General features: G+C 39.5%; 1 protein-coding gene across 1 annotated transcript; it reads left to right on the plus strand.

Moving 5' to 3' along the window:
- Nucleotides 1-9,048: 9,048 nt before the first annotated feature.
- On the plus strand, nt 9,049-56,343 carry LOC101870944 (mucin-5AC). Its single transcript, XM_034061310.1, has 49 exons — nt 9,049-9,121; nt 10,869-10,940; nt 12,562-12,633; nt 13,587-13,848; nt 14,864-14,978; nt 15,567-15,654; nt 16,045-16,157; nt 16,645-16,861; nt 17,224-17,349; nt 18,386-18,503; nt 19,540-19,678; nt 21,331-21,441; nt 21,854-21,923; nt 22,646-22,783; nt 22,868-23,032; nt 23,790-23,884; nt 24,833-24,959; nt 25,516-25,771; nt 26,384-26,433; nt 27,046-27,146; nt 27,274-27,425; nt 27,958-28,096; nt 28,198-28,311; nt 28,640-28,819; nt 29,301-29,540; nt 30,060-30,216; nt 30,808-30,936; nt 31,272-31,413; nt 32,630-32,673; nt 32,773-32,983; nt 34,204-43,391; nt 43,624-43,847; nt 44,702-44,876; nt 45,048-45,298; nt 47,039-47,222; nt 47,610-47,808; nt 48,776-48,954; nt 49,181-49,250; nt 49,553-49,653; nt 50,009-50,040; nt 51,438-51,615; nt 52,313-52,417; nt 52,608-52,642; nt 52,993-53,115; nt 53,227-53,322; nt 53,969-54,097; nt 54,869-54,926; nt 55,494-55,599; nt 56,118-56,343. The coding sequence occupies exons 1-49, from the start codon at nt 9,049-9,051 to the stop codon at nt 56,341-56,343; spliced, it is 15,675 nt and encodes a 5,224-aa protein (XP_033917201.1).
- Nucleotides 56,344-72,089: the final 15,746 nt, after the last annotated feature.

Here is a 72,089-nt window from a genome sequence, read left to right on the forward strand (position 1 = left end):
TGGGACAAAACTGGACTGACTTCTTGGGATCTGAAACCCTCCACGAAAAACAAGGCAGTCAAAACTCTTTTAGCCAGATTTTAACATCTATCTTTTGGTAAATTGACTTAGTGCTCAGCTGGGCAATGCTTCAGCTGCTGAAGTATGCATGCTTCCTCCACTTGACTCTTCTCTTAGAAAAATAAGACTGTCATTTAGCAATGTTGACTATATAACAATCAGAACACCTTATAGACAGATACTGACAATTCTCCGTCACCTGGAATTTCTGAGCCAAGAAGGGATGTTTGCCCAAATTATTTACCTTAAATCAAATGTAAATTGGTAAATCACATGAAAAACTTACAGGATAAAAAGTGTATGAGAGTGTAATCTGGGTTATGGAGGAGGTTTGGTTCAACAAAAATGATCACAGTGATCTCTGATGGCTTTAAATCTTTGAGTCTTGAATGTACTAAAAGTTGCTTAGACTATCATTGAAAGAGCATTGAACTTACATGAAAGTTCACTTCCACACAGCTCAACTGAGTTATGCTGAACTACTTGGAAAGTACACTGGCATAAGAGACTTGAGTTTCCCGGAGCCTTGAATTCAATCCAAAGCGCTCCCCACCTGTTTGCAAGAATGATTCAGAGAGAACAAATGAGCATACAAAGGAGTTCCAAAACTGCAGGATCCACACCACAAAAGCAAACTTACTTTTCCTGTTTCTCTTCTTATTGGACAGAAACAGAAAATGGAGATGGACAGCCTTCTGGGTTGTCATTGTTTCAGAAAACTTAAGAGTACACTGCCATGAAACACGTCAAATTTTTATATTTTTATCAAAGAATTGCAGTAGACTAATTAATAGTTCATTCTTATAAAGACAAGAAAAATGTCTTCTCGTTTAATGACAACATTTTCTCCATGAAAAATGCTATTGCATTGATAAGGCTAATAACAGAAGACAACCCTTTGTGTCAATATTAACCTGAGATAAACTTCAATAAGAAACCCTACTTCACTTTCAGTTTCATAAAAAGTCAGCCTTTTGCAGAAATGTGTTTTGCAGCCATTTCCATCATCATGTAATTAAGGACAAACTTTCTTCAGATCTTTTCAGCGTCCACTGCATAGGTTGTAAGATTGTCAATTCAGATCTGCATTTGATGCATTCATTACTGTATATCTTACTTGCTCTAATGCAGTGTTTTCTATCTGTAGTGTCCAAAACACTTTTCAGAAACAGTAACAATGTTCTTATTTTATTGAGGGGAATGGATAAGTGTTTGGCTTAGTTTGAGTATACAGTCAAAAGACATTCTAACACAAATTACTCATGTTCTATCAGATACCATATTGTCAAAAGGAGGAAAAAAGAAGACATAAAGAACTGATAGATGAGTGTTCCCCTAAAGTGAGTTGTGGGGCAATATAAGCAACAGATAAATGTGCTTTGTTGTACTGTACAGAAGGAATCATGGCTCTTCTACTCTGTACCTGTAAGAAGGCTTCAGCCCACAGGCATATATCAGAACTAACCCCATACAGGATAAGTAAGTAAGTCTTAAGATAACATAATGTAGGACAAAAGTATCAGGAAGATAAAATTTGACCAAAAAAATCCATGTATTCTACCTTACCACAATGATGTCTGTATCAAGAGACAGATGAGATACAAAAAAATTCAAGTGTTTGAAAAACTATACAAGCAAATGAAAATTCAAATCTAACTTCTAGAAATTAAATACCAATTTTATTTTGAAACCTAGGTGAATTTGCACTGTTCAGGGAATCTATAAATATAATTATTTTGATTTCTAGGGTGATCATAAACAGTTTATAATTTAGTTTTATTTTCTGAATCAGCAGCTCCCCAAAATCTGCTTCAGAACTGATGTCTATGTGGGATTTCCCCTCTTCACTTTATTATTAATAATGCAGACTCTGCCTTCATTCAGTCATAAATATTGTTAACATGGGAAGAAGCTGCAGAGTTATATGTACTCTATCAAAATTAGACAATGGTTACAGCAATCACTACCAGTTTAGAACATCATACTCTCTACTGGAGACTGACAGTTGAATGGCCATTGATACAATTTGCCTTATTATGACAATAAAAAGGAGCAGAATCATCTTCTACTCATCCATAACTCTGGCAATCATTTCAGATGAAGGGGAAAAATTTCAGCAATACAGTTCTTATGCATTAAACATGGACATGCAACACCAGTTTTCAGTTATTTGCAGCAACTGATGAAAGCAGATAAGGATTTTCATAGTTTTCAGATCAATAAAGTTGAAAACTGACTATAAAAGAGGTCAACAGACAATTCATCCACTGACATATTGAATGTTCAATACAGTACAAATCTAGCTGCTCAAGTCTGACAGCATTCTTGTTTTATATCACACTTTGGCATTCCAAAATGATAAGGAGGCTGACAGCTCAGCTTAGCAAACCATGCAGGCCAATTAGTAACCTCCAGGATGCATAGAGTATATATCTAAAGCCCACACTTTCTGATAACTTACAACAGAGCTCAGAGAAATGGGAATTTCTCATGAGAAGATCTCCTCTACCCATTCATACTCAACAAGTAAACATTATTTATGTAATGAGTATGAGCTAACTGAAATCGTAACCTGCCATCTTTGTGTGTATGCAGTATTGCACAATCTCTAAGTATATGATTGGGTGCTGCTGCTCTCCACTGGGTTTCTATTTCACTGGGTGCACATTAAGCACCTGCTGTAAGGAAGGTGAACCCGGATTTGAGGCTGAAATAGAGCATGTTGTGAGTGTAAGAATTTGGCTGTTGTGGATTGAATGTGGAACTTAGATACCACCATGTTGAAATGGATTCAGTTTCTCCTTCAATTTGAATAGTTCTTTTTTGATCGTGTGCATATCTTTTTAAACTACAATTTCCACAGTCCTTTATTTGTTTTCTTTTAGATGCTGTGCTGGATACTTCAGCATCTCAGTTGCTGTGGGACATTCACAGTTCTACCTGAAGTCTACTCTCTAAACGTGCACACTACAAAAATAAAACTCAGTACTTTGAAAAATCAATCCAAAGAGTGTCAAGTCTGTTCACCCCAAATTTTGGGATACCCATAACTTTTCTATGTCTCATCTAGCAACATGTAAAACAAAGATAATAAATCCTAAGTATTTCAGAACATATTTTCAAGAACAATACGTTGCTATGGATGAACTTCTCAGGTACTTCACTGATGGACACCACAAAAAAGTGATTGAGTCTATGTTCAGAGTAAGGTTTGAATAACACATGGTAACAAAGTGCTAGGACATGTAGTTAAAAATAGCTGAATGTGATATAACAGAAGCTTTAATTATTATAATGAATGGCAATATCTAAATTGGAATACTAAAGAGGTCTCTGCTATACCGCAGCTATAAATATAATTAATTTCTCAGAGTCTTGAATATACATGGACTAAAGAATTTTGTTTCCTTCTCTATGTTTGTCTAATTTACATGCATTTGATTATATCTTCCATGCACTTTTTGCATAAAGAAAGTTTGCTACAGATTTAAACTAAGAGTATATTTGCAAGCATCCAATGGAGGAAGAACAGTAGAGCTTCCACTAGTAATAGGACTTCTGATAAAACTCTCTAGTGGTAGTAATATGTCCACTTCTTACACAGTCTGTTGTTTATACTATTACAAATGTACATGAGTGTCATTCAACAGAGTTATGTTCACCAGAGCATTCTAACGTAGATATTTTTGAGGTTGTGCATCACTATTTAACTTCAAAGGTTTAGATGTACTGCCGCCTCAGCACTCAATTTCACCCATTTTTCTACTAGTTGTACCATTTATTTCTCTGAGCCTGCAAAAAATAATTTCTTCTAAAGACTAGCTTTTGATTTTGGGGCACTACAGAACTACAAAAGAGAGTCCAGCTTTCAGCTTGCTTTAGGCAATGTTGCTATGATCATATGGCACAGTAGAGCCCTGGGCAGGGATTGTCAGCTCTGATCCCAAACACAATGTTGCAGTTTCAGTGCTTCAGAGAAAGGCAAATTCTCTCAGGTGCAGTTTCATATCAATGCCATAACACTATTTCCTATTATAAATTTACCTTGGCTGTTGCTAGCAGAGGGATCTCTGCAACATACACCACTGCACAATGTAAATATGTCCTCAACTACCTGTGAGCACATCAGGTTTTTTAGTCTATAATACCATTTGCAAATACTAGTATGCACAGCTGTGGTGTCTGTGTTTACAAGCTACAAAGAAAGAGGCTTAAGTGTTTATCCCCTTTATAAACAAAGATATCCTGGACATATTTAGACAAAACAGAAACTTTTCTCTGGATCCCATGTTCATCCGCTTTATGGTAAAGGATGCAAATTATTTTTTCTGCAGAACTTACTCTGACTATTGCACAGCTCTTTCTGGTAAAATTGTCTTTAAGATTTCCTGGTTTATGTATTTGCTTGTTGCAGAACTTAAATTTGAAGTGACTAAAGGAGGAAGATGTTGAAAAGAGCAAAGACAGTATCATCAAGCTGCTTGGGTGCCAGAAAGTTCCTTTGTGATGCCAGTTAAAAAATTTATATCAAATTATAATCATGGTTTTTAACTGTGCATTCTTCATTTTCTGGACAATCAGCTTGAAACAGTGACTGAATCTGCAGAAGTGCTGAACAGTTACTGCCAAAACCAATGAGAATCACACTCTGAATATTGAATTTGAATACTGAATTTGGAACTACATGTAATGCCAAATACTCTGAAAAAAAAACCCCAAACCAACAGATCCCAAGCTGTCTTCAACTGGGTATGTCAGGAAGAAGAATGACACTGAAGGAAGGAGAGGAAGAGAAGAATGCAAAGCAACACTGACTGCAGGTAAATCTGAAACAAAGAAACAGTAATGATATAGACGGCAGAAGCAGCCAGTCATGAGAAGGGTTATTTCATATGCAAAAATCCTGGGGTTCCATATGCAAAAACATCCAGAAATTTGGCACTGAAGTGGAAGAAAAGGTATGAAGGAAGGTATGGGCTAAAACAACACTGTGCGATGTCTGAATGTTTTATTACAGGGAAAACCCCTCATAACAGTGCAGGGTTACTCTGAGAACTTGTGGTAATGTCACATTATTGTGATAATACTAATTCTATTGTCCACTTGACTCAGTCTACACCAGTCATGACATTTCAGATCTTTCCCAGGTAAAGGAACTTGGTTAATGTAAGGGCATGGGTATATTTGACATGCAATACTTATAAAATGAGGTCTCAGCACAGGACTCAAAATTGTTCTGTGACAACTTCTTCCCAAAGTAAAACAGTTGAAAAAAATCAGAGCTATTATGCTCAATATATTTTACTTTCTGATCATATTGGTATAAACTAGCCTCTCATGATTTAGCTGGACAACTTCTAATGCGTGATTTAACTAGTTATGCTTTGCTGGGTTCTTCTAAATGACACTGCAACCTTTGAAATTAACAGATAATGGAAATAAACCTATAAATTAATTCTAATCATATTATGTATTACCCGTTTTACAACAAATCACAGAGGTTGCAGTGGACGTCAAAGCTCAGTCCTCTACAATGTAAAAGACAGCAGGAGAACTACTCATGGCAATAAAAGAAGGTTTAAAATCTTGGGTATTAATGTGATTTGATTTTCAATTAGTTTTATCTAAGCATTTTGAAGTAAAGGAATGGAACAATAGTAGCATGTTTGACTAAGACCTAATAAAGGACATAAAGGAGTTTTATTCTTATTTTAGTCTTTAAACATAGCTTTGCTTTACATAGACTATATTGTAGCATATTATAAATACCTACTGCAACTCTTTGAAAAGCAGCTCATCTTCACATAATTAAGAGAACACCTATAATGTTAATGAACAACTTCTGAGTCAACAATGATCATTTGCCTCATTTTTCACTAGAATTCTCCTCACTAGAAACTTCCAGATAAGGACCATGGGTTTGAATGTGCACAGATCAAAAATTAAGGCCTATCAGAATGGTACAGCAGATAAATGCAAAGCCTAATGTCCCCGCACTAGTTCTGGAGGTTAAACTTGACTTCAGAATTGGGCAAATGACCAGCCAAAGAAAAACCCAGCAAACAGATCCCTGTTAACTTGCATTTTAGTGCTGGGAAAGAGTAAGTGACATAGTTTCTGTCAATTACAAAAGTTTTTGCCCTTCCCTTGAAATTAAGCTACTCCAGTACAGCACTAGGTGGACTGGGCACCTTCTGAGTGCCTCTATGAGTCCATCATTCTGTTTCTCAGCAATAAAAATGGAGACACTGATTTCAATAATTACTGCACCTGAAAGTTAACCAGATTTGCTATGGTATTTTATTTGCATTCTACATAGAGGATGTATGAAGATATGATGGTCTCATATTCTATTATAAAGATCCAGATTCAGAAATTGTGAGTAAGCTGCATAAATAATATAATCACCATGAAGAGACCAAGTAACATTAAAAAGAATGGATCTGAAATTGGTAACAACCTTTTACTAAAATGTTTCAATCAATTTAATATTGCAGACACAGATAGAAGGAATACCATCCCATAAAAAAAAAGAAACTATAGAAAGAAGGGTCAGGGTTTTCAAATCAAATGCAATGTCAGAATAATTTATATTTTCAGTTAATATAAATAAAATGGATACATCAATAAATTGTTCAAATACATTGACAATTCTGCTTATGCAGTTGACTGTACACTGGTTTAATCATAAAAAGTTATACAAATATGGACATGTTACTTCAGTCTTCAAAAAAATACTCTCCCAAGTCACTCATGTAGGTCTATTGAGCAAATCAGGGTGAAACACAGTTTGAAGAGGAATTACTTCTTTGAATAATTAGCAATACTACTAAATTGATTTATCATAAATATATGGAAAACAGTTTTGCAAGTCTCATATTTTGACACATTTGTAAAAATTTCTGAAAAGAATCAGCACACAATAATAGAAGTTAACATAGCAAGAGGATTAATCAATGAAGTAATCTCCTGAGTGTAAGGATAATGAGATCCACAACATATATGAGATTTGAGATTTTCAGCCAAAAATGCAGATACAGGGAATCACTCCTCATGGTGCCTTAAAGCTCAGTCAAAGGAGTTAATTCAGCTGTAAATAAGTTTCAGCCTAATTTGTGATGGCCATACAAAGGTAATCATCACTAGTGACCAAAATGGGATCTTTGAGAGGTCACAGTACTTCTCTGAACATGGAGGAAATGTTAACCTGCGTATATAAAACCACAGCATAGCAACTGTTGATATGAATTGATTTTTCAGTGGTAAGCAATGTAATGATTCATAAAGCATATTTTTCTTCTTACCACAGAATCACTTAATAAGCTTATGTGTGTTACCCAGCTGATTATTTTATAATTACTTTACACACCAGTTATATCTGTTATAATTTTTCTTTTTCAGATCTTCATTCTGGAACTTTAATAATAACTGTTAGAGCTGGTAACTTTCCCTTAAATTTTCACTGCATGTATTTCTATATATACAAGTATCTTGTAGTAATTTTTTCAACGTTAAATAATATAATAGTAAGTTAAATTCTACAGACTTATATGTCAATAAAGTTGCCAGAAGTATAACTCATGGCTGAAACTGATCAGTTCTCTTCCTCAACCCTTCCAATTTTATTTAGTTATATCAATTTAATTTAAATTTTAATAACCAATTCTACTTTAAAAATTTTCAGGAAATAGAGCATCTTTTCTTGTTAGCTGCTTAGGGGAAAAATATGCCTTTTATTTCTTTCAATGTTGAAGTTACTTCCTCAAATAGAACTACAACAATGGAGAAAATACATACTATTTTTCAGAAAAGGAATCCCAAATGACCATTTAGTCTGTCTGTCCCCCTGCCCCAGGGTACTATCAACAGCACTTACACAATTCTCAGGTAGTTTTTGTAACCCATTCTTAAGATGGACAATCTTCTTGGGCAACCTATATGAATACTTCACCATCCTTGCGAAAAGAAATTTTCTCCCAAATGGCTAACCTACACTTTATTCCCATTTTAAACCTAATTTTATCTCATCCTCCTGCCAGAGCATATGGAGGCCATCCTTACAGGAACTGTTTGATCCCATGGAGGATTATGGGATCTGTCCTCCCACTGAAAGACTGTGTTTCTCTGCAGCCCAGGGTAACATACTATAAAAGGTTAATTCACCAAGGTAATATAGCTGTAAATAAATGTATTACCATATTCATAAAACATGTGTTCACTGACTGTTCCTAAAATAAGGAACATTCCAAAGGACATTCCTGCAAATCAACCTTGTGTCTCAAGAGACAGCAATGACCAAGAAAATAATTTTTTTTCATTGTAGATAGAATAAATCTATTTTTTTTAATGGTGAAATAACACCAGGAAACAGCTGAAGTAGCACTAAAACTGCCCATGTGAGAAGACAAATACCACAAGGAAAGGTCCATATCAATGCTGAAGGATTTTCAATGCATAGCTCTGTGTAGTGCCTGGCCTGTGGACCAATGCTGACCTAAGACAGTGTTTGATTTCTCCATTTTCACAGGCATAGTAGGTACATAGGTGCAAAACTCATTAAAAACAATTAGCCAGATGGAAATTTCTTGGGTTTTTTGAGAAGTTAAATAGCCATCATTTACCATAAGTTCACTCTCAAAAGTCACTTAAAAATCCGTTCAATTTTATGTATCCCATAATATATAAGAGTTTGGGAAGACTAGGTCTGAGCAAAAATTCTTCCTGCTCACTTCTTGACACTTCATCAAAGAGACCTGCAGAAAGAAGACTCCTCCTAGAGTGCAAATACTGAGGGAATGTCAGAGCATCCTCTATTTACCTCTGCACCTGCAAAGGAAAACTAAAATGTCTGAAGCCCCACCTTTCAAGAACCTTGTGAAACAGTCTGGGAACTGAGCCAAAACCTACTCTCACTATATAAGACTCGGGAACAGACAGGTATTTCCTCAGAGGCAGGTTGTTAGGTAGTTTCTACCTGACTTCCAGAAGATGGGTACAGGTGGTGGGACGCGAATACCGCTATGGATATCAATAATAGCACTTGCCTTCATACAGATCAAAGGTAGGAAGATTCACTTGCTTGGCATTTTTACTGTTTTAAAGGATTTATAACCTGCTTTGGAGTTTGAAACATTTTTTTCTGGGCTTTGTGAAGCTAATGAACCTGTTAGATTTATGCAAGGTTTTCTTTTCTATTACAAATACTTTCCATCCTAAGAGAGGAAAATAACTGTCTTGAAAGCTTATATTATAGTCCATGTTCTCATCCTATTTTCTCCAGTTGAAAGAATGAATAGCTCCACTCAGTTCAGTGTAACTCACTCAGAACTCGAACTCCTACCAAAATTCATCAAGATTTGCATTTAGCTTTTGATGTCCACTTCAAGGTGGTACATTTCTAAATGCACAGACCAAAAGGTGTAAAAGTAGTTTTAGGAGGCAAGAAATCCATGGAGTCTGTCTGCATGTACTATTGCAGATTTTGTTTGTTTATTAGCTGATGATACAGTGTTGAAAAAAAGAGTGATTTTGCTTGAAAAGGACTGGACAGATTTAAAAATTTCAATTATTTGTGCACATGAGGTTGCATAAAAGCTTAGAGCACAGGGTTGGTTTCTGACTGGGTGAAAACAAATGGAGTTGCCTTAAATATTCTAAGAGGGCATTAATACTCACAGATGAGTGGAAATCTTTTTATATATATTTCACCTGTTAGTTTCCCTTAAAGTTTAAGGTGAGAGTGTTAGGTTTTAGTGCGTTTGACATCAGACACAAATCCTATTGTATTATTTTAAGTTTTTCCTACTTTCAGGTAGTTCCACGCTAACATGTCAAAAAGTGGTAGTGTGAAAGAATAGCCCATCAAAACACTAGCTGTAGCATTACCACACCATGCAATGGAAATGGATATCTGAAAAGAATATGGCATGAGGCAGTGTTGGTACCATACAGTACATGGAGAGAGAAGCAAAAAGTTCTCTGAGGCTTGGCAGTGGACAAGAAAAACCCAGCACTGAATAGTTCATAGCTTAAGAATGAGCACAATGCATCCTTCCAAAACCAGCTGCAGACCCACAGGTGGTGCGAAAGGGGAAGGGACTTAAGGAGCTTTCTGCAGGTCTGACTGATTTCAGCATTAGCTCCTCTAGTGGTGCTCCCCACAGACTGCCCTTGTAGGATGCAGCAAAGGGTGAGGCTGCCTTGTTGGTTTTCTCCAGCCAGTACGGCCTCCCCCCCATCACCTCTGATGAATTAAGCAGTGCATTAAAAGCCCCTCTGGTCCCTGCAGATTTTGTATGTGTTCCTATTCAGATAGGAATACATATATTTTTTATTTCATTCCAGTGGAATAAAAATCAAAAGTCACAAATGTATCTGTTGGAAAGATCTACTTTTTTCAGTGTGGTTTTTACATCAATTTTTCTACTGCTGCCTATTACAAAAAGTGCCTGAAAGCATAAAATAACTTTGGCTTTCAGTAAGAAGGACAGAGATCAGTCCTGTAACTCTAAAATGGATGCTTTCTGTACAAAAGGGACTTATTTTTTAAAGCTGTCTGGCTAGACTAAGGGCACACAGTGATCATAAAAAATAAGAAAATTAAGCCCTTTTTCTGAAAAGCTTATAAGGGCATCCAGGGGCATTGTGACAGGTCCTGATGCAAATCTGACTACCTGTACATTAAGATAGCTTTACCAGTTTTTGATATACTGACTATTACATGTTTAAACAGATATAATTGAGAAATGACAAGGGAACTCAAGAAAATTGTACACTAATATTTTCCTCCTACACTCTTCTTGATGTAGTTCAAGCCCAGGATGATGAGCAACAAACAAAATCAAACTATGCTTCTCCATTGATCCTGCAGCGACAAAAAAGTAAGTACTTTCATGCTGATCTACTTCTAAGATTTTGTCACAAATGAAATTGAGAAATAGTAAGATTACTAGAATATTCTTATTCTTAGCTAGAACATACTTTTTCTCCTTCCCCCTGCCCCAACCCCCTCCAGTAAAAAAGGAGGGAGGGGGGAGAGGAATTCTCTGCACAACATACCAAATTCCCAGCCAATATCTGACTGCTCTGAACGGGAGAACTTCCTCTGAGATATGGCCCAGTGGATCTAGGCTACTGATATGATACAGTTATCTAATCTTTAACTGAATGAAAAGTACATACTTTCTATCTAAAAGTGTATTTTCAGAAAAGGTGTGTGTATACATATGTATCACCAATGTACTTGGATGGTAGGTAAAAAAGATACATTTTTTTATGATGTGTCAACATGACTGCATTACTCATGAGAGAATAAGAAAACTGCAGCTATCTTAAGCATTGGAATAATTCAGCAGTACAAAGTCATGCATGACACATAACTGTACAGAGCAAACACCATAACCGTACACAGCAAAATAAGGGTGGAAGTATACAATGCTAACTGGTGTATTAATGGTGTCAGACTGAGACAATTAACGATTAAGACTGCTCTGCAATCTGTAATTTGTGAGGTCACTAGCTGGCAATTAAAATAGTGATAAACCCAAATTGAAAATGTACCAAAAAGTATTTAATAGCGAGTATATTTAATTATTGGAACAGATTGTCAAAGAAGGTAACATTTGTGCTGCCCCTTAAAATCCTTACATCAAGATTAAATGAGATTGTCTTTCTAAAGCATGTATTTTTCTTAGTGTTACTTTTTGTTCTAAATACAGAAGCTGGTGACTGATGTTGCACAATCTAAAGTTTGGAAGTCATCAAATTCTATGATTTTGATATTTTCAAGGGAGAATCTGCATTAATTCATCAGACTCTCATGTTAAGAAAATCACATTGCAGGTTCTCTAAGTATTTTATCCCTTTCATTGCTGGATCCAGAGAGATAACATTGAATTTGGACACAGAAAATTTAGGGCTGGATCCTACCAATAGAAGTCTTTGCATGAAAAGCACATGATCAAAGTTTCTCAGAATTTAAACTGGTTTAAAAAAAAATCAGCTTAGAGCTGGTTATGCAAACATACATGTCTCAGCACAAAGAAAGATAAAAGCTTCATAAAATACCAGCTCCTATTTCTCATCCTCAGCTTCTAATATTCTTCATTAACTTTCTGCTCCTAGGTGTACTGAGAAGCAAAGGTTCAGTCATAGACATTAGCCCCACTTTTTCTGCATTGCTGAACAGGGTGCTTTAAGGATCAGATTGTTGCTTTTCAGTTCAGAACTTTAGGGCCAGAACATCAGATGTGAGTCTTGGACAAATGATGGAAAAAGTACTACAGCCAAAGAGCATTGTCTTTGGCATTTGATTGTTAGTGAAATATACAGAATGCCAGAACACAAAGCACTATGTAAAAACCATCATTAAAGCTTTGTGGAAACTTACCCCTATAGTGTAGCTAGTACTAGGAAATGTTAGTCACTAAAGAGACTAGGTAATATCTATTAATTTTTTAGTATTTCTATTAAGATTAAACTTAACAATTTTTTCTCCCTTAGATTTTCCACCAGCTTCAAAATCCCAAGAAGTGACAATCATTCCACCATTTCAAAGCACACTGAGACTAAAGGGTAAGTTAAACAAACTGTCATGGTTCATATATTCACACAGGTGATCATGGAGTGACTGGAGAGATTAATAAATCATGTAAAATCCTTCATCATAATAGAATAAAAGATGAACATGCAAATTAGTCATTTTATCAGGTAGCAAGGATAATCTAAATGTGACTCCAGTACCCAGGCCTACATTTTGTTAATACGATGCAGCTGCTAAAAAATTACATATATTTAAGTATAATACTTGGAAAAATTACACACCATACTTCCATTAAAGAGAGGGAACTATTAAAGTGTTCAAAAACTGGTGAGACACCTAATTTAGCATATAGTGTACAATTCTGACTAGCCATGCTGAAGCAGAGTGAGTCTAAACCTGGAAGGATGCAGAGAGGGACTGTGAGGATAATCAGGAAGATAGGAGAGCCTGCTTGTAAGGAAATAAGGACTGAAAAGAGATAAGTGACTCCTATAATGAGTGGGGGGAAGAGCAGTGAGGTGAAACCCATTCAAGGTTAAGTGTAATACTGGCAGAAGGACAACTAGGCATACATGAGACAGGAATATGTTTCAGAAGATGCTGGCAAAAGTCTTTCAGCCATTTAAAGGGTGTGGGTATGAGTGGCCTTCCCTAGTAGGAATACCATCTAGTTTTAAAGTAAATTTAAACTGTTCTTATGGTGAAACTTTAGAACTTCATATATTTAGGAAAGGATTTATAGAACATTGCTGTCAGCAGAACCAAAGCACTGGGCACAGTGACCCAGGAGGTCTCTTCTGATCCTAGGCCCTATACTGAACTAAATAAATAACAGATTGATAAACAAAGAGTTCAACAAGAAGGAAAACAAAAGATAGTCTTTTGGACAAAGGCTAGTGGAAGAAATAGGAGGGCGAAAGCAACTAAAGGGAGAGTTTCTGCAGCAAATTACAGAAAATTCTTACTGTTTATTTTGAATTCACAGCTGGCAACCCCTCTCACAATGGCCGTGTATGCAGCACGTGGGGTAACTTCCACTTCAAGACCTTTGATGGGGACATCTTTTACTTCCCTGGGGTCTGCAATTACATCTTTGCATCCAACTGCAAATCTCCCTATGAGGACTTCAACATCCAGATTAGACGTACAACAGTGGAAAATGCTACCATGATCACTCATGTCCTCATGAAGCTGGAAGGAACTGTGATTGAACTGACCCGTGGCTCTGTCCTTGTTGATGGCAAACCGTATGTTCATAACTTGAAACTGCCATCACTGGTCTTCTTCCCAGTGGGCCCTTTGAGAGAGCAACCCTTTCCCTTCTCTGATCTCACGTTTTTCCCAAGCAGCTGGAGGGCTCAGGTGTTTACTGAATTATCAACAAAAAAAGAGTGCCTGACTAAGCTAATTGTTACTTCTAAAGACTATCCCTGTGTCCAGTTTGTTCAGATGAGCTATATCCCAGATGCTGCCCCACTGCTACAATAATGTATGTTTAGAATTGAGTCTATACATTGAATTCAGTCAAAGTGTTAGGTTTTTACAATCTTTAGTTTCTACTTGACATTATTTCTACCAGAATAGGATCCTTGAGAAGAATTTTTGATGGCTTTCATCCTTGACTGAACAATATGCAGTTATATAGTGACTGCAGCTTGTACCTGCGCTCATTTAAAATGAGCTTCTCTGGAAATTTGCTATCTATATCACAATGGTAGCACTGACTTTGGCACAAGGTGTGAAACTTGCCCAAGAGGCTGGGTCAATATTTGGGCAGATATCCCCCAGTGAGCTGTGTATGATAGCAGCTATGTACAGTGAGCTAGTCTAAAGGTTGTCTTAGTACAACTTTGAATGGCACTCATGTCACAGAAAGCCTAGAGTCTATCCCTTTATTATCACCAGCTTTAAGGAGTAAATAGCTATACCATGAAGCATACTGCCTGCAAAATAGAACCTCCCTGCAGTTTTCTGAACAATACAACTAAAGACATATGCCAACATTTTACCTAGCCAAACACCATTAACAGTGATAACCAAAAGGAGCAAGGAAAGCAAGACTGATCCATTTGCACAATGAGAAGCAATTGTATAGGACAGGAAAAACATTGCTCACTTGTGCTGTCTGTATTTACTTACTGCTCTAATTTCCTCACCTATGCATGTCAAAGCTTCTCAAAGAGAATGACAAAGGATATCAGTCTGGATATTCAATGGATATTCTGGTCCTACCTCAGCTGAATTACAGTGATCTTTCCCCAGGGTTCAGATGCCCTACAGCCGTATGGGAGTCTTGATAGAGAGAAGTAACAACTATTTGAAAGTTTCTGCCAAGATAGGACTGACCTTCCTTTGGAATGAAGAGGATGCGCTTCTGGTAAGAGAACATCCAAAATTTGGCAGAAGGCCTGTATTTTGAAAATAAACTATTTACATCTTTGCAGTCTTAATCAGCCGGGCAGGCAGTTACTTTGGGATTTGTGTCCATTTTTAGTGTATTGCTCTGTCTTCCAGTCTTCTCCCAGTTACCCTTTTTTGTTTGGTCCCACCAAGCTCAGCTCAGGATCAAAACGAGGTCCCTAGTGACATGACTTAGTGGTAGGCTTGTCAGTCTTGGGGTAACGGTTGGACTTGATTGTAAATGTCTTTTCTAGCCTAGTTGATTCTGTGAATAGACCCCCAATGATAACATTTCCACATCACATTGAAGTATTCCTCTAATCGCAGACCTGGCAACTTGCTGATGTTCACAGCCCCAGGGCTAGGATAAGACCAAGCTTTTCTTGGCAGCCACTGACCTCTCCAGTGGTGCCTACCTTGTTACCACACAACAACCACACAACACAGCCCGCACAGAATACATATGCCAACTTTTGAGTACATAAGCAATATTGATGTAGGCTGTGTTCCTAAAAATCAAGGCTGACATTGCTATGAAATTAAGCTCTTTCCTCATTTCTTTCAGGTGGAACTAGATAAGAAATATGCCAATCAAACTTGTGGACTTTGTGGGGACTTCAATGGGATTCCAGTCAATGAATTTATTTCAGAGAGTAAGTAATAAAAGCATTATTAAGTGTTGGTGTTCTGGTTTTCTTTCTTTCAACAGTATACTGTAACACAGTTGTGGATCATACTGATGGCAAAATTAGTGTTACTTCTTTATGTATTTCTATGATGTCAGGACTTTGAGATGTATTAGATTGTTTCAATCACTTAAATCTTGTAAAACCTGCCACATGCAACTTTCTATGTGTTTTTAGTAGTTAGGATCCAGTTCCTTGTATAACTTATTCACTCCCTTTTGCCTTTCATGTTATAGTGATATTAATTGGTAATCACTGTTCATGTCATAGCTGGTAGGGTCACAAATGAAAATATCTCCATGCAAAAGTTAGTAAAAAAAGTAAATATTATTCTAATATTTGGACTGCTTTTTACAGAGACAAAGCTGACTCCCATACAGTTTGGGAATAGACAGAAGATTGATGGACCCATGGAGCAGTGTGCTGATCCTGTTCCTTCTGCTGTTCTAATGAACTGCTCAGCTGAATTTGTAAGAACCTTTCTCTCAAAATTTGTTTTCTCAGTATAAAATACATTTTTTCTGTCTTTGGAGAAAATTTGTTGGAAATGGAAAAAATATAACATGAAAATGACTCAACAGCAGGTCCAGAGGGAAAATTTTTCCAAATTTAATTTTTTATTCTTTGCTAAAATGAATTCTAGAAAGTTTCATTACCCTTTAGAGAAGACTGGATGTTTTCATGAAATTCGTTGAGGATGTCTTAATATAAAGAAACTGTGTAAGGCCTGGGAAACCACCTGAGCTGAAAGTAACTCAAGATATGGGAAGATAGAGAAGTTAATCAAAGGAGTTCTACATGTATTTGCCCTATTATTAGACTTTTCCCTAAACATCTGCCTACAGCTACTGTTGGACAGGTTTCGGATCAGATGAACCTTTGGTTTGTCCCGTTACATGCCTTAACAACTAGTTTCCTATTTTCTAAACACTTGTTTTACTTTATTTTCCCTCCTAGGCTTCTATCTGTGAGACAGTATTAACCAGTACAGCATTTACAAGCTGTAATGCACTTGTGAACGTTCGGGACTATATTGAAACTTGCATACAAGACTTATGCCACTGTGATAGCTCTATGGCTGACTTCTGCATGTGCAACACCTTTGCTGAATACTCCCGGCAGTGTGCTCATGCAGGTGGACAGCCTCTGAACTGGAGAACCTCGGAACTATGTCGTAAGTATCTTGGAAAGGTTGTATGCTTACTACCCATATCTAGTAACCTTCAAAGATGTGTTGGGTTTGTTTTGATTTGTTTTGTTTTGGTTTGTTTTTTTCACAAAGAAGTCCACCATTTAAAAATGCGTACAATTTTCATTAAATCAGCTTTAATCTGAAGACTTTGGAAACAGGCAAATTTAGAGGATTTTGCGTTATTAATGTTTTTCAATATATATCAGAATGTCTGAAATGTTGCAGCTTCCACTTGGATCAGGATACCCCTTTATATCTTGACAGAAAACAACCCAAATTACAAATACTGTTTTCTCAACATTTCAAAGGAAAAGTTGGCATTATAATACTCTTTCTACTTTCAGCCAAATCATGTCCTTTCAACATGCAATATCAGGAGTGTGGGTCCCCCTGCTCTGACACATGTAGCAACCCGGAACGATCTGCACTTTGTGAAGATCACTGTACAGATGGCTGCGTCTGTCCTCCAGGCAAGCTTATTTCCTCCCTTTTCTCATAACCAGAACCACCATAACACCTGTACACATTTAACAACTTTCCTACTCTGTCATTCTCATCACATCGCCATTGTTATTATCATCAAATTAATAACTACATGTCTTCCTTGATACACAAGCACCATTTCTATTCAGATTACTCAAACTACCCTTTTAAATGATAAACATGCCTGAGACATGTACAAAATGACTGAACTGAGAGTAAGATATACTTCACCTCAAACAGTAAGGGTATGTCTTCTATTTTCAGCATTTCCTTTCAGTTCAGAGAAAGTACATAATATGTAATTACATTTTACATACAGTAATAACTCCTGGTGTTAAAAAAGCTGTGTCTGGTTTCCCAAATTACCACACCCTTTCTGTCCAGTGCTGCATGTCTAAACAATTCGCTGAGAGAGCACTAGGCAGTGTGTAAAATCTGGCACCTCAAAGGGTTATGGAAGAGAACTGAGTATAAGACAATGCAAACGTGTTCTCTTTGTGACATTTACTTCTGGGACTGAGAACTGTTGCTGTCATGGTTGACTCCATGGTAGGATCTTCACCACTTGCAGGCCCATCTTTAATAATGTCTTGCAGAATCCACCATCAGTTTTTTTGTATAATTGCATCGACTCCTCTTAGATAACCCTCTGCCTTTGTGTATAGAACTATTTACTGTACAAATAGTATACGTACTGTTACATATGTCCCTCGGCAATCTTATGAATGGTTTATATATTCCACCTCATTATCTAGCAATTTTAATCCTAATTTACATTCTAATGAAGCCCATAACAGAAAGGTATTTCCCTACAGATCTCTTTTGATCTCTCTAAGTCTGTAGATAAGCTTCAGTGGAATATAGCCCTTCAATCCCTACACAGTTTGCATAGTATTGTTTTAAAGTATTTTCTATTCATTTTTCTGTGCAATACAGACGAAATCTAATGTATGCTTTCAGGCATACAGACAGATACAAGCTCTGAAGTGCACAGAATGCGTAACAGACCATTTCTTTCTCTAGGAATGGTATTTGATGATATTAATGGTGCTGGCTGCATTCCCCGTAAAGAATGTCATTGTACCTATGAAGGTGAATCTTATGCTCCTGGTGCCTCCTTCTCATCTAAATGCAGATCATGGTAACATACTGCCTTTCTCATACTTCTTTTTTATATATGCATTACCTGAACTTTTTGAAGACAGGGAAAAATTACTAATTACTCTTTAAAAATAAATGAGGAATGACTTACCAGCTGAAGAAGTTCTTTACTGTGAGAGTGGTGAGGCGCTGGAGCAGGTTGCCCAAAGAAGTGATAAATGCTTCATCCCCGGCAGTGTTCATGGCCAGGCTGGACAGTCTTGGGCGATATGGTCTACCATGAGGCATCCCTGCCCATGGCGGGGGTCTTGGAACTAGATGATCTTAAGGTCCTTTCTAGCCCTACCTGTTGTAAGATTCTATGATTACACATTTTCAGAGGATATTTACATCTCTTTTTTCTCCAACACCTGAAAGCAAATATTTGAGTTTAGATACAGGCACTCCAATTTCAAGACAAATCAACTAAAAGAAACAATCAAATTCAAATATTGGAGGTGTTTAAAAATGTGAATTACTGTGTTATATCCTTTGTAGCACTAAAGCATAATGCTAGCGTGCTCATGGAAACACTATGGAAGCTGTGACATTTAGTGATATATTACATTAGACAGAGTGGGAGATCATATTTGAGGAGCATGTTTGACAGATATGTTTTTCAATATCACTATAATTACTGAAGTATTATTGCTCAAGTGTAGATATATTTACTTACCTATCTACAAATACAAGCACCACAAACATGAATGTTATATTTCAAGAAATACTTAACATGTCTAAAGCTTGCGCCATGCTAATGGAGATGGTGGGCAATCTTTCATACACAGCAGAATGGGTGCCAGGTTCACCAGGACTTAATTCTGCACAAAGACTGGAAATGAACAGCAATATATAAAAAAAGTCATCACTAATGTAATTGTGCCCCATACTTATTCTGAGGGTTCAAAGTAATGTTGTTTATTTCACAATATGATCAATTCTTCAAGAGGAAAATTAAAGCATCAGTTGTTGTTATTGTCTTTTATTTCACTTACACTTGCATTACGCAAGGTTACTGAATGCCTTCTTCGTTTCAGTACCTGTGCTGGAGGTGAATGGTCTTGTGTCACCCAGCCATGCCATGGCACTTGCAGTATTGAAGGAGGCTCCCACATCTCAACATTTGATGAAAAATATTATTCCTTCTTCGGAGACTGTAGTTATGTCCTAACCAAGGTAAAACTGAGTCACAATCCTTGCTAAGAAATATGCTAAAGGAAAATGTTTTTATTATATATAATGGGCCTTTTTTTTATTAAAACTGGCAATCACATCACTAAATAAACATACTGTAGTAGTTTTGTATTCATTAATCATCATTTAAGAACTGCAGAGTTTTTAGGTTCCATGAAACAATCTCCATGTGCCCAACAATTTTTTAATTAAATATTTCCTCTCTGGTGTTTTTTAACTACTTCTTATTAATGCATTTATTATGTCCATTGCTACTGTCCTTTCTGTCCCAGTCAATATAGTTCAAAGGCTTATTTCATTAAAGGTATTTGTAATGGAATTATTATACAGAATTCATGTGAGAAGAGCTATTTTATTAAGATGATCAACCTTCCAAACAGTCTTTACCAGCAAACATAGAGGACATTCAAAAGCAAAACAGCTAGGAAGTCATACATGTATTCTAAAACCTGAATTAGGAATTGATGACTTACAAAAATACCAAAGATTTACTGGAGGTTTTAGTTTAGTAGGGACTGAATTCTGAATAGATGTATCTAAAATAATGACTACAGGTTTGCATATTTCAGAACCCTAGGTATATTTGCCATTTATTTTTACTGGATTAGTGATGTAAACAATTTTGGTAAGACTTCATATTAATAAAATCTGTTCGTAGAAAGATAAAACTGAATGTTACCAAGGAAAAGAATTTAAAAAAAGAATTTTAAAAAAATTAAAAAATCTAGAATGAGGTAATTTAGAAATAGATTTGACAAAAGCAATGAAACTTTTTGATGAGATTCACAAGCACTGGGCTGGATCCACAATGGAAACATAGATCAGGCTTACACATTAAAGTCCCCTTTTGGCACCAACATGTAAGATTAGATTATCAGATTCTGTAGAGGTACATAAAAATCCTAGATTTGGACACAAAAGGTCAAGAAACCCATAATTTTAACACTACATTTCCAGATGGCTGTAATTATGAATCTCAGCTCTTCTCAATTTAATCTTTGTTACATTACAAAAGGGATAAGACATGTTCAGAATCACAGCCTTCCGCATGTTTCCCTGTAATGTCTTGGCCATTAGGCATACTTTGAATATACCTTGCAGGTCACAGTCCTGTGAAAATCAGACCTGAGAGAAAAAATTTGATTTGTTGCCCTTATTCGGTAGCTTAGTGAATGGTGATTTTAGCATATTTTTTCCTATGAGAGGATATTTAAATTCATATTTCCTACCTGTTAAAATAATGTCCAAATTAACAAGTTCTTTGATAATTTGTTCAGTGCAGAAGGGACTGGAAACAAGTTCTTTCCTTCCCCAGGTAAACACCATAACCAATGGGCAAGAAAGGCACAATTCCTTCTTCTCTATCATATTAAACTAGTATTACCTAAACATTAGCAAGTATTAATGTTCAACTTAATATGTCTAACTTGCCTTTGAATGTCAGAAGTAATGGATAGTGATGTGGTGACTGTATACATGTATGTAAGAACACATGAGCAGGAAGAAATGGAATATAAACCATAAAGTGAAGACTCACTTTACTAAGATTACTATTTAAGTGTGAACTTCCTTAACATAACAGTATTTTAATTTAACAAATCATTTTAACAATTTATTTTGTTATCTTCTTCTAGCTCTGTAATGGCAATGAATTCACTGTTCTGGGAGATATCTACAAGTGTGGTCTGAGTGACACTGAGACATGCCTAAAGGGTGTAACTGTCAGCCTAAGTGGAGGGCAAACTGTAAGTAGCAAATGTAGACTCCTAACATTCTGCTGAGATGTTTTCAAAGCTTAATTGACAAGTAGTTTGCAAATTATACATATGAGCACAGACAGGAAGTCTGCACAGATCTTTTTTTATCTCATTTGTACATTATTCAAAGAAAATTTAAGAACAAAGTAGGTACACTGGAACCCAAGATACTAGTAGTTTTCTGTCATTTAGCTATCTTTGGGTTTTTGTTTATTTATTTTGACAGTCAATGGACCACAATAATAAAGATCAGAGAAATAGTATAGGAATCAGAACATCATCACAATCTTCCCCACTGGTTTTGTCTTTTTTTTTTTTCCTTTATCCTGAACAACACTGGATAGAAAACATTTATCTTTCCTAAGTATATTTGACATTCATTACCTTTTCTTGTGGACAGAACATTGTGATCCAGCCTTCTGGCAGTGTATTTGTAAACATGATCTACACACAGCTGCCATTCTCTGCAGGTAAGTTCCTTTGGGAGACTTCTGTAGTGTTTCTTGGTTTTGATTTTAAAATGTTATTACATCAGTTAGACTAAAGCAAATTTTCATCTTCAGTTACACTGCAGCAAACTCAAGGTACTCCAATAGTGCACAGTCTCTCTTTTTTTTTTTTTTTTACAGTAAGAGGGTTTCTTTACTCAACTCTTATAATTTTAGCAAAATTTTGGACTAATTTTAGCAATATCTAATTAAATGGAGATTCAATTCAAGTAAACAGTATCACCGCACCCTTCCAGATCCAAGTACTGCCATTAGAGAGGAAGGAAAAATGTTGATATGCAAAATAACTCCAATATCTGAAGTTGTTTAGTTCCCTCTGCCCTTTTATTTGGTGCATATTTATCATTGGAGAGTTCCTTCCATGTCAGTTCTTCTCAGATACTACTGCACCTGAGCAGAAAGCAAACCATGGTTGGAGTCTTTTAAACAACAGAAATGTGTGTTCTTCCCCTTATTTTAAAACACTTAGCAGAAAGTGGATGGTTTTAATACATTTGTTGTTTAGGGTAAAGACAGCTTGGTATTGTGCTGGAGTTGAAATTCTGTATAGATAGTTTTCCCTCCATTTCTTCAGATATAATGATACTATCAAACACAGCTATAGAATCTCTCTACATAATGAATAGTTATTTCAACTGTCTGTCACACAGGAAATCACAACTCTTATGTTCTTATGCCCCTAGCAAATGTCACCATCTTTAGACCATCATCTTTCTTCATCATTCTGCAAACCACCTTCGGTCTTCAACTACAGGTTCAGCTCGTGCCTCTCATGCAACTTTTTATAGACTTAGACCCATCACATAAAGGACAGACCTGTGGTAAGTGATCTTATCGCAATAACTGCCTTCATCAGTATGCTTAATTCTATAGGAGACTTTCATAACTCATCTGCTTCCTTTTAGGTCTCTGTGGTAACTTCAATGACATGCAGACAGATGATTTCAAAATCACCAGTGGTGTAATAGAGGGTACTTCTGCTGTCTTTGGCAATACCTGGAAAACACGGGCCAGTTGTCCTGATGTTGAAAATACCTTTGAGGACCCATGTACTGTCAGCATACAAAATGGTAAGCTCACTATAAAGAAACCTTTTCTATTCTCTTCTAAGATGGAAAGAAGGAACAAGCTGATCAACCACCAAGCACTTAGCCAAAATAATAGTGGACCATTAATATGCACACTATTTTCCTAAACTGACACTAGAAGTTCTCTATTAATAAATAATTAATAGCTAGGATAGTATTTTGGATCTTCAAAAATATTCCTTTGGATAAAGAAAGCAGGTGGTTTTGACAACTTAAGAGAAACTAGAACTGTACAGTGTATCAGTGATCCACTCCTGGAAAGTGCTGATTGTCATATAGGAAATAAAGTTGCGCATATACCCATTGAAGTCTGCACTCAGCATGATTATTCCACTGTTAAACTGAGAATCAGACTTACAGTTCAGAGCTTTGTACCTCTCAGACTCTATTTCAGCTAACGAAATACATAGTTTTTGAGAATTCACAACCCATTCTCTTGTTTACTGAGATGAACTAGCATATTTTTAATTCACAATGTGCACCTCTTTTGCAAAATTCAGCTAACCATGTCTTAGTTTATTCCATGACAACTACCACGAACTAAGCGCATTCAGTTTACAAAGAGTTCATATTTCTGTATAGAGGGAGTGAAATCTGTTTGTGTCTCAGCAAATGCAGAGCTGAATTCTATTGTAAAGTTAAGCTTCTGCAATTTGCCTGCAGGAAGTATAGTTACATTGAGACAAGAGTTTGGAAAATGAAGTGCAACAGAAATTCTTATCATGTTTTCAATTCACAGATCAGTATGCTCAGCACTGGTGTGGACTGCTCTCTGATACCATGGGGCCTTTTGCTGAATGTCACTCAACAGTGAATCCAGAAGTTTACCAGAAGGTACTGGGCCTTTAACTTTTCCCCATTTAAAAGAAAAAGACTCAGATTCCTGATATTAACCCCTGAGAGAATGACTTGCCAATTCGGAGGAGATGCATTCATGATAATTATTTTCAAGCCAAGGGTTTATTTTCATCTAAACATCATAATAATTCCTTCTTTGTAAAGTTATCTTTCCTTCAGTTCCCAGGAGGATAAACTTAACAAGTGTATTCCTGCGGCCCTTTTTTTAGGTACTGATCTAAATGTCTAATCTATGACCTTGAACCCTGTGGACTTCTTACCAGGTCAAAGGTTAAATGCTGTCCCTCCTGAGATATAAGGAAAGCTTTAGGCAGAATTTTAACTAGTACATTGCTTAGTTGCTCCAAACTGCTCTCAAGAAGTTTTTGCATATATCCAAGACAAGGCAAGAAATACATGCAAGAAGCAGCAAAAACATTTAGAAAAGATGTGAACAAAAATGTTCAAGGAATTCAAGGTGATAAAGCTCTGGAACAGTCTGGGAACTTTACAAAGTCTCCCTCTTATTAGTAATCTGCAAGATAATATGCATAAGAAACATCTGGAATTACAATATTTTAGTGACCTTGCCTGGCACAGCAACATTATATTACTTACTGTTTTCTTCATTCCTCTGAGGCAGAGAGCCCAAGCACCTAAGCCTAAGTCCCAAAGATGGGAAATCTATCAACAGAAAAATTAAAAAAAAAACCATGAAAAAGAAAAAACAGTTTAAATTTGTGGACCTCTAGTTACTTTCTCCTTGCAAAGAATCTCTTTTTAAAGTTCTCAATGAAATCTCCAAATAAAAATAGGCATATGTTTACTTATGCATACAACTTAACACTCACTTTTAGCTCTAACAAACATGGCAGTATAATAAGTATAGAGGGCCATGGTTTTGATATGACAATCTGATGATCATAAGTCATCCTCTGTCCCTAGAACTGCATGTTTGACACATGTAACTGTGAAAAGAGTGAGGACTGCATGTGTGCTGCCCTTTCCAGCTATGTGAGAGCCTGTGCTGCTAAAGGAGTTTTCCTCACTGGATGGAGGAGCAAAGCCTGCAGTAAGTTCTGTTTTCCTTTCCTCTTGAAAATGGTCATCAAGAAAGTCCCACACATCAGCTCTCAGGGATTCCCACAGTAAACTGTGTTAAACTGTGTTTTCAGTATAGCATTTACTTTCAAGAATTTAAGGAAGAAGGTAATATGATAAAAGACAAGCAGTAAGCAACATAAAAAAGAGGCTTTATTACATTACTTGCTCAGAACCAGCATAAGCAACATGGACCTCAATACCCTTGCAATAGGCATAGGTAGGGTGTTTTAATTTACTTTGACAAAAATATAAAAATAGCAATGAAATAAAAATGCAATATGCATTAATATAATTGAGATTTTTCTTTTTTTTGACCTGGACAAAATATTTGTATTTGTGACACATTTACAGGGGGGAATTCTGCTTTAGTGGAAAAAAGAAAATTTACACTTCTGAGGATATAAGTAAAGCACGTGTAGATACATTGCCATGTTTATCATATATACTTTACCTCAAATATTGCATTTATACCTACACTGATTCTTAAATGAACAACAAATGTAACTCACTTTTTTACTCTCAAGCAAAATACACCACCTTGTGTCCAAAAACCTTGGAGTACACGTACAATGTCAACTCCTGTCAACCCACCTGCCGGTCTCTGAGTGAGCCTGATGTCACATGCAACATCAAGTTTATCCCAGTGGATGGCTGCACCTGCATAAATGGAACCTACATGGATGAAAGTGGCAAATGTGTGCCTACTTCTAGCTGTCCTTGTTACTACAAAGGAATGCCTCTGTCTGCTGGAGAAGTTATTAACGACAATGGTGTTGTCTGGTAAGAGATTTTAGACAAAAGAATGAGATTGGATATAGGCAGTCATGAAACTATGTATTATGCTATCTATTAAAATCAAATGCATTTGTGTCCCTAAAAGTTTCAATTAAAAAAATAAAATCACAGATCCTTAAAAACTGCTAGGGCTATTCATGTTTGGAAGACTGTACTTAAGACTGCTACAGGAAATCAACAAACCATGCTGCGGTGGGTTCTTCCTGTCTAACAGCCAAACTCCTACCCAGTCAGTCACTTGCTCACTCACTCCCCACCACATATTTCTTATCCATGACTGTAAACGACTTGTTCCATGGTGAAAGATGCTTGAGAATCTCCTTACAGATTATTCCCATTATGAATGGAATCTGAACTATTCTGAAGGACAGCTCTTAACAAAGCAAACGGAAAGAACAGGCCTGTCTTTCTATAGAATATACTTGTATTTTGGCCCTCTCTAAAATAAAATATCTTTGAATAGTAGAAACTATTCTAATAAAGGACACATTTTCTCCGCTTTATCACAGAGTAATTTTTCATTTCAAATTCATTAGGAAACAAGTAGAAACTTAACAAGGAAAAGCAAAAATATATGCATTTTATTTTTTTTAATAGCACTTGCACCTATGGAAAGCTGAGCTGTATTGGTGAGAAATCTGAACCAGGTAACATATCACTTTAGACTTCTTTTAATTCTCCCTTTCCACCATCACACTTTCCAGTTCTCTCTTTTTTATCACAATGATGCAAATTGTACAAGTCTGAAATCAATCAAGAAAATGAACTGTTGACTTCTATAATGTAGAGGATATTCCCAAAATACCTTTTAGATGCCTGAAACAAGTTTAACCCCTTGGGTACCTAGTGGAAAAGGATACTCAGCCACCTTACTTAATGTGAAACCCAACCATATTTTAAATAAGATAAAATGAAATATAAAGCTTCCTCCCACATACAAAGTAAACCAACATATTTGTTTTCTTGTGGTTTTTGTTTTGTTTGGGGGTTTCTTTTGGTTGGTACTTAATTTTCTGAAAACAAGTGTTTCACAAACTAAAGCATTGATTTCTATGAGTAGTCCAAGCATAAACACAAAACCAGATGAGCGTGACTACAAAAAATAATTCAGTTTCTCTTTCTGGTCAAATGCATTATTTTAAGATACATGTATTTCAAAGGAGACCTTTTTATTTTTTTTCTTCAGTCTGCATTAAAGAACTATGAAGATATAAATACATGGTTGATCTCACATTTCTCATGGTTTTTGTCTTTTTCAGTCTGCATACCTCCCATGGTCTATGTTGACTGTGGCAATGTCACTGCAGATTTGGTAGGAGCAGGATGCCAGAAGAGCTGTCAGACTCTAGATATGGAATGTGTAAGTATAGACTCTTTGCACATGGTTAAAAGCATATTAAACTAGATTTCTTCTACAATTATCAGCTACAGCGAGACTCTTCCAACAGGAAATGTTTCAAGTCATGTTTTCTATATGGTCCTTACAGTACAAAACACACTGTGTCTCTGGCTGTGTATGTCCTCATAATCAAGTATTAGACGGCAAAGGTGGCTGTATAGCTCCAGAGGACTGTCCATGTGTTCACAATGGGAATTCCTACACTCCAGGCGAATCAATCAGAGTTGGCTGTAACAACTGGTAAGAGCATATTGAAAAATAATTTTTTTAAACATCTGAGAATAGTTTAAACTGTAAGTGAATTACAACATTTTACTCTAGCAGTATCAAAATCTGCTTAATATCAAGAAGGAATCCTGCATAAGATGATCCACTTAGTACCTAAAAAGCAAGCTGTTTTTCATAATGGCACACTGCACGTAAGTTCCAAGTGGTCAGAAGAACAGTATGGTTTGGATGTTGTCATATTCATTCAAGTCAAGAAAGCTCTGTTCCTCACAGGCAATCTTTACATTTCAATACATGCAACAGTACTTAAAGTATTTTCTAACCCAAATTATCCATGACATCACAAAGTAACACAGCCTTAGGATAAATCCCAAAGGCTCTTCAGCTGTGCTGCATTTCTGAGAATGAGCAAACCTTGTTTTTTCATTATGTGTGTATATAACACATTTTTTAATGAGATTGTTGTACTTGCAGGAATGTACATAAAAGCAATATTTTATCTATGTCTGATTTTTACATTTGGAGTGCCTTCTGTCTTATGTAGCACATGTAGAAACAGAAAATGGCACTGCTCTGAGGAACCTTGCCTGGAAACCTGCTCTGTTTATGGAGATGGGCATTATACCACCTTTGATGGCAAACGCTTTGATTTTGAAGGAGACTGTGAATATGTTCTGGTCCAGGTAACAGAGTCCTTCCCAGATTTTTGCGCTTTCAAAGTACCTTATGTTTTACGTATGACCATGTAACATAGTTAACACTGAATATAATTCCCCTGTTTCAGAACTATTGTGGTCAACAAGGTATGAATCAGGGAACCTTCAGAGTCATCACTGAGAATATTCCATGTGGTACTACAGGAACCACCTGCTCCAAGTCTATTAAAGTTTTCCTGGGGGTAAGCATTTTCTTTAATAAGTTGTACAACAGGTCCAATGAGCCAGAAGGATAGCACAAGCTGTCCCAGACAGACTGCACCATAGAAGTGTCCTTCAAGACAGTGAAAATGTTACTACACTTCCTTGCTCACTGTTAACAGTTCTGCTTTCTACTAGAGGCAGCAAAGGAGGGAATTCTGTGGAAGAATTGCTTAATGTGAGGTTGTTGAGTAGAAGAATTTTGATGATAATAGAGTTATAATTTCAAGAACAGTTACTGGCAATATATAAACATATATAACCTAATAGGTGACTTTTTTAATTGGCCTCTACCTTTTCCTGTTGTAGAACTATGAGCTGATACTCAGTGATGGACGCTCTGATGTTATCCAGAGGACACCTGGAGGAAAAATGCCATTCCAAATCCGTTCCATGGGCATCTACCTGGTGGTTGACACTACTGTTGGTCTGATACTCATGTGGGACAGAAAAACCAGTATATTCATCAAACTTAGTCCCAGATTTGAGGTACATTTTAAAATCCAAAACCTGGATAAAATTATTTCATGTTATCTTTTGAAGAAAAAAAAAAGGAAATTTAGGCTGTAACTGGAAGATTGAAAGAGCAGAAATTGCATATTACTGTCCCTGTAGTGTTGACTTAGATTGTGTACTACACATTTTCCTTAAATTACATTATTCAGCAATGGCATAACAGGAACTACAAAAGTAGTTTTCTTCATGTAAAGCCTTCACTGAAGAGACATATTCAGGATTAGGTACAACTAGTTACGTCAGTGCTAAGAATAAAAACCGTAAGTCTGCTTCCTGTTCTTATCCTTCCTAACAGGAAGGTAGAAACATCTCTTCATGAAAGATATTTTCATAAAACGTCCAACAGTGCTACTGAAAAGGCCTAGATAAATTTAAGTAAGATTCATCCTGAGGTCTGTTATTTGCAGATACTGTACCTTACTGATCTTTATAACTTTTGTTTATCCCCATGCAGGGACATGTCTGTGGACTTTGTGGAAACTATGATGGCAATGGAAATAATGACTTCACTACTCGCAGTCAGTCTGTGGTAGGAAATGTGCTGGAGTTTGCCAACAGCTGGAAAGTGTCTTCCAGTTGCCCAAATGCCAATCACACCAAGAACCCATGCACTGCAAACCCATACAGGAAAGCCTGGGCGCAGAAGCAATGCAGTATCATTACCAGTGAAGTGTTTGCAAAGTGTCACTCACAGGTATGACTAAAACTTGAGTCTTAAATACTCTTGAGCAAGGGTTTACAGTAATTTTTATGTGGTATAGCTGAGAAATACATTAAAATACACTCTATCATGTTTGACACCTTGTCTTGAATTAGTGCACTAAAGAAATTGATACTTGTTTTTTTGATAGAAGGGGCAATCACAGATAAATCTCAGGATATGTTTACTTTCAAATGGCATAATTTTCTAGTATCATAAATACAAGCCACCTGATATATATGACTGTGTGCTAGTTTGTAGTAATGCAACAGTATTATTTCTGCAAATGTATCTTCAACATCAAATAGTTCTTTTCATTATGACGTATTAGTAATAGCTTTATTCTATTTTCCTCTTAATTCCCCAAACAACATTCTCATGGTTTCTTCCTTTCCTATCTTTCCGACACATACAGAGTCATTAGTTTCAGATATTTTATTCACCTTTTTTAAAGCAGTGAATGCCTTTTCAAAGAGGACAAGTGCATGAAAACTCAAATGTTTTCTCCAACAGGTTGAACCAAATGAATATTATGAAGCATGTGTAGATGATGCTTGTGCCTGTGATACTGGAGGAGACTGTGAATGTTTCTGTACAGCAGTAGCTGCCTATGCTCAAGCATGCAATGAGCTGGATATCTGCATTTCATGGAGAACCCCGTCCATTTGTCGTGAGTTTCACCCTACTACTTTTTGAAGGGGTCTAGAGGGAAAGAAAACAGAAAAGTAAAAAAGAAATACAAATAGAATAAAGAAAGAAAGAGGGATAAAATTGTATTTGTAAGAGGCACTACTATATTCTAAAAAAGCAGCAAAAAAAACCCACAAAGGACATTTGGTAAATCACTGGAAGCGAATCTATTTTCTTAAAATGAAACCATTGATAGTAACTTTACCAGTGGTGTCACTAGTGTCTGATTTACTTGTGAACCATGATACACAACTGATGAACTATAATATTCTACTACACTTCTACCTTTCTACATGAGGCTTAGTGTAAATCACTATTAGTGCATACTAGCTAATATCAATGATTCAGACAATTGATTTTTCAGGAATAATGTGTAACTCTGTTCTATGCTTTGTAACTACTTGTGTCAAAAGGTGGTTGAAGTGTAACAATTGTATTAAATTAGAAGTAAGGCAATATACTGTTCACCACCTATGTGATTATGCTGACCACATGGGATTTTTACCCAGCAAAACATACAGACTGTAGAACAAAAAGATCAAAGTTCTTCTGTCATTTCTCTTTCCTCTAGCTCTGTTCTGCGATTACTACAATCCACAAGGGGAATGTGAGTGGCACTACAAGCCATGTGGAGCCCCTTGTATGAAAACCTGCAATAACCCAAGTGGGAATTGCCTTCATGAGTTGAGAGGCCTGGAAGGTAAACATAATTATGCATATCTCATCCTACTTATAAGAGTCTAAAATGCAATCTGATTAATAAAATTTAGTATATAACATGTTTATATTAGAAATTATAAGAAGAGATATTATAATTAGTATCTTACTGCCTAACAGATCATAAACTTGTTTGGAGTGAAAAAGAGGACAAGGTACTCCAAAGCTTAATGTGCAATGAAAGGAATAGCAGTAACAAAGTCTGAAATTCCATTACTATATGGAATAATTTGGGAAAAGCAGATATAAGCGAAGTATAGAGTTACTTCTACTTGTGAAAGGTCTAGTGTCAACGTAAGTCTCATTTTTTTATTGCAGGCTGCTATCCACACTGTCCAAAGAATAAGCCATATTTTGATGAAGAAACCATGACCTGTGTTTCTAATTGTGGTTGTTATGAAAATGGAAAAAATTACAAACCAGGAATGCAGATGCCTTCAAAGCAGAATTGTCATTTATGGTAGGATTAGTGAAGATTTTAAACACTTAGTTGAAAGTTTCAAAACATAATACATCATGCATTCTTTTGCTTACCAACAGGAACTCGGTCAGTCATAGGCTGCTGAATAATGTCTAATTTTCTTTTGTTTAAATGATGACATGCTGAAATATTTTACTATAGAAAAATTAATTTACTAATTATTCTGTTTTCTTATTAAAGTGCTTTTAAATTAGTATTATAATTATCAAATTAACTTCAACCAAATTCAAATAATAATAGTTATGGCAACAGTCTAGACATTTCTAGTGAAATATCTGTAAAATCATTATGTGAAATTATTTAGAAGGCAACTAATCTTCATTATTTTGAGCTTGTTTCTGTTACTGCACTTGTACTTACATGTTAGTAACAGTCAGCAAGTATTCCCACACATTCTGTCAGAATTGGTGACATGCTGGGACAAATGCTGCTAAGCCTTCTATCAAATAACACAAAGTTAGCAGAATCAGTTAACACCTGGTCTAAAGACACCTTTAAAATTGCTACACCTGAACACTATAAACAGTCCAGTCAGAATAACAAAGAGCTTAGCATGAAGCCTGTCTGAGCTAACCCAAATTTCATGGCATGTTTTGCAGTACACAGACAGCTTTGTCTGCATTGTCAATATCATTAACAGCACTAAACCTAACGTGATAAATACATATCCATATTTACTAAAGTTTATCCAGTGTACATATGCCCACAATCACTATAAATAGATATATCAAGATTTAGTTCTTAATAGATAAATTCCCCTGAAAACCAGAATGCATTCTTGCTTCTTTTGGAAGTCACTGCATAGACAACCTCAACATCCATGATAAAGATATCCTTTCTCAGATGACACATCTACTGCACTTTCCTTTAAAAAAAAATAAGTATACCTATCAAGGAGTTAAGAACATTTCAAATCACCCCTCCCCACATCTTCACCCACCACTCAAAAACACCAATAAGGATACTGTATTTTTAGTATGCTGCATGAAAGAGTCGCCTTTCTTGCCAGAAAACTGAGTAATCCTACTTAACCTGAATTTGTACAGCAGAACTCAAAATCTGACTCAGAGAATATACAGTCTTTCTACATATAAATACAATGAATATCAAAAGATTAGTAGAAAAATTTAAAACAATAAAATTATGTCATGAACCAATATATTTACATTTATCACTTCCCTTTTCTCTTTTCCAGTGAATGCACAAATCATGGCAAAAAATGCAAGTATGATGAAGATGGTATGTTGACAAGGTTGATTCTATCTGAATAGGACACATTTGAGGTACTCTGCTCTGTGTTTCAGATACCAAGGAATAACACTGTCTTTTGATTTACAGAATGTGTCTGTGTTTATGAGGGACAGAAGTACAGCTATAAAGATGTGATCTACAATACTACAGATGGCACAGGAGGGTGTATTGTTGCAACCTGTGGTCCCAATGGAACACTTCATAGGGCTGTCTATGAATGTTCAACCTCAACATCACCCACAACAGCAACAACATTTCACTTCAGCACTACGCCACCTGCCACTACTTCCACAGGTACATCCTTTAAAGCCCATAAGAATACATTCTATTAATAGTGAGTAAAATAAAGCTACAAAACCATGCTCACACTCACAGCATACATTAATTAGTACAACTTCAAAATAAATAACATTAAGTCTCATTTGTTATTAGTATTTGGTTTCAGTCAGTATTTTGTAACCAAATTAATAAACGGAAATAAACTTAGAAAATAAAACCACTTCTGAAACAGCACAATGGAAACACTGCACACTGGCTTCATACTATAATTTTGCTCATCTTCATCATGAGCAATAAAAAGACATTACCTGTAATTGTAACTATTTCTATACCTGGAATAATAGTTACTGAATGAGTAATTCATTAGTTTTTCTATTAAATTATGGAAATATTACTTTCCATAAAAATCCTGGTAGGGTTAATGGTATTTATAATTACAGTACTAAGTGGATTGTTCGGATATTGACATTGAGATACTGAAATTTTTGTATTTAGAATTCCTGTTCAGCATTTTTCAGGTTGGTAATCTCTAATTACTATGGGCATATGTTGTTTAATTAAATAAGTATTCAGTATACAATTTAGAAGTTTTGAAAGCATTCAGAAACTATCAGTACTGCTGGTATTCATTAGCCATTTTACTGTCATTTCATAATGAGAATTCACCTGCAAAAGCTTATGGACGGCTCTCCAAACCAATAAATGTTTTCTTAAGATATTAATGCTTCATTAGACATTTGTTCCTTCAAATGGAGGAGCAAAGACAATGCAGCATATCACATGAGGAGTCACCTTATTTGGAAGAAAAAAGTGCCTATTAATCTCGATGCGTAGAATAAATGTTGTTTCTGCTGGACTTGAATGGGGCTTCGACATTCTAGAGAGCAAACGAAGCCATTACACTGAATCAAAGTGAAAAGAAAAAAAAGTTAGATTTTTATTTTTTACCCCAATGTAAATAAATTCTGCATGGGAGTTACTTCAACCTGATTTGTAAAAGATAATTAGCAATCTCTTAGGAGGTGACAGTTCCAAGCACATCAGTACATTAAATCATTGAGTGATGGATTTTCTGTTCTACTTCATATAAAAATATAAGTACACTCGCTTGATACACTACAGGTTCATGATGCAAGCAAATCATCTGAAGAAAATTTTCAGCCCATTTCACATTATGAAAAAGAGAATATCTGCAGAATTTTATTTTAAATTTTGAAGTCTCTTCTTTATCTCTTTCACAGAGTCTCCAACTACATCAGTATGTGTTCATGAAGTCTGTGATTGGTCAGAATGGTATGATGGGAGTCTGCAAACCCCTGGCTATGATGGTGGAGATTTTGAAACATTTGATGATTTGAGAGCTAAAGGTTATGAAGTCTGTAAGACTCCACGGGCTGTTCAATGCAGAGCAGAGAAATTCCCCAATATACCACTGAAAGACCTTGGCCAAAAAGTAGAATGCAGTACAACAGCTGGGCTTATATGTTACAACAAAGATCAAATTTCAACAATGTGTGACAATTATGAAATCAGAATCTTATGCTGTCAATATGTACCATGCTCTTCCACAACACATTTCAGCATGTCAACACCAATCACACCACCAGCTACGAGCACAGAAACATCAAGTCCACCTGAAGAAACTACATTATTTTCAACCAAAACTACATCATTTTCAACCACTCTATCACCAGTTACTCTAAGTTTTGAAAGCACGACCTTTTCACCTTCAGCTACTAGAGAAACAACCACACTCACAAGTGAAATGACAACACCTGTCACCACTTCTCCTTCAGAAACTATTTGTACTAAAGAAGAATGCTACTGGTCAAGGTGGTATGATGTCAGTTATCCAGGGTCTGGATATGAAGATGGAGATTTTGACACAATTCAGAACATTGAAAAGAAGGGTTACAAAGTCTGTGCTGACAGAAAAGATGTTGAATGCAGAGCAGTAAGGTTCCCAAATACACCATATCCCCTCCTGGAGCAACACATAACATGTAACACAGAAGAAGGCTTGAAATGCTACAACAAAGACCAACTACCACCCATCTGCTATAATTATAAACTAAGATTTAAATGCTGCGAAAATGTGACAGTACCGTGCCAGACAACTACGGCACCACACAGAACTAGACACACAACACAAACTACACCAATTATTTCAACAACCCTACTTATAACATCCACAGAACTATCAACACCATATTTACAAACCAAACATAGGGTAACAACAACATCAACAGCTCCACCAGAAACAGGATATATTCATACAAGAATTACATCAGAACCGACAACACAATACCAAAGAGAACCACAGTCAACAGAAGCATCAATCCCCACATACCCCTCCTCTAGCACGCAGCCCACCTCTTCAGAAATCGTATCGCAGACCTACACCAGCACCACCAGCCCCACACCGACACCTACCATTTACCACCCCAGCGTGACCTCCTTCACCACCCCGTCCACGACCGCCTGTGAGCCCGAGGTGTGCTCCTGGAGCGAATGGTTCGACGTCGACTTCCCCTCCTCGGGGCCCAAACAGGGAGACTTTGAAACCTACCAGCGCATCCGCGCCGCCGGGAAGCAAGTCTGTCAGCATCCAAAGGACATCGAGTGCCGCGCGGAGGACTACCCCGAGGTCTCCATCCAGCAGGTCGGACAGGTCGTGCAGTGCGACGTCCACTTTGGACTGGTGTGCAAGAACGAAGACCAGACTGGCAAGTCTAAGATGTGCCTCAACTACAGGATCCGCGTCCTCTGCTGCACCCCGAACTACAACTGCCCAAGCAGCACCTCCTTCCCAACCACCAGCCCCACCAGCACCATCATCCGCACGGCCCCAGCATCCTCCAGTGTCACGACCTCCACCTCCACATACCCCTCCTCTAGCACGCAGCCCACCTCTTCAGAAATCGTATCGCAGACCTACACCAGCACCACCAGCCCCACACCGACACCTACCATTTACCACCCCAGCGTGACCTCCTTCACCACCCCGTCCACGACCGCCTGTGAGCCCGAGGTGTGCTCCTGGAGCGAATGGTTCGACGTCGACTTCCCCTCCTCGGGGCCCAAACAGGGAGACTTTGAAACCTACCAGCGCATCCGCGCCGCCGGGAAGCAAGTCTGTCAGCATCCAAAGGACATCGAGTGCCGCGCGGAGGACTACCCCGAGGTCTCCATCCAGCAGGTCGGACAGGTCGTGCAGTGCGACGTCCACTTTGGACTGGTGTGCAAGAACGAAGACCAGACTGGCAAGTCTAAGATGTGCCTCAACTACAGGATCCGCGTCCTCTGCTGCACCCCGAACTACAACTGCCCAAGCAGCACCTCCTTCCCAACCACCAGCACCATCATCCGCACGGCCCCAGCATCCTCCAGTGTCACGACCTCCACCTCCACATACCCCTCCTCTAGCACGCAGCCCACCTCTTCAGAAATCGTATCGCAGACCTACACCAGCACCACCAGCCCCACACCGACACCTACCATTTACCACCCCAGCGTGACCTCCTTCACCACCCCGTCCACAACCGCCTGTGAGCCCGAGGTGTGCTCCTGGAGCGAATGGTTCGACGTCGACTTCCCCTCCTCGGGGCCCAAACAGGGAGACTTTGAAACCTACCAGCGCATCCGCGCCGCCGGGAAGCAGGTCTGTCAGTATCCAAAGGACATCGAGTGCCGCGCGGAGGACTACCCCGAGGTCTCCATCCAGCAGGTTGGACAGGTCGTGCAGTGCGACGTCCACTTTGGACTGGTGTGCAAGAACGAAGACCAGACTGGCAAGTCTAAGATGTGCCTCAACTACAGGATCCGCGTCCTCTGCTGCACCCCGAACTACAACTGCCCAAGCAGCACCTCCTTCCCAACCACCAGCCCCACCAGCACCATCATCCGCACGGCCCCAGCATCCTCCAGTGTCACGACCTCCACCTCCACATACCCCTCCTCTAGCACGCAGCCCACCTCTTCAGAAATCGTATCGCAGACCTACACCAGCACCACCAGCCCCACACCGACACCTACCATTTACCACCCCAGCGTGACCTCCTTCACCACCCCGTCCACGACCGCCTGTGAGCCCGAGGTGTGCTCCTGGAGCGAATGGTTCGACGTCGACTTCCCCTCCTCGGGGCCCAAACAGGGAGACTTTGAAACCTACCAGCGCATCCGCGCCGCCGGGAAGCAAGTCTGTCAGCATCCAAAGGACATCGAGTGCCGCGCGGAGGACTACCCCGAGGTCTCCATCCAGCAGGTCGGACAGGTCGTGCAGTGCGACGTCCACTTTGGACTGGTGTGCAAGAACGAAGACCAGACTGGCAAGTCTAAGATGTGCCTCAACTACAGGATCCGCGTCCTCTGCTGCACCCCGAACTACAACTGCCCAAGCAGCACCTCCTTCCCAACCACCAGCACCATCATCCGCACGGCCCCAGCATCCTCCAGTGTCACGACCTCCACCTCCACATACCCCTCCTCTAGCACGCAGCCCACCTCTTCAGAAATCGTATCGCAGACCTACACCAGCACCACCAGCCCCACACCGACACCTACCATTTACCACCCCGGCGTGACCTCCTCCACCACCCCGTCCACAACCGCCTGTGAGCCCGAGGTGTGCTCCTGGAGCGAATGGTTCGACGTCGACTTCCCCTCCTCGGGGCCCAAACAGGGAGACTTTGAAACCTACCAGCGCATCCGCGCCGCCGGGAAGCAAGTCTGTCAGCATCCAAAGGACATCGAGTGCCGCGCGGAGGACTACCCCGAGGTCTCCATCCAGCAGGTCGGACAGGTCGTGCAGTGCGACGTCCACTTTGGACTGGTGTGCAAGAACGAAGACCAGACTGGCAAGTCTAAGATGTGCCTCAACTACAGGATCCGCGTCCTCTGCTGCACCCCGAACTACAACTGCCCAAGCAGCACCTCCTTCCCAACCACCAGCCCCACCAGCACCATCATCCGCACGGCCCCAGCATCCTCCAGTGTCACGACATCCACCTCCACATACCCCTCCTCTAGCACGCAGCCCACCTCTTCAGAAATCGTATCGCAGACCTACACCAGCACCACCAGCCCCACACCGACACCTACCATTTACCACCCCAGCGTGACCTCCTCCACCACCCCGTCCACGACCGCCTGTGAGCCCGAGGTGTGCTCCTGGAGCGAATGGTTCGACGTCGACTTCCCCTCCTCGGGGCCCAAACAGGGAGACTTTGAAACCTACCAGCGCATCCGCGCCGCCGGGAAGCAAGTCTGTCAGCATCCAAAGGACATCGAGTGCCGCGCGGAGGACTACCCCGAGGTCTCCATCCAGCAGGTCGGACAGGTCGTGCAGTGCGACGTCCACTTTGGACTGGTGTGCAAGAACGAAGACCAGACTGGCAAGTCTAAGATGTGCCTCAACTACAGGATCCGCGTCCTCTGCTGCACCCCGAACTACAACTGCCCAAGCAGCACCTCCTTCCCAATCACCAGCCCCACCAGCACCATCATCCGCACGGCCCCAGCATCCTCCAGTGTCACGACCTCCACCTCCACATACCCCTCCTCTAGCACGCAGCCCACCTCTTCAGAAATCGTATCGCAGACCTACACCAGCACCACCAGCCCCACACCGACACCCACCATTTACCACCCCAGCGTGACCTCCTCCACCACCCCATCCACAACTGCCTGTGAGCCCGAGGTGTGCTCCTGGAGCGAATGGTTCGACGTCGACTTCCCCTCCTCGGGGCCCAAACAGGGAGACTTTGAAACCTACCAGCGCATCCGCGCCGCCGGGAAGCAAGTCTGTCAGCATCCAAAGGACATCGAGTGCCGCGCGGAGGACTACCCCGAGGTCTCCATCCAGCAGGTTGGACAGGTCGTGCAGTGCGACGTCCACTTTGGACTGGTGTGCAAGAACGAAGACCAGACTGGCAAGTCTAAGATGTGCCTCAACTACAGGATCCGCGTCCTCTGCTGCACCCCGAACTACAACTGCCCAAGCAGCACCTCCTTCCCAACCACCAGCCCCACCAGCACCATCATCCGCACGGCCCCAGCATCCTCCAGTGTCACGACCTCCACCTCCACATACCCCTCCTCTAGCACGCAGCCCACCTCTTCAGAAATCGTATCGCAGACCTACACCAGCACCACCAGCCCCACACCGACACCCACCATTTACCACCCCAGCGTGACCTCCTTCACCACCCCGTCCACGACCGCCTGTGAGCCCGAGGTGTGCTCCTGGAGCGAATGGTTCGACGTCGACTTCCCCTCCTCGGGGCCCAAACAGGGAGACTTTGAAACCTACCAGCGCATCCGCGCCGCCGGGAAGCAAGTCTGTCAGCATCCAAAGGACATCGAGTGCCGCGCGGAGGACTACCCCGAGGTCTCCATCCAGCAGGTCGGACAGGTCGTGCAGTGCGACGTCCACTTTGGACTGGTGTGCAAGAACGAAGACCAGACTGGCAAGTCTAAGATGTGCCTCAACTACAGGATCCGCGTCCTCTGCTGCACCCCGAACTACAACTGCCCAAGCAGCACCTCCTTCCCAATCACCAGCCCCACCAGCACCATCATCCGCACGGCCCCAGCATCCTCCAGTGTCACGACCTCCACCTCCACATACCCCTCCTCTAGCACGCAGCCCACCTCTTCAGAAATCGTATCGCAGACCTACACCAGCACCACCAGCCCCACACCGACACCCACCATTTACCACCCCAGCGTGACCTCCTCCACCACCCCGTCCACAACTGCCTGTGAGCCCGAGGTGTGCTCCTGGAGCGAATGGTTCGACGTCGACTTCCCCTCCTCGGGGCCCAAACAGGGAGACTTTGAAACCTACCAGCGCATCCGCGCCGCCGGGAAGCAAGTCTGTCAGCATCCAAAGGACATCGAGTGCCGCGCGGAGGACTACCCCGAGGTCTCCATCCAGCAGGTCGGACAGGTCGTGCAGTGCGACGTCCACTTTGGACTGGTGTGCAAGAACGAAGACCAGACTGGCAAGTCTAAGATGTGCCTCAACTACAGGATCCGCGTCCTCTGCTGCACCCCGAACTACAACTGCCCAAGCAGCACCTCCTTCCCAACCACCAGCCCCACCAGCACCATCATCCGCACGGCCCCAGCATCCTCCAGTGTCACGACCTCCACCTCCACATACCCCTCCTCTAGCACGCAGCCCACCTCTTCAGAAATCGTATCGCAGACCTACACCAGCACCACCAGCCCCACACCGACACCTACCATTTACCACCCCAGCGTGACCTCCTCCACCACCCCGTCCATAACTGCCTGTGAGCCCGAGGTGTGCTCCTGGAGCGAATGGTTCGACGTCGACTTCCCCTCCTCGGGGCCCAAACAGGGAGACTTTGAAACCTACCAGCGCATCCGCGCCGCCGGGAAGCAAGTCTGTCAGCATCCAAAGGACATCGAGTGCCGTGCGGAGGACTACCCCGAGGTCTCCATCCAGCAGGTCGGACAGGTCGTGCAGTGCGACGTCCACTTTGGACTGGTGTGCAAGAACGAAGACCAGACTGGCAAGTCTAAGATGTGCCTCAACTACAGGATCCGCGTCCTCTGCTGCACCCCGAACTACAACTGCCCAAGCAGCACCTCCTTCCCAACCACCAGCCCCACCAGCACCATCATCCGCACGGCCCCAGCATCCTCCAGTGTCACGACCTCCACCTCCACATACCCCTCCTCTAGCACGCAGCCCACCTCTTCAGAAATCGTATCGCAGACCTACACCAGCACCACCAGCCCCACACCGACACCTACCATTTACCACCCCAGCGTGACCTCCTCCACCACCCCGTCCACGACCGCCTGTGAGCCCGAGGTGTGCTCCTGGAGCGAATGGTTCGACGTCGACTTCCCCTCCTCGGGGCCCAAACAGGGAGACTTTGAAACCTACCAGCGCATCCGCGCTGCCGGGAAGCAAGTCTGTCAGCATCCAAAGGACATCGAGTGCCGCGCGGAGGACTACCCCGAGGTCTCCATCCAGCAGGTCGGACAGGTCGTGCAGTGCGACGTCCACTTTGGACTGGTGTGCAAGAACGAAGACCAGACTGGCAAGTCTAAGATGTGCCTCAACTACAGGATCCGCGTCCTCTGCTGCACCCCGAACTACAACTGCCCAAGCAGCACCTCCTTCCCAACCACCAGCCCCACCAGCACCATCATCCGCACGGCCCCAGCATCCTCCAGTGTCACGACCTCCACCTCCACATACCCCTCCTCTAGCACGCAGCCCACCTCTTCAGAAATCGTATCGCAGACCTACACCAGCACCACCAGCCCCACACCGACACCTACCATTTACCACCCCAGCGTGACCTCCTTCACCACCCCGTCCACGACCGCCTGTGAGCCCGAGGTGTGCTCCTGGAGCGAATGGTTCGACGTCGACTTCCCCTCCTCGGGGCCCAAACAGGGAGACTTTGAAACCTACCAGCGCATCCGCGCCGCCGGGAAGCAAGTCTGTCAGCATCCAAAGGACATCGAGTGCCGCGCGGAGGACTACCCCGAGGTCTCCATCCAGCAGGTCGGACAGGTCGTGCAGTGCGACGTCCACTTTGGACTGGTGTGCAAGAACGAAGACCAGACTGGCAAGTCTAAGATGTGCCTCAACTACAGGATCCGTGTCCTCTGCTGCACCCCGAACTACAACTGCCCAAGCAGCACCTCCTTCCCAACCACCAGCCCCACCAGCACCATCATCCGCACGGCCCCAGCATCCTCCAGTGTCACGACCTCCACCTCCACATACCCCTCCTCTAGCACGCAGCCCACCTCTTCAGAAATCGTATCGCAGACCTACACCAGCACCACCAGCCCCACACCGACACCTACCATTTACCACCCCAGCGTGACCTCCTCCACCACCCCGTCCACGACCGCCTGTGAGCCCGAGGTGTGCTCCTGGAGCGAATGGTTCGACGTCGACTTCCCCTCCTCGGGGCCCAAACAGGGAGACTTTGAAACCTACCAGCGCATCCGCGCCGCCGGGAAGCAAGTCTGTCAGCATCCAAAGGACATCGAGTGCCGCGCGGAGGACTACCCCGAGGTCTCCATCCAGCAGGTCGGACAGGTCGTGCAGTGCGACGTCCACTTTGGACTGGTGTGCAAGAACGAAGACCAGACTGGCAAGTCTAAGATGTGCCTCAACTACAGGATCCGCGTCCTCTGCTGCACCCCGAACTACAACTGCCCAAGCAGCACCTCCTTCCCAACCACCAGCCCCACCAGCACCATCATCCGCACGGCCCCAGCATCCTCCAGTGTCACGACCTCCACCTCCACATACCCCTCCTCTAGCACGCAGCCCACCTCTTCAGAAATCGTATCGCAGACCTACACCAGCACCACCAGCCCCACACCGACACCTACCATTTACCACCCCAGCGTGACCTCCTTCACCACCCCGTCCACGACCGCCTGTGAGCCCGAGGTGTGCTCCTGGAGCGAATGGTTCGACGTCGACTTCCCCTCCTCGGGGCCCAAACAGGGAGACTTTGAAACCTACCAGCGCATCCGCGCCGCCGGGAAGCAAGTCTGTCAGCATCCAAAGGACATCGAGTGCCGCGCGGAGGACTACCCCGAGGTCTCCATCCAGCAGGTCGGACAGGTCGTGCAGTGCGACGTCCACTTTGGACTGGTGTGCAAGAACGAAGACCAGACTGGCAAGTCTAAGATGTGCCTCAACTACAGGATCCGTGTCCTCTGCTGCACCCCGAACTACAACTGCCCAAGCAGCACCTCCTTCCCAACCACCAGCCCCACCAGCACCATCATCCGCACGGCCCCAGCATCCTCCAGTGTCACGACCTCCACCTCCACATACCCCTCCTCTAGCACGCAGCCCACCTCTTCAGAAATCGTATCGCAGACCTACACCAGCACCACCAGCCCCACACCGACACCCACCATTTACCACCCCAGCGTGACCTCCTTCACCACCCCGTCCACGACCGCCTGTGAGCCCGAGGTGTGCTCCTGGAGCGAATGGTTCGACGTCGACTTCCCCTCCTCGGGGCCCAAACAGGGAGACTTTGAAACCTACCAGCGCATCCGCGCCGCCGGGAAGCAAGTCTGTCAGCATCCAAAGGACATCGAGTGCCGCGCGGAGGACTACCCCGAGGTCTCCATCCAGCAGGTCGGACAGGTCGTGCAGTGCGACGTCCACTTTGGACTGGTGTGCAAGAATGAAGACCAGACTGGCAAGTCTAAGATGTGCCTCAACTACAGGATCCGCGTCCTCTGCTGCACCCTGAACTACAACTGCCCAAGCAGCACCTCCTTCCCAACCACTAGCATGACTACTAGTACTGCCACATCTGAATATTGTTGTACCAGCACTTCTTCTACCCCTATATCTACACCATGTTTCTGCAAAATTGGCAGTGGTGTTTTTTCACCTGGTTAGTTAATATTTTTTATTAGTCAATTTATATATTATTTAATTATTTTTCTTTTATTTGTTTATATGGATATTTTCAATTTTTTTATTTCCAGAAATTTTAATTGTTAGTTTTGATTGCGTTCTTCAATTTTGGACCTGATTTTTAATTTTTTTTTTCATTTTCTTACTGTATTTGCTTGTTTTAATTTTTTTTTTCATTTTCTTACTGTATTTGCTTGTTTTTTATACAGGTGAAGTGATTTACAACCGCACAGATAGTGATGGATGTAGATTTTATGCCATCTGTAGTCCAACATGTACTATTAAACGACATGTTGTGGATTGTTACGTTACTACCCCTGTATCCACTACTTCTTCTGAATGGTCTACCATAACAACAACAGTTCCTCTGCCTACAACTTCTGGAAGACTTCCTTTTCCTGGTTGTGTTTCTGCTTCTTACCCTCCCCTTCAGGTATGTAATTTCTGTGTTATGTTATGATTGCTGAATTAAAATTAAGTTGGTACCAGAAAGGAACAATTTGTAGTTTTTAGGTTTTAAATGTGCAGTTTGCCAGGGTAAGCGTTTTTTGTTGTAAGCATTATAAATGACATAAAATTTTATGTGCCTTTTTTATAATTCTTTTACATTGAGAAAGGAAGCTATAATTATCTTTTAGAATTATTCCTGTAGTAGTAAAACACTTTCTGATGCATTGTGTTACATAAATGAGAAGTCTTCTTTTTGAAATAATAGATGGAGTTTTCTTGTATATTTTGTTTCTTCACTAAATAGGATAATGTAAGCTACTGTGGTGGCTTGTATTAGTTTCTGTTCTACCTTCTCATCTCTATTTCTGCACACACTTTGTTTTTTATAGTGATGGTCTGTGCTGATACTGAAGTACAATTACATAGCTAATACCTGTTAACATCAGGGACATCGATTCCCTTAACTTATGACCTATCTTCCTAGACTTCAGAGGAGGTCCCTGTGTGGAATTAGTGTTCCCATCTCCTTTATAATTAAAATAAATAAATTGTGTAGAATATTGATGAACTTGTAATATCCGTGAATATTTTAATTTTAGTCTTTCCTTCAGTTTTTGAAACCAGAACACATTCTGATCCTCTGTATCATGGTCATAATTATGAATACCTCTGGTCGATATTATAAATCATTAGTACCACAAATTTAAGAAAAGTAACACATATTATCTTTCTTTCCAACACTGCTGTTACTGGAAACAATATACCACTGAGTTAAAATATGAGTAGAGTTCGTATATGTTTGCAAATTCCTAACAGCAATTTTTGGTCATTTTGCAGCCTGGACAAAGATACAAATTATCCAACTGTACAGAACTCATCTGTAAGGGAGACAACAAGGTAGAAGTTATTCCAACGCACTGTCCACCTGTAAAGGAAATTACCTGTGCAAACAAATATCCAGCAATACTGGTACCTGATGAAAATGGCTGCTGTTATCATTATGAATGTCAATGTAAGCACCAGTAGATAAAGGAAAAACATGTTTTGAAAAAAGCAAACAGATTATATGGGCATTTTGTCTTCTTAGGGTTCCTCTTAAATGTAGTATATTCAGTTCAGTTTTTAAATTCTTTCTTCTACATTAATTTTCATGTTAATTTTCCAAATGTTTTGTCTCTACCAGGTGTGTGCAGTGGATGGGGTGATCCTCATTATATTACTTTTGATGGAACCTACTATACTTTCCTTGAAAACTGTACTTACGTCCTGGTGAAACAGATTGTGCCTAAATACGACAACTTCCGTGTTTACATTGACAATTATTATTGCGATTCAGAAGATGGACTTTCCTGCCCTAAATCCATTATTATTTTCTATAAATCTGCAGAAGTGCTGCTGACCCGTAAACTCATGAATGGTGTGATGACCAATGTGGTAAAATATACACTTTTTAATTTCTCTATTTTTTGCAAAAAAGAAATAAGGTCCACAGGCCTTGCTTATTCTAATTTGAAATACAGTCTGTTAGAATATTGCATCATGGAGGTGATGAGGGTAGAGAGTATCATAGAATAGTCTGGGTTGTAGGGACCTTAAAGATCATTTAGTTGCAACTCCTCTGCCATGGGTAGGGACACCTTTCACCAGACCCAGTTGCCCAAAGCCCCATTCAAACTTGCCTTGAACACTGCCAGGTATAGGGCATCCACAGCTTCTCTGGGCAAGCTGTTCCAGTGTCTCACCACCCTCATAGTGAAGAATGTTTTCTTAATATCTAATCTAAATCTACCCTCTGTCAGCTTAATACCATTTCCCTTTGTCATGACACTACATGCCCTTGTAGAAGTCCCTCTCCAGAGTTTTTTGTAGGTATCATTAAGAAAAAAAGTTCCTAAGGAAAAAATATCAGAAACAACTTAGCACTATGCAGATATGACTTTTTTATGTGCATGTACATGTACACATAAGTAACACTAGGAAACAGACTAATACAGCTGACAGGGAAGTCAGGAAGAATGCTTACATGGGTGCTTGATTTGTGTTTAATGAAAACCAGTATATTGTGACATTGACTATGTAAACAAACATATTAAGAAACATGAATGCAAATCACAAGTGTGGTTTTCCTCTCATGCTGAAGACGGGTCTGCATCCCTTATCAGTGGGATGACTAGGGACTGTTTCCTCTGTATAGGGAACTTCAGGCATCAGAGCCATGACATGATTCCCCCTCCAATTCCCTGCTGGGAAGAGAAGTATAGCTGAAGGAAAGGGGTGACTGGGAGTGTCACTTCACCTTCATGATTCTAAAGTACTGCTGGCAAGCCACTGAAAATGAAAAGTCAGTCTCACTCCTATACTGGGGAATTTACTAATCAATTAGAAAACACAAAGAGGTGGGAAGTCTGTGTCAGTATGCACTCTTCCTCTACAGAGCCATGCAACATTCTCCTTGCCTACAGTCAGAAAGGCATGCTGAAACAATTAGTCCTATGATTCCCTGTGAAAGAAAAAAGTAACTGGCAATTTTAACTCTTACTTTATCCCAGTTCAATGAGAAAAAATTGCAGAATAACTCCTGACAAAAAGTTATCAGGCAAATATATTCATGTCCATCAGCTCATATAAGATACAGGCTGCAAATGGAGTACCTTAGATTAACAAATAAATATAACTACTACATAAAACTGGCACCAGGGACATACTACTTAATTTTTAATTCAGACAACTTTTCCAGTGCCTAACAACAAGTAGTATAGGGACAGTGTGATTCTGCAGCAAAGTTATTCCATAATAATGGCAGAAATATTTATGTAGTTAAAGAAAACTACCACTCATTTTCACATGAAAAATGTTTACAGTACACAAAACTATGATAGATACAAAGGAAGTACTTGGATTTAGAATGCTGTGCATTAGCACAAATCAACACAAACACAGTACACAGAGGCCACTTAGATTATTACCATACTCTAGCTATATAACAATACAAGCTGAAATATCAATGCATATATATGCTATTATTGTGATGGTGATGGGCATTGGATGTGATACACAACAATATGGAGTTATGTATGAAGATGAAGATTAGAAAATACATTAGTTAAAACAATCAGGCAGAAGCAGTGCTTACTCTGAAGCTGTGCTGTTGGTTTTTTTTAACCCTGCATTTAGATGTACTTCAACCACAAGATTGTCAAACCAGGCTTCAAAAAAGATGGCATTTCTTTCTCAACACTTGGCATCAACATGATTGTTGAAATACCAGAGATTGGTGCAACCATCACCTTTAGTGGGCTGATTTTCTCTGTGAAACTCCCATACAGCAAATTTGGCAACAACACCGAAGGACAGTGTGGTAAGACAGATGCACTAACTTGAGGTGGAACTATTTTCCCACCCTACCATGGTTATTCTCACCCACCCTGTCTATACAGTCTCATGATTGGCAGAAGTATTGAAGTATGGCAGTAAAATTGAAATAGTCTTCCACCTCTGTGGGATCAAGAGTTCAATATTTCAGCAACCTGTTTTCCTTTGGGGCTGGGGTTTTAGTTTTGTTTGAATTGTTTGGTTTTCCCTAACCTAAATTAAAGCTCATATAACTGTAAAGAAAGCAATCCCTACAAAGCAAGGCACCTTACACACTTCATGAACACATCATTTCTAAATGTGGTATCAGCACAATAATGCACTGTGCATGTTTGATGTTGTTTTTGAGACTTACATAGCTTATGTCTTACAGGAACATGTACAAACAATAAAGCAGATGAATGCCGCTTACCAAATGGTGAGATCATTTCTTCCTGTCCCCAAATGGCTCATCACTGGATTGTTGATAACAACAAGTCATGCCATGGAGTACCAATACCACCAGTTGTAACTACACCTCCACCAAAGCCTCACTGTGAAACACCTCCTCTTTGCAAGCTTATCTGGAGCAAGTAAGAAAAAATCTGAATGAGTTCACTCTTTCTAGATAAAATTCAGTATCTTACAGGAAGAGTAAGAACTATAGCACTAGTTTGTGAAAAAAGCTGAAAGTATCAGCTAAATGACAGGATATATATAGTAAAAGGCCTTTGCAAAGAAACTCCTCTCTTCTAATGACTTCCATGACAAAGATAACTGAGCAAGGAGAGGTAAAGTCAGAAAATCAGGGATGCAGCAAGCACTAAATCTGTACTTCCTGGATTGCAACTACACAGATACATGCTACCTTCCTTCCTTCCTCCCTCCCTGCTCTCCAGGTTATGTTCACTCACTCTAGTTTTACTACTAAGTAAAGACTGAACACTAAATTCAAAGTGAGCCTTCAGTACAATCTGTAAAGAATCTGGTGACCATGCAAGCTAACAGAGCAGACAGAAATTTCCCAGCCAAAAAGCTTTCGTCATTATTTGTATGCTTAATGTAAAACATGGAGCCCCAAAAGCACAAAGGGTTGCTTCCCACCCTATTTCTTATGCGAGCTCTGAAGAAAGTTTTTTTTTTCAGTTGGGTCACTTATATGGGCCCTTTTACAGATGCTTGCTGTAGTGTCTAAGTTTCGAACTACTGTTGTTAGATTTTTCTCTCAGCTACTTTTATCATCTCTTTTTCCTCAATATGATGCAGTTGCATTTTCATGAAATTTCTCATGTCAGATTGATGAAAACATCTGTACACACACAGAAACACTATGACCTTTAGCCTCTTTAGGAAAAAACAAAAAATGGAGCTTCAAATTTCCAAACCTTTCATGTCCTGAATCTATCTCCCAGATTACTGGCCATTCTTAGGGTCTTTTTTCTTGCAATACATTCCTTCTTGAAGCAGAGAGTCATGGGCTATTATATCTGGAAAGTGCTCCCTGACAGCAGTTTTTACATATATGTTTTATAAGGGGGTTGGTCTCTTTTCTGTCTGCAGGATTTTTGCAGAATGCCATGCTGTAATACCACCAGAACCATTTTTCAAAGGCTGTGTTTTTGATGGATGTCGCATAGCTGATGAATCCATGCAGTGCTCCAGTTTGGAGATATATGCTACAGAGTGTGCTGCTAGAGGTATCTGCATTGACTGGAGAGGAAAGACCAACAATACATGCTGTAAGTATTGCAGAACTCAAAACTGTGTGTGTGAGAAATGGCAGTACTTAGTGTTTTATTCAGTAAACACATCTTACATCTAACACTCGACTACTGCCTAACTACAGTTAGCTATATATGTTATCTACAGCAAGCTGCATACGAAGAAGGCAAAATTGTAATCATTTTTGCTTTAAAAATGCATGCACTGTCAATTTTTGATATTTTTTCTTCTTTTTCCATACAGCATACAATTGTCCATCTAGCTTGGTATACAAGCCATGTGGACCCATTAATCCTGCTACCTGTGATCCAAGGTATGGAAACACAAAAAAATTGTTTAAGGTTGTTCTGGGTGGCTCTTTCCCCTATTTTTATTTATCTATTTTCCTTAGAGAATTTAGTTACTTCGTAATGAAATGTCTTGTGACTTTGGATATTTTTTCCAAGATTTAAAAATATGTTAGCTCTATGAATATGCACTTCTTGTTGAACTGCAGAAAATGTACATTTTTTGACTCCTTTTTATGTGACATATCAGCCTTTTACATGTGCTACTCTCTCTCCTGCTTCAATGCAAAAATGTTGTACTCAAAAATACACATTCCTCACATTCTAGCCTTGTTGAGCTTCCTGGCTACGGAGTAACTGAAGGATGTTTCTGTCCTGAGGGAATGACACTCATGAGTAAAGACAGCAACATCTGTGTCTCTGAATGCTGTAAGTATCTGTAGCTAGTCTGGGGAATAGAGATTCGGATTGATAGCCAGGAGGTCTGTGTTCTACTGCCATCTTCTACATTGTCAGATCATGGGTCAATCAACTACATGAAGCTCCTTTATCCTCGTCATCTAAAAATTGAATGATAATCAATATTACCCTTTTTTTATCTTCCTCCTTTACATGAGGCCTACCAAGATGGTAGAATTCTACATTTCAGAAGAACAAACCTGCATATTATTTTTCTTGTTAAGTTTTATCTTCACTGTATTTCTACTTGAAACTGCACAAATTTACTCTTTTATGTCAGTTTTTAGCGGTGTAAATCTTCATTCCCCCCATTTTTTTTTTCCAGCTTGCAGGGAACCAAATGGAGTATCCAGATGGGTAAGTATCACAATCAATGTGGTTTATAAAGCACAGACAAAAGCAAAAGGATATTTAGCATTTCATGAAGTTTTCCTTAGGCTGGGGAAAATTTTAGGGTTTGTTCAAATGTTTGGTCCCATTTAGTCTTAAAAATACTGGGAGTGTGTCATTGTTTAAACCCAGCTGGCAGCTAAGTACCACACAGCCACTCGCTCACACCGCTGTTGGGATGGGGAGGAGAATCAAAAGAATGTAGACCCCATGGGTTTAGATAAGAACAGTTTAATAACTAAAGTACAATATACTACTACTACTACTAATAATAATAATGATAAGGGAAATCACAAGGGGAGAGAATATAAAACTGAAAGGAGAAAGGAAAAGAATAAACACAAGTGATGCACAATACAACTGCTCACTACCAGCTGACCAATACCCAGTCTGACCTGAGCAGGGATCTGCCCTTACTGGTATCCCAGTTTATATAGTGGGCATGACATGCTGCGGCTAGTTTGGGTCAGATGTCCTGTCTCTGCTCCCTCATGGCTTTTCATGGCCCTCCTCACTGGCAGAGCACAAGAGACAGAAAAGTCCTTGATCAGGGTAGGTGCTACTTAGCAACAGCCAAAACATAGGTGTGATATCAGCATTGTTCTCAAGACTAAAGCCAAAACACAGCACAGCACCAGCTAGTAGGAAGAAAATTAACTCTATCCCAGCCAAAACCAGGCCAGAGTGCCAGAGCAGAAACCACATTATTCCCTAAGAAAAACTAACAGTAAGTTAGGTGATATTCTTTCAATAATCCACCTCACATAATTAAAAATAAATAATTAAAGAAAAGACAAAGAGAAAAAAAAAAAACAAAACCACTAGATGGTAGTAGTGGAACTTTGGCATATGCGCTGCTTTTGTTTCCACAAGTTTGGCTCCCTAGAGCTACTAGGTGTGAATGGACAGATATATAGCAAAGTTTACCTGTTGCTTGATAATGTTGATAGTCTGTATTCTAAATTCCTCAGCTGCACACAAGTTATAGAAATTTCTCTCTGTAACCTAATGTGTAAATGAGTATGTCATATGATAATTTCTTATTTAAAAATGCATACAAAGCTCAATCACTCCCCCTTTAGACCTTTTATATCCCTCATATTAACACTACTAATAAATAGAAAGTGACAGATGTGTAAACATACTCAAAACCATCAGTGGCTTCCAGTAATTCCCTCTTTAGCTTCAGTTTGAAGGATTTTTATAAAATCTAAAAATACTAGGAAAATGAAAAGGTTGATGTAATCAGGTATCACTGTACCCATGAATAAGTTAACAAGAAGCAAATTTTGGTTTTAATTTCTATATAATTTTTTCTTTTTTTTTGTTTTATTTTGTTTTGTTGTCTTTCCTTTTTTATATAGCCAGGAGAAAAATGGATGAAAGATTGTCAGGAATGCGTCTGTGACAAATATACTCTTAAAGTGCACTGTAAGAAACACAAGTGCTCCCTGACACAGCAAGTATTTTGTGATGAACCAGGTTATATGCCTGTTCAGACACAGATACCAGAAGATCCATGCTGTACCAGGACTGAGTGCTGTAAGTGCTTAGTTCTTTTTCGTGGGGAATATACCTTTTAGGCATGGGTAATATAATTTTGGGCAACTACAGCAATAATTTCTCTTTTTTTTTAATACCCTCTATTGATTTCATAATGCTTTTCTCCCTCATCCCATTTGTAAGTACCTGAAGTACCTTCTTGCAGAGCATTTACTAGATGCCTGAAGAGGACAAATTCAAAGATGAAAAGATTGTCCATAGTTAGACACAGAAAAGTAACTGGAAATCTTCTATTATTCAACACTGAAAACGTCCAAAGCTGCTGCCACCTGAAAAAAAATATTCAAAAGCTATTAAAGCATTTTCTGCTTCAAAGACCAGTATAAAAAAAATAAAAAAAATAAACAGTCTTGAGCATTTAAAAATTGTTCAAGAAAATTCCTTATCTTTGAGAGTCATCAGATTTCCCAAGTGATATAAATTTCTCTTTGGGAATACCTCTTCGTAGGAATCACCACTTTATCATTGTCAGACAATGCTTTCTTTACAAATGTTATGCAAATGCCCATTCAATTTAAAATAGCTGGGCAAATATACCAACTTAGTCATTAAACTAGCTTGTGTAAACCCACCATATTTGCTCCATAGGACAACTTCTGAATTTCATGCAAAACAAAGTTACTTTTGTTGAAAAATTATGAGTTCATTATTTTCTATATTGTCTTATATTAAACAGACTGCAACACTAGCCTCTGCCCTGGGGTCAAACACCAGTGCTTAGAGGGACAGGAAGTAGTCACAATAATGCAGCCTGGAAAATGCTGTCCTACCTTTGAATGTAGTAAGTACTATGCGCCTTCTTCATGTGCTATTCACAACTACATTTTTCTAAGTTGATGAATACAAGAAAATTGAAAAATATGCAAATTATCTGTGTTTTCATATTGGGCCAAAAAAGCAGCAGGTTTTTCATGTACTTCTTTTCCTAAAACTTACACCTCTATGACACCATCTTTCTTCCTTCTTTACAGGACACGGCTGTGTAGTCAATGAAACCTACTATGCAGTAAGTACACAGAGTAACTCAGTACATGAATACATCTTCACAAAGGTTCACAATGCAATGTTTTTGAGACTCTTACCATGAACCATATTTTGCAGAAAGCCCATCATTAATAATTTAATCAAGGTCAGGATATCAACACCCTTCCTACAAGCAAAAGCCTTTTTTCTCTCCTTTCTACAGTAGCAGAATTTAATTCCAAAATTGGTATTGCTAACAATAGAAACTCTGCTTAAATAAAATAACCAAATTGTATTTAAAAATAAGTTCAGCTTTGTATTGTCTGTGACATACATACACAAAGTAACTTGTTTTTACTGAGTAAAACTGACTGTTTTTCTAACTTCCCCCAGCCTGGAGCTGTCGTTCCATCGGGCTCCTGTGAAGAATGCACCTGCTCTGAATCCTCTCACTCAAGCCCCCATCAGCCTACTGTCAAGTGCAAGCCAGTTATCTGTGACACATACTGCCCAGCGGTGAGTGCTCTTTTGCTGTCAGTAATTCCTACCCCACTTAGCTCAAATATCCACCAGTGCCCTTCAGTGCCCTTACTCTATGTCATTTCCTTTCTATTTCTTTCAAAACAGGGTTATAAGTATACAAAGAAACCTGGAGAGTGCTGTGGCACGTGCAAGGCAGCGGCTTGTATAGTGACTGTAGGAGACATTACACGCGTGCTCCAGGTAACTACCCCCGGTTTAGCTCAATTTTGGTGAACTCTGGTAGTCTTTCACTCTTTTCTCTCCTTGTCTTTTAGTCACATTTATTTGCTGAATCTTTTCCTCATGTTAGACAAATGCTTACTCAGGCAAAGAACAGACTGCCTCACACAGCTTGAACAAGTACCCTGAGCCAAGTAACTCCAGTTCTAACTCAGACTTCTGGAAGCAACTATGATATTTAACAATGGCTTTCAGAAATCAACAAAGAAAAATATATAGGTGAAAGCAATGGGCTTTTGTGCTTTCATCTCTGAAAATACAGCATCCATTTTGCTCAAAGGATAATTTGATGTGGGCAGACAGTTTTCTGCTCCAGTCAATCTCAAGATAGCTTAGAGATTTAGGACAGGAGGAGTCAGTGAAGTCGGCAGAAATTCTGCCATATATCTGAATGAACACACCCATAAATTCTGATGACAAAGCCACTGACACACAAGTTGTTCTTTCAAAATGAGTCCACATATTTATCCTATTCACACAAAAAGCATGTCCATATACACATAAAAATACATCCTTTTCACCTGGTTAATGAAAAAGACTCAGAGTAGTATATGACAAGTAGCCATCAACTGAAATTGATTATTCACTAATTTTTTACTACTTTCAGGTCGGAGAATTCTGGAACCCACCTGTTGATAACTGTACAACTTACACATGTGAAAAAAATGATGACCAGTTCATTCAAGTCATCTTACAGAAAAGCTGTCCTCCCTTTAACCCTAATGACTGTGATCCAGTAAGTTGTCTTCTACTATTTCTCATGTATGAAAAGTTTGCAGTGATAGAAGCATCATAATGTCCAAGGAAAATACCTAGTAGATGCAACACACAGGATGTAGCTCTAACTTCAGCCACTCTGATTCTGGTTCCCATCAAATTTCATTTCAGAAAAGCAAATTAAAATTACAATGGGTGATATATATCAATCCTTACCAAGGACTAGGTACAGCATAGTGTCCTGGATTCCTAAATGTGTCAGGTGACCTAGAAGCAACAATCTTATTGAAAAATCATGAGATTTTTATTTCTAAATAATTTACAATTGTAAATTCATTTATTGAGAGCAAAGGTGAAGGAAAATAAACCCTTTCAGTTCACAGTATCATTTGACTTAATACACCTCAGGGCAGATTAGAAGCAGACCCACACATCTGGGGAATCAGTTATTTCATTAATTTTATTATCCTGTCTGACATAATCATCTGTATGATTTGGTTGACTCAAAATTTCCCACATGTGCTACAACTTACATTTTTGAAATTCTACTACTCAGCAACCCAACTCTGATGACAGCAAAGCAGTTCTGGTTCCCCTCAATGTCAGCTTTCAAAGAACTCTTATTAATATGGAAGTAATTATGTGCCCTTAAATTTAGCCTTGTTGAAATTACATTCCATGTCAGTACAAAATTTCTTCTGGTGCCAGAGGAACTTAGGAACCAAAATGAGTCTCTGCTTTAGTATGTAGATATGAAACTTGAGCATCTTTTTCTGTTTTCCTACTCCAGGATGACATTAAACTATCTGATGACGGCTGCTGTAAAGAATGCCAAGTAAAACTAAAGAGTAAGTAATGACCCTTTTGTTAAAAGTAAGTAATGTTAATATGTGCCTTATTAGGTATATTAGTCCATCTTGCATGAAGAGGTGAACAGACCTAGTTTGGGACCACTGCCTCACACTGGGGGAACAAAGGGAAAAAAAAAAAGGAATCCAGCATTGACTTTAGGGCCTTGAAAAACATGGTTGTGCTGAACTATCCCATTCCCTGCTGTCAAGTGTCAGCCTTTTCATTGGAACAAGAGGATTATAACTATTCTCCAACTTTCATAGTTACACTCTCTTTAAGGAAGAAAGAAAAGCCAGTCCTGGGTGGTGTGTGTGCATTGAGCAGTTGCCATAGTGCTGCTCTTTATTTTTCTGCATCTTGCACCAAAGCTGCATAAGCAAAAGGGAATTTTTCATTCATTGATAATACAATCAGCAAGTCATTAAGAACAGCACTGTGATCTTATTTCCTATTTTAGCTCCATTCACTTCAGTTTTCTGCTAAAAGCTGTCTGTCATACACAAATAACTATTTATATGCACGTGTACTTTAACCTATTTTACGTTGGTTTGTGACAACCTCAGGTTGTATGAAGCACAATACTACTACGGTAATCAAATATCATGGATGTGTATCTCCTGCACCAGTTGAGATGGCATACTGTGAAGGAAGCTGTGATGCTTACTCACGGTAAGTGGTATAAAAAGATAATTGTGGTCTTTTGTTTTCTACTCTTCACACTAGTTACATAAAGAAAACCACAGGTAGTATGTTCAACATCTACCCAGTCATCAGCTGTTTCCATTGTGCTAATAAGAATTTTTAATAGACTTGATGTTTTACTAGCTTAATTACCTCAAGACTTACAATGTTCAAACAGCTTCGTCAGTGTCATAGTGAAAAGATCTAAGTTTTGATTTTCCCCATGTAAAAGTGAGGTTATTTGTTTCTCACTATTCTCTCATTTTGTACTATTTTACTGTGTAATCTGGATTAATTAATTTACTTTTTTTGGGCCTTAAGGAAGAGATAAATCCATATATTTTTACAGTGAGGTTCAACTTTTATTTCACCACAATACTGTAAGAATGGTAATATTGAGCAATAGTTCCACACAACTTCTGGTTATATTTAATAATGGGTGGGAGGGGCAGTGGTATTTCTCACATAATTTCTGATTCTTTCTCTTTTGCTGGTTTTGCAATCAGATATTCTCCAGAGGCAAATATGATGGAACACAAATGCTCATGTTGTCAAGAAATCAAGACCAGCCAAAGAAAAGTGACTCTGACATGCAGTGATGGAACCTACCTTGATCACTCATACACCTATGTGGAGAAATGCAGCTGTGTGAGCGCTGAGTGCATTTCCCAAGCCAGCACCCAACAGGAAATAAACCAGATAAAGACCTCTCAGGAACAAGAAAATGTCTAAAATTAGAACTAGAGAAAAGTCATCAAACAAGGGTTGAATGTAAGACTAAAAAAGAAAAACTGGAAAACCACAAAAGTGTCAAAAGCAGCTAAAATTTTGGATAGACATGACATTTTTTGCATACAAACTCAATATGACTGTCTACATTATTTCAGTTTTCATTGCTAATTTATCTGCTATTGTTTTCCCTGTGTTTTCTTTTGCACCTTGAGAGGTACAGCAAAAGGTCATTTTGACATCTCCTGCTAGTTTGCTTGTCTTCTGAGAAGTGCTGTACTGTAAGACTGAAAGCTGGATTTACACTTGCACGAATGTTATGAGAACAGCATTCTTTTCTGGCTTGAAGCTTGCCTGTGGTGGCATAACACGGGCACTTGACAATGTCTAATATGTCCATTAATGTAGGCTGACCTTTTTAATAACACTTTCATTCCAGTTCATTGACACAAATCAAAAGCTAAAGTCCAGAAAACAAACAAACCCAAGGAAAACTGTACCTCTCTGTTTCTGTAGTTTTCTTTTTGCATTACAGAAAACTTAGACTGCAGAAAGCATATTACCCAAAACTATAAACTTTAACATTATGAAAAATTTATAATGGGCATAGTTCTTAATATATTTTCATAAGAAAAAGAACTCTTATCATGAGAAGCTGCTGCACACTACACTTTGTTTACATAACACCATCATCATGGTAACTGTATGAAAATATGGATTTTTTTTGTTTCTGGTTAACTGTTTACAGAAGTATACATATATATATATTTTTGCCAACAGGGCATATGAAGGATTTTTGTAAAATAATAATAATAATAATAATTGTAAATTCTTTCCTAGGAAGCTTTTAAAACTTGAACCATTGCTATTTATTTTGTTTTTGGAAAATTGATTTATTGAGTCATTACTTTCAGAATTAATAATACCCCATTTCTTAGTCATGTTATCTGGGTGTGGCATATTTTTGTCTTCAATTTTATTTTGAAATATTTTTCCTTATGAAAAAGCAATGATGATTAATAAATTTTAAGCATTTTACAACATGCTTTCTTTGACTTTTCACTGAATCGCTCCCATGAGAGTTGCTAGCCCCATAAGACATCTGCTTCCCATCCTACTACAGCCATTTCTCAACAGCTCCAGATCAAAAGTCAATCTAGCCTGTGGTACCTCACCCCCTACAGAGCTCTGATACTGCTTGTAATGAAAGGCACTTAAAAGCAAATACTGAAAGTGTTCCAAGCACATCACTTCAGATGCTATCAATTAGTGAGATTTCAGTAAGCAAGCACATCATTGAGTCTGTACATATATCATAGCTCTGAAAATTCTTTACCTGACACACAGAAACTATCCAAAGTATCCCAGACCAGTTAGTCTTATACTTTAGAGCCCATTGCAACATAAATAAATCTCAAATTCACCAAATCTCAAATCTGAAATTGCACAATCATGGATCCACAAGTTTTGACAGGTTACTAACCAGCTTTGTTTACACTATACTTTGAACTAGCCACCACAGATCTGACTGTAGATTGTATAACACCAAGCAACATATTCTGCACAATTTACAAATGACATTTACAACTGACAAATTCTGACACATTTACAAATCAGTAGGGAGAAGATTAGAAAGTTAAAGGTGATGACCTTTCTCCTAGCCTACAGTTTGGACAGTTCAGTATAGGGAATAACAGGGTAATAACACAGGCTTTCTGCAGGTGCCCAGCAGCAGTTTAGGCTGCTTTCTCACCTGTTTTAATTTCATAGAACAAAAACAACCCCTATACCTCCCCACTCAGAGGAGAGCAAAGTTCTTCCTAAGGAGTTATTACTTCACTCTCTGCTTTTTCCTGTTGATAGGCTCTTCTGCTTCCAAATGAGGTCCCAGGTAGACAGCACACTGCTCTGTTCTACCAGGCTTCTCAGTGCAGCACTACTACTGAATTCATGACTGGTTCGTGAGTGACAGTTTCTCTGGCCTTCCCAGGCATGCTAGTGTAGGAATGAGGCCTGAGGTTGTGAGATACCATGGTGAAGGAATTAACAAAACTTGGTCATTTCAACATCCTGATGGGGTGATTAGGCTATCAGGTGGAGGCCTGAGGGCCCTTACTGCTCCCACCTCAGGGTGGAAGAGGGAGAGATGTGATTCACCATTCTGTTCTGCCCTTGCACAAGACCCAAGGTCCTTGAGCAGCCTGACAGAAGGCAATTGAAACTATCCCTCATTTACATATAAAAAGTACATCACAGTGAGAAAGTGTCTGCCCCCTCCCCATCACCCGTGACAGCAGCAGGTAATTTGACTACAGTCTCACCTCCACTTCTCTCAAAAGCAAAAATTTGGCATTTGAACCCCTCTGTGGTAGAGGATGAGAGTATGAGTCCACTTTGCAGACAAGTTGATGTGCTTGCTCCTTTCTCCTCCCCAAAGCAGGGATTCCCCTTTGGCAAGGTTCCTGCCTTTGACTACCTTGGATGATACTCAGGTGGGACTAAGCTTAATGAATTATTGACTGTTTTCTCTATATGAGCTCAAGTAAATGCTTGATAGCTTTGGATTTTAGTGACAACGCAGTAGGTGAATTTGCCAGTGACAATTCTGAATCTGTAATCTTATTGCTTCAATGAACAGCACTATTCATGAATCCATAATCATGAAAGTTCTTACTGAACATGACTGGATGTATAATATCAAATTGGTTACAATCAGAAATTAAGCCCAGCTGCACCTAGCCCCTCTGATCTCTGAGGACAGGCTGGAATACAAGGGGTTTATTTTTCTGACAAATCCCACTGAAATGGCAGATTCCCTCCATGTTGCTTCAAAATCATTAGCTGTTTTTCCATGTAAAGCCTATATCTCAGTATCCCAGCAGTAACCCTCTTCCCTGGAGAACTCTGCACATACTAAGTTTGTGGCAGCAGTTGCTTCATATGACTCTCTGAAAGAAGAAAAAATAATATGATGGGGAAGAAGGGAATAACAGACACATAATATGTGGCACATGGGAAGACTGAGAGGTGATAATGACGACAGTAGAGGCCAAAACCAACCCAGAGTTTGGTGGCATAAAAAGGAGGAGAAGCAAAGGAGTAGGCAGACTTTGGTCCTGGCATGGGAAGACAGAGAAACAAGGAAGGGAAACATAAACCAAGGCAAACCATGGACATACACAGAACCTGTAGCTGAGGATGTACTGGAGATGCTGCCCTGGAGAAGGAAGGATCTGTACTACAGATAAAGCCCCAGTGCTGGGAAAGAGCAAACAGAAATCCACAATTCAAAAGAAGAGGGGACAATATGCTTTGGGCACGAAAGAGTTAGTGGAAGGGCTTGCAGGGACTCCCTGAAACAAGGCACAGAGTAAATGGAAAAACAGACAGCTGCAGTGGATGTAGTAGACAAGCCTTACAGGCTTCCTAAATTTTCCTTTACATAGAACCTATCTCATTGTTGACGCAGACTGGATAACGGCCCCAAAGTAAACCTTTCTAAAACTGGTCTGAATTATATCAGTTATATCTCTTAAAAATAAATCGCCAATTTTTTAAGCTGTAGATAAATAATAAAGTCAACAAACAATTAGCTGGAAGAAAGTAATTGCCTTGGTAGTTCTTTATTGATGCTGGTTGGAATACCATGGAAGTCAAGCTCAACTGTGCAGATGATCAATGTCTATTACACTAATGCTAACACTAGAGGGCTCTAGACTCTCACTTAAGCCTGTGTGAAAGGGGTTTCTGCCAAAACGGTTTCTTTCAAGGAACTTCGAAGTGAACCACATAATAACTTTCAAATCATTAAGATAAAATTTGCTCTTAATTTACTCTTGATTCTACAGGCATCCATTCCACATAACATACCAAGACTTGTTTATATGTCACTTTATTTTTTCTTTCTTTTTATCTCATCTTTGGAACGCAGATAAATTGTAGTAGAGAAAACATTCACTTCAGACAGAATTTATTCCAGCTGTACAAAAATTATTCATAGGTTTTTGGTTTTACTTCAATGTTGGCTGTCAGCAGTCCTTCCTTGGACATTTCTACACTCACTCCCCACTTGGGACTCCTGTTACATAGCCTAACTACTGCATGAGCAGCTTATGTTTTTCCCTTTTTCATACAGCATTTCAAAACTCTACAGTGTAAATATGAAATAATTTATAATCACTCTTCAACTCTTCTTTGTAATCATCAGTAACGTATAAAGTATAACCTGAAATTATTTCAGATTTACAGCCTAGGAGACCACTTCAACTAATTAATTTGACTGTTAAAGTATGACAGACAGTTTTTAAGCCCCATCACATTCTAAAACAGCTATAGAAAGACTAGGGACAACCCAGCAGCAGGGCTGACAAAAGACCATTCCAGAATGGAAACTCCTCTTGATAATAACAAATCCCAACTCAAAAGGAGAAAGCTTTCTTTCTCTTCAGTAGGTTTTGTTCTACTGTTGCAAAAAAAAAAAAGCGCAGCTCTGTTATAACCAAACAAATTAAAACAGAGTTTCAGAACAGAACAGGAACTAGTTCTATTTGAACATTATTAATGTTATAATAAACCAATTAAAAATGTACAGAAAGCACATTTTTACAAATGATGCAGTCCTCATGATTGTGAAATTTTCTTTTGCTCCTTCCTATTTCAAAATGTACCTTCCTCTTTAGTCTTAGATTCTTTTCAGCATTCATTATAACTCTTACTTATAACTACAATGTGGTTGTAAGGAACCAGCAAGTGTTTGTACTTTTACAGTAATTGTTGTTACTAATTACATAGTTAAAATCTTTTAAATAGACAGAATTTATTCTGTCTGCTAACTCCTCCTCTCCTGCTGTTACACTGTTACAACCATGCATGCAAATAAAATCCCACTTTTGCCTTCATTTTAAGAAAGCAAAGGCTGTCCAGGCAGACAAAAATGGAGCCATTAAATGTGAACAATGATACATATCTCACGCACTAAGTCACACAAAATGCTGCAGACAGCTGCGTGAGTCTAGAAGCCAATCCTGAAATTACTCATTCCTTCTGCACTTGCCTCAGTCTAACTGCAAGGATATTCCTGTGGCTGTTACTGGCTTTCACTGACTACAAAAAAACCCCACCAGAAGTATTTGAGGGGAGCCTGATTCTAAGGCAAATTTGAAACTAGCCTAAGTTTTGGACAACACCAGATGTGAACTCTGTTCTCTCAGCAATGAGAAGTCAAAATCCCACTTCAGCTGATCCCTAGGGAGGTTTTTATCACATTGCTTAATGTCACACTTACTGAGGCACATGCCTGTGAACTGCAACACAGACACAATATAAGAACTGGCAGCTAAAATATGACAGTAGTTGATAGGGAATCTGCTGAAAAGGCAATAAATACTATAATGGAATGACCTCCTGCCACAGCAGAACTAACTTTCTTATTCATATTACTTGGTAGTTGCTCTGTATTTCAGAGAATGAGATTATTCTACCTGATACAATTCTATCACTTGCTCTGCTACTAATGCTTTTGTGCTTTATGACCTCCTTCTAATGGAAATTCTGGTCCGTTATTCAGGAAATTCAGGTCCATTATTTTACAGGAAATGAGCATTATAATTGCACTAAATTTGTGTTGACTGAAGGTAATTCAAAACAATACTGAATCACATCTCATGTCAAAGTGCAATTGCATAGAATTCATAATAGAGAAATTGTCACAGTACATTTGACCCAACAGACATGTAAAAAGCCTTTACCTTTAACAGAGATCAATATAATTCATCCCTCAGTAATCCTATACAGGATTTTAATAACCAGTATTTCAACAAAATCTTTTAAGATCAGTTGAGATTTATCAGAAGTAATTTTTCTATCTAAACCATTCTCATATTTCCAATATATTCTGGGCTGTTATAAAAGAAAAATAAAAGTTTGTTAATTACTGTAAATGTATATTATGTTGTTATAGACTCTATATTTAATTATGTGTGTGTGTAAAGACCAGTAAAGGTGTATATAGGACAAACTCATCAACAATTTTACCACCCATTTATTTTTTATCTTTAGTCGGAAATGGTTAGCACCAGAGGTTTCACACACACAGCTCCCTTCACTCAAAGCAATTACTAACAAGAAATAACAAAGTAGCCTGCAATTTTGTTTCAACCTAGCAAGCAGAAGGTTCGGTAGAAAAGGCATCTCTGAAGCAAACTTTCCAGGAGAATATGTCTAGCAGAAAATTCACAAAATCTGGATTTTAACATAGACAAAGAATAGCCCCTTCCCTGTTAGCTTATCATTGATTTATTTAATTTAATAAATCTTAAATTGTCTTTGCAAGAGAAACACTCTGCTCCAGGGAAAAGGAGGAATCCCACGAAAAAGCACATGAACTCCACTTAGCCATCAGACTACATGGATTCACATGTGCCCGTCCACCAGTGCAAGAACTCACCCACAAAAGGAAGCCCTTCCAATAGCAGTGGGTGGGTGACCAAGGCCTCACTTGTATCTACATAAAGGCAGCAGTCACTGCTGAATCACAGCATGGAAAAGAGCCTTCTGCGAGATCACAAAAAAAGCCAGGCAGCAGGGGGAACACAGTAAAAAAGTGTACCTCATGGGAATACTTGTTCTTACAGATTGTATATCCAGATAATATATATACAGATAATATATATTAAATACAGAGATTTATTTGTGCAAAAATCTGGGAAAACCTTTGTTTATACTTAAACTCCTACAAGTTCTCATGTGACACAACTGTGCTATAAAATTGATTTAAATCAGTCACTTACTGGCACAAGACTTACTCTGATTAAAAGACCACGTGGTCTATTCTACACTAACACTTCTCAGCTCTCCAGGCTCAGAGTATATCAGAGGGACAGGCCAAAATATTACTTCAGGTATGCTCTACTTCTGTGAACGTCACAAAGATAATGAGTTTTTCTGCCTCAGCATCAAAATACCCATTTTTGCACCCCCTAAGCAGAAATTCATGCAAAACATCAATCCTAAGCCACAAGGACATGAAAGCTAGCCTGTGCTCCAAGAGACACAGAAAAAGCTGTCAGCATTGCACTGACTTAACTACAGTGGACATGATATTAGTGGGATCTCAATTTACCTCACATGAAAATACAAATATACGTTATGTCTCATCTCTGAGACTTTCAGGAAAAAGGAAAATGTTTTGAAGGCTTTTTTTTTACAGTTCATCCACCCCTGATGGGGGCTCACTTACTCAGTTGAGGAGCACATTTGAGCAACATACAAGGGTTAGAAATAAATAGACAAAAGTTACCAGAGAGACAGAGATTTTCTCCTGTCTTGGTTAACTCATTCTTGTCTGGTCTCACTGGTGTTATTCCATTCTTTTTCTAGCACACATGGCAGGAACATCAGGCCTTCGTACGCTGGGAATGAAGAACAAAGCAGAGGATTAGTATTATGATATAGTTTTGCATTTATGCAACAAGAAAGAAGGAGCCATCTTTCCAGAGGTGCATTTATGTTTTTCAAGTTCTCAATTCACTTCAAGCGATTTGAGATAATTTGATCTGGTGACATGGCCAAGCTAAGCGTTTGGAAACTGCCCATAATAAAGCTGCCAAGTAGCAAACTGTTTCAGTCCTGGCAACTGTGTTTTTTAAAAGCTTATATCAAAGGTAGAATTAATGCAATGCATTAAAAATAATTTCTTACACATAATTTAGTCACAAATGCCATTAAATAATAAAGAAACAAGACACATTATCTCCCACATGGCTCTTTGAAAACTCCTTTTACAAGAGCTCAGAGTAAACAGTAGGGAATGAAACAAATTTATCTGAATGAGCCACAACCTGTTCATCCATGATGAAAGGGCATTTTGGGAGTTAGGAATGAGAACTACTGCCCACTACCTTACCCCACTCAAAACACCACCACGGTTGTCACAAATAATCAAAGATAATGCTACGAAAAGGTGGCAGCACAGAAACTGTGAGGGGCCAGGAATGTAGAGGTTGTGTCCTTCCCAGGGCCTGAACCAAAATTCACTGAGCTCCAGGAGCATCCTCCCAAGAAATATTGAGAAATACAACAGAGGACCCCCTTCCCCAGATGACCTTCACGTACACCATCTTAAACCTACAGGGCCACTGCAGGACATGGAGCATGGAGGGGTGACTGGCAGCACCACGGGTGACTGAACCACATGCACACAGGGCACTTGCAGCTCCAGGTATGGTAATTCACCACCATCACCACTTCTTCAGGAGAAAGGCAATGATGTACATACCTGCAGCACAGTACTCCTGCTTCTTTGGGAAACCTATGCTGACAGGACATAGCAAGTTTGCTGTATTTCTGCTCCTGGGAGCAGAAAACTGTGTCTGAAAAGCCTGGGAGACTTTCTTCCTGTTTCTTTTAATTGTTCTTTTGTTTATTTCCCCCTGACAGAAATCTGGGATGGAGCAGCCCAGTCTCCTCATTCAACAGGCACTGCAAACAAAATCACAGGCTTTCCACCCTGAAACAACTTAGTAAGGTACAAAATAAGCCACCTCAGGAAGGTAACCTGTTAAGTCATACCTAAGATTACATATAAAGGATGGAAAAGTACTGGTGGCTAACTGTCCCCCTACCCTCCACAGGCCCTAGTAGGGATGCCCTGTCCCTGCTGCACAGAGCCAGCCTCACTTGGTCTCTCCTATATCTACTGTGGTAAAGCACACACCACACAGTATTTATACAAGTGATACAAATACACAGTAATTATATACAGATGAACAAAGCAAGGTACTCCACCATTCTCTGTAAAGTCCAGTTTCTAATGTCACTGGGATTTGACGTGGGTTTAACTTCTTTAAAGGTTAAAAGAGAAGAGAAATAAAAATGTTTCCAGCTCTTTTTTTTTTTTTAAATTTGTCCTTTATCCAATCGCTTTGTTCTTATTAGCAAGTTCTACTGGTTGATTGTGGTTGCCTGGCCCAGTATAGTTGCATAGGTAACTGCATTTTACAGCTACCTGTATGCCTTAGCAGATGCTCTCCTGTCTCTGCCTGGTGCACATTTTTGCTCTGTTCACAGGCAAGGCTGAGAACTGTTGGCTTTAGACAGTGGGCTAAATCAGGACAATACAGGAAAGGCTCAAAGCTTCACTTATCCCTCTCCGTAAGGTGTGCCAAACTGGCACTGCTGAGAATCTAATGTGTCATACCAATGAACTCGCATATCCTGACTAAAAAAGTAATGACTATCAAGATCAAACAGGCGGCTTACAAGGAAACAGCAGAATGTACGCAAGGACAGCCTGTTTGCCACCTTGCTAAAAGAGTAATTCTATACTTGCTTATATTTCTTGAGGCTATGTCTGTCTTGTTATTTGTTCTTTGTTCAATTCTTAATATCCATTGTATCATGCAGCTTAATGCGTATTTGTACTAATGATTATATTGCATCTCTTCTGTTACATGATATAAGCTACTGTTTCATTCTGTTTACTGATGTGTGTGTTTTGTTAAAGTTTTAAAATACATATTTTTAGCACATTACTTAAAAAATAAATAATGTGCATTTATATTTTAAATGAAACCCTTTCAGTTTTCTGAAGAAACTATATAATTAGTCTCCAGGAAATATAGCTAGCTGCTTTCAGAATCACACTAGAAGTTTCACAGCTGTGCATCTGATTTATTCACCTCTCAGCAGTTGCATAAAAGATCATTGGTTTATCTTGTCAAACTTAAACTTTTAAACAGTACAGTAGCAAACAGAATGTTTTGCTTGAAGCAATAGACTATTTTGGTCCTTTCTCCCCAAAAAGCTGTGTGTCATCTAAGATGTGACTCCTATTTCAGCTGTGTTAGGTAATCTGTGTTGATGTATACATGAACTCTCATGCTAAGAGTACTTTCTGTGGTCAGTGCACAAAGATCCCAAAGGGGAAGGGCTCTACAGGGAAAATGCAGATTTATTATCTACAGTTGTTTGCTATTTCAACCATTTTTTTTAATCTTATTCCCAGTTATTCAATCTGGAGCTACTAGAACCATTACTTCTCTGAAGTCTGTCCATCCTTTCTCTCAAATGAAGGTCATAGATAATATAAAGTTTATAGGTAGAAATGTTTTATTGGCTCAGCTGGCATAATTAGAGAAAGTAGGCAAGTTTTTTGGCAGACAAGTCTTCCAGTCAGCTTCCAATATTTTGCCATCAGAGAGTTATTTCTTAAATAAGTCTACCTAAGGAAAGAGTGAAATCCAGACAAATCCTACTCTCCTAGCTCACTCAGTTGAAACCAGGAGGACTGGATTTTCACAGTCGGTACAGTATTTGGCCCACAGTCAGCTTCAGGAAAGCATCTGCATCATTGACACTTGAAGAAAATTCCCGCATTGTGGTATGTTTAAAGGCCTGATTTCTCCACATACTTCTATTCTGCTATAGACACTCTAAACAATTAGTACTACTAATGGAGTTGTTGGAACAAGTCCAGAGGAGGGCCATGAGGATGATCAGGGGACTGGAGCACCTCCCATATGCAGACAGGCTGAGAAAGTTGGGGCTGTTCAGCCTGGAGAAGAGAAGGCTGCGTGGAGACCTCATAGCAGCCTTCCAGTATCTGAAGGGGGCCTATAAGGATGTTAGTGAGGGACTCTTCATTAGGGACTGTAGTGATAGGACAAGGGGTAACGGGTTCAAACTTAAACAGGGGAGGTTTAGATTGCATATAAGGAAGAAATTCTTTACTGTAAGGGTGGTGAGGCATTGGAATGGGTTGTCCAGGGAAGCTGTGAATGCTCCATCCCTGGCAGTGTTCAAGGCAAGGCTGGACAGGGTCTTGAGCAACCTGGTCTAGTGGAAGGTGTCCCTGCCCATTGCAGATAGGTGGGAAGTAGGTGACCTTAGGGTCCTTTCCAGCCCTAATCATTCTATGATTCTATGACTCACTCCCACTAGCTGTACTGGTGTAACACTGGGTTTTTACTTCAAGTAGAGCATACTGTAAACATTTACATGACTCTACACTGCATATATGACACACACATATGCAGCAACTACATAGACAGATTCTAAACAAGCAGCTGGTATTTTACCTGTAAACACATCTCAGCAGGTCTCCTGGGTCTTGAGGGATTGTTCCCAGAAGAAAAGATTGGTCACTTTGATATTAACATTAATGGGTTTGGGGCAGTGGTGGTTGCTTGTTTTACTGAATCTGGTTTCATGTTAGGTCATTTCAGGATCCTCCATTTCTGTGCATGTGTGTGACATCATTAGCTGCTGGTAGCAAAGTCCTCCTTCTAACTGGAAAAACTGCTTTGTCCTTGAGTTCTGCAAAGGTTGAGAGTAGTTGTCATTTTATCCCTGATAATAAATCTCATATTCATTTTGACAAAGGCTTAGGTATTTAACAGGCGTCACACAAACTGAATCCATACAGAGCAAACAGTCAGACAGAGACTGCCATTGTGGATGACTTGTGTTACTTTCAGCCCTGCACCTAAAAATGTCCTTGAGGCATGGTCTTGGCTCTACCTAAACACAATGCACATGCTGACAGATCAGAGCCTTGTAAAATAATTGCTAATAGATGAAGTAAATCCTTATCAAAAGTATACTCTCTGATGAAAAGATCAATGCAACTGTAATCAAGGCATTCTGGAAGCCATGTGAAGGCTACAGGAACACAAAACAAGGACTGGGAGTTTTAGCTGAAATATTTCTGTAAAAATCATGCAACATCATGAGTAATATTCATTTACAGGAGGATCTTTTATAGGAGGAAATGAGTAGAAAGGAATGTGCAATCCTACTCTGTCTTCTCTCTCTCAGTTTTTAATTTCCCCTTGCTCCATTGTCTGTTGGGTTTTTTTTTTCTAGTTTTGAGATTACATTTTATTAATAAAATTTGCATTTTGGGGCTGTGGGATAGCGATTCTTAGCTGTCAACTCAGCAACATTCTTGAAAATTTATGAAACTCTAAATTCATTAATAGCTGTGTTAGAGTAACTGAGATTACTTATCTGACTGAAGTCAGATTCCATTTAATACCCAATTCATTCTACACACTTTTTCAGGAAGGTAGTTTAAGAACATATGCTTTTCAGAATAAACAAAATGCTTGCTTTGGCATTAGTGTCACCCTAACAGCTAAGAACCCCACTCACATGGACCAGGATTTTCCTGTGCTAGGCACTATAATATGACTATGATCTGAATAAAATCTTTGAAATATACGCATACATGCTTTGCCAAACTAGATTAGAGTTTCATTTTGTTTACATCTCTCTGCATTGTCCTATTATTGTTTATCTAGATTTCATTAAGCCATGATGGTGCTTGTAGTAGAATGGCATAGAATTACTCTCTTCTGTGCTGTACAAACATGAAATGTGAGAATTCTTAGAGATAAAAGGTAGTATAAAGACACGGAAGAGAGGAGAGAGAGAACAGTAATAGGCATCTAGGGTTACCTATGCTATTTATTAAAGGAAACAGACAACTGCCTGAAACTGTGATTTTGCTAGTTACTTCTGTTGCAATGTGGCCCCTGTTCTGATAGTTTTAGGACAGTAGTCACAGTGCTCATGGAGTGAACAGTAGTCATCAGAAAGAGGGGAGGGTTCAAAGCTGACTAGAGACAGAAACTTTTCTTAAACTCCAGCAAGCAATGTCATTTAAAGGAGTCTCTGAGACACAAGGATGTCCGCACACCACCTCCAAGACAAATAAAATTCAGAAGCATGACGTCCTTTCCATGGCTTGCCCAGAACAGTACAGAAAGGAATCCTTTATACCAAGTTGTTGAACTTTTTCAGTCACAAAGGCCACCCAGTATGTTTAGTTGTGTTTAATTTAGTTTACCTCAAGGATCTGGAGGTACAAATAGCTATATTGCCTCATCCATTTTTTCACTTGTTACCTCACAGATATTCTCAGCTTCCTCACTCATCCATACATACCCACTTCCCTCTGACGCATCTGTGCATTCTGTCTCCTCCCTCTTTATAGCTACTCTCTCTTTATGAACCTCAAGTCTCACTTTCTTCCTCTCCCCTCTCTCCTGGTAAGTGCTCCACTTTCCATCTCCCTTTGGCTTCTGTAAGAGAAAGATGTCAACTTGTAGTCCAGTAGCAGCTGCAGCAAATAGCAAAAATAAAAGGGGCAGTGAAGAGGAAGATCATCTGCTGGCAACAGCTCTACTGCAAAGGAAGTCATGAAGAGAGTTAGTCAGTCTTCAAGGTCCTTTAACTCCTATTTTAAGTTTGCTTTTTCTCCATACTGATCTATATGTCCTTTTAATCTAATAACAACAACAACAAAGACAAAAGAGATAGTGACTCCAAAAGCATCACATCAGGATCCCCCTGAGCCATATATTTGTGCAGTATAGGATGCCCTTCTTAACATACTATGCTGGCCACTGCCACAGATAAGGGTTGGATGGACATTTCTTCATATCTACTGTGGTCATTCTTACACTAAATGAACAGAGTGAAAGTAGTTCTCATCCAGGTAGAACCACCACCATCTTACCTACTGTTCTTGTTTTACGTTAGTGTTGCAGGAAAATACCTCCAACATCTTAGCAAAACAAACATGTATTTGTCAGAAAGGTTTGATTCCGTTTCCCAGTAGCTAGTTTACTTTTCTGCTGAATTACAAAAAAGTTAAGAGTTTGATTTGGCATCCACTGAATGTTTTACCACACAACAGAATTACAGGGATCTCTCTGAACTAATGTAAAACCCTGGAATAACATCAGCAGTTGTATGAACAACTTGAATTCCAGTAAATTCTAATGAACAGTCTTCTGCATTTCAAGCACTGTTGCCAAGATATGCTTTTTAAACAGAAGCAAGATCGTCCCAAATTCCCTTATGCTACAATGCATTGATCTATTAAATGACATATCACACAACTTATTATCTTGACACATTTTGCACAGCTGGATCATTCTGATTAAAATATTTCCAACTTCTCCTTTCAAAAATACTTGGCATGAGTAGATCAAAAATCTGTAAATGTCAACTAAATGTTTAAAATCTTGACAAAGTCATAGCAATTGGAAAGAGGGCCTTAGCATGGAAAATGTATTATATCTGGCAGTGCTATATGGCAAAGTTATAAGAAAGATTCGGAAACAAATCAAAACTAGAATTTGTCGTGTTCTATCTAGTGTATAACTGATGGTTCAAGATAATAATTCATGTTAGTAGGCATGCAGTCATTCAGCTTCCGCAATTCTGCATTATATATTGCCTTGTGATAGAAAGCATATTGTCCACTAAGTAAGCCAGCAAATGGAAAGATACAGTCATTATCCAATTACATTATTAAAGGAATAATAAATTTTTTATAAGCTTCCATAGAAGTCTCTTCATTGATTTCAATAGGAGGTGAATTATTAAATTCTGTGAAGAATAGAGGATATCTAAGGTTATTTACTAAAATATAAGTTCAAATTCTTATGGTTTAACAAATCAGCATAATCGAAGAAAAACATGAATTTGCATAGATCTCTGTCATTACTTTTATTATCTGGATCTCTGGACCACCAAAAAGACATCTGAATACCGTTCTTTTTCCAGGGTGTTCTTTGCTAAATCAGTTTAGATAATCTTCCTGCCTGTAAGCCCACAGCAACAACTTTCCCACATTAACATTCAAGGACCACTGGATGAAAAAAAAAGTCTTAGGAAAACAATTTTTTAAATAAGTTTTTGTGTAGAATTGACTAAATCACATGCATAAATACACTTACATTCCTTTCTCCTTACTATCAAATACAAGCTAGAACAGTGACTTAGCAACAGGTACACCCAAAAGAATAATCATCACAGTTTCCTGACATTCTGTTCTATTCTCCTTGGTTTGAAAATATATCAAAGGTTTTGCTCCATTCAGAACTTCTATATTGTTTCGATCCACAAATATTCTAGCAAATAGTACTAGAGGCAGATGTCTTTTTGGATACAGCTGATGTCTCTAATGTACAGAATGAGCCTGTTCAGTTAAGTTGGCGCTGTTCAGCCTGGAGAAGGCTGCGTGGAGACCTCATAGCAGCCTTCCAGTATCTAAAGTGGGACTACAGGGATGCTGGGGAGGGACTATTCATTAGGGACTGTAGTGACAGGCCAAGGGTCAATGGGTTGAAACTTAAACAGCAGAGGTTTAGACTGGATATAAGGAAGAAATTCTTTACTGTTAGGGTGGTGAGGCACTGGAATGGGTTGCCCAGGGAGGTTGTGAATGCTCCATCCCTGGCAGTGTTCAAGACCAGGTTGGATGAAGCCTTGGGTGATATGGTTTAGTGTGAGGTGTCCCTGCCCATGGCAGGGGGGTTGGAACTAGATGATCTTAAGGTCCTTTCCAATCCTAACTATTCTATGATTCTATGATTCTTTCATGAGTGGTTAAATTGGAAATTCTTACCAAAAGTCCTGCTTGTCTTTGATCTTGATATATATAGGATGTTGCTGCTGTTAGGAACACACTAACCAAAATAGAAAAAAAAACTGGATTGTCCAGAGTGTATACACAATATGTGCTGTGGTTGAGACCACCTTAGCCTTCACAGTTAAGGTGAGTTTAATGTTAATCCAACAATATATTTCACTACATACAATAGTCCTAAAAGGTTCCATCACAGTTGACACACTTATGTTCAAACTGAATACAATGGAAAAACTCCTTATCAATTTGAAAGACAGCAGAAAAAAAGTCAACTTATCTCTCAAATATATTAAAAGTGCCTAGGAAGTCC

The sequence above is a fragment of the Melopsittacus undulatus genome, chromosome 4 (assembly GCF_012275295.1).
Source record: "Melopsittacus undulatus isolate bMelUnd1 chromosome 4, bMelUnd1.mat.Z, whole genome shotgun sequence".
Taxonomy (NCBI): Eukaryota; Metazoa; Chordata; class Aves; order Psittaciformes; family Psittaculidae; genus Melopsittacus; species Melopsittacus undulatus.

Coding starts and splice junctions, on each gene's coding strand:
- LOC101870944 (XM_034061310.1), top strand. CDS start 9,049: ATGGGTACAGGTGGTGGGACGCGAATACCGCTATGGATATCAATAATA. Junction 18,504..19,539: donor TCATCTAAATGCAGATCATG/GTAACATACTGC, acceptor TCTTCGTTTCAG/TACCTGTGCTGGAGGTGAAT. Junction 49,654..50,008: donor CATCTGTGTCTCTGAATGCT/GTAAGTATCTGT, acceptor TTTTTTTTCCAG/CTTGCAGGGAACCAAATGGA.